This window comes from Salvia splendens, chromosome 7 (genome assembly GCF_004379255.2).
Source record: "Salvia splendens isolate huo1 chromosome 7, SspV2, whole genome shotgun sequence".
NCBI lineage: Eukaryota > Viridiplantae > Streptophyta > Magnoliopsida > Lamiales > Lamiaceae > Salvia > Salvia splendens.
Window position 1 is genome coordinate 28,845,706 of NC_056038.1, and position 70,685 is coordinate 28,916,390.

Genomic DNA, 70,685 nt, shown 5'->3' on the forward strand with positions numbered 1-70,685 from the left:
AGAGTTCTGCACGACTTTTAGAAATATAAATAAAAGTGAGTGGAAAAATATAGTGGATAGTGAGTCTCATTAATTTTTATATATACCATTTTCGTCTCACTCTAATGGACGTTTCACTCTAAACAACACATTTCTAAATATAAAAACATTACTTTCTCTATTTTTTGCTCTCTTTCTTTCGTATTTAATTCTTTCTACTTTACTCGTAAAACAACACTATATAAAATTTTGTGCTAAATAAAAATGCTCTACTTAAAGCGGACGGTGGGAGTATTGAAATAAGTTAGTATAGTGTGGATCTTAGTTATCATTTATAATCAAATTAGTAAGCTGTGGTTCTTAATTGCGGACGGATCGAAATAGAAAACTCCTAATCACAGACTGAGGAAGTACTCTATAATATTACTATCATATGCTTTTATACATCCTAATTATAGTGTTCCTTTTTTTCAATTGAGTTCTACTTCCGTATTGGATTTTTGCAATTGATTGCAACAAAATCAGATCCTGGCATTTGTTTAAACATATTTATTTCTATGTCGATGGCAATATCGATTTTAGTTCGCAAATTTATTTTCTTGCATCCATCCATTATAACGCACCCCTCCATCCATATGTGTAAGTTTTTCATATTTTTTGCAGCGTGTCTTAGATAAACATAGATACTATAGGCTCCTCTTTTTTTTTGTTTAATATAATTGATAATTAATTACTATGGATTATAGTACAAGTTAGCATCCATATATGTGATTGTCCCTTTGAACAATGAGACTCTTTTTAATTTTCACCACCACTTTCTCTTAAACCAATGGGTTATAGCTAGCGCAGTTGGCAGAGCATAACTGTAGTGACCTTGAGGTTACGAGTTCAAACTCCGTCACTCGTTGGAAGACTTTCACCCTTAATCTACAAACCCGGTCAAGCAAAATTAGTCGAATTCCGCCAAGGATAGGTTCGGTACACCTAAGAAAAAATAATATTGAATTCGAGTTTTCGGATGCAATATTATTTTCATTTATAATGACATTATAATTGAGAAAAGTGATATTGGAGATATGCATATGGATGCGGTGGTGAGTAGGTGGTGAGTAATTGTTGGGGCTGAGCAGTTTGACCCCTTATTCTGCGCCATGTTACGACTGAGATTCCTCCATTTCAAGAATGCCATAATTTTGGCTTTTCTACAACTTTGGTTTGCACTGCCTCATTGCGCAAGCTAACTCTTCATGCATTCATCACCTCCTCTACATATATGTCCAAATTATTTAAAGGACATTGATAGTACAACTACTATATTCAATTATGCTATGTGATACGATTATTATTATTATTATTATTATTATTATTATTATTATTATTATTATTATTATTATTATTATTATTATTTAGTTAGTTAGTTAATTATGGATTTGTATATCTTTTGTCTTGCTTATTAAGTTAGTATCCACTATTATAAATAGTGGACATTGCTATTCATATTATTCATTCAAGAAATAAAATACTCTTTTTACGCTATTTATCGTTTTTCTCTCGTGCACAAAGCACGAACCCTAGATTTCGACGCCGGATTGATCGACGGGCAAAGCTCCTGCGACGTTCGACGCGATTTCCTATAGTTAAGGAACTTTATCCTTAACAAGTGGTGCTTTCATTCTCAAACTCATGGCCGAAGTCAATTTTTGTTCATGGTGGGAGATATCGCAAGCATTTGAAGGCTTGCAATTGAATTCAACAGCAGCAACGTGGGAGAATATTCTCACTAGGCTCGCCCGGCTCGAAACCTAATTGGTTGAGCATAAGCGCAGGGTAGCAGCAACGCACTCTCCGCTCCCGCCCGAACCTGATCCACCCGACCAACCCCAGCTGTACACCGCCGCACAGCCACCTCACGCGCCCTACCAGCCACCGTTGCAGCCCGTATATCAACCCTCGCACCATCCGATCAGAGCGTTAAATCAACAACCATCATATCCATATCCAAAGGATGGGCGCCTCCACCCACAACACCATCCCTACCAAGCCCGTCAGCCCACTTCCTGGGACCCGCCATGGCTGCGCCAAGAAACTGCGTATCAGCAACCATCGTCCTACGAGCCAGATTTGTACTCGCCACCACCACCCTCTTGTTGGGACCCGCCAAGGTTGCGCACGCAGCAGGGATACTCACCATATGATCAGTCTTATCAACCGCCTCAGCAGCCACAACCACCCCCGCAACACTCACCGTCCTGCTGGTGTCCACCGACAGCCACGCCGCTGCCCACTGCTGCTGTCCCGATCTCAACCCCTGCCAATGGATTTGTTGAAATCCAACATTTACCGCGTCCACCGGAGCATGCCCAATTTCAAATTTTCGCTGAACCTATCTCCGATTCCAGTGACGTAGAGATGTTGATCATGGAAGAGGTTCGGACAGAAGAATTGCCTCCGATTGAGGTGATAGACGAGGAGGATGGCTCCATTGAGGATGGATTTGATTATTCCACCGAGAAGATTCTTGATTCTTCTGCTGGTTTTTGTGGAGTTGAAAAGGCTGAGAAGGAGACGAAACCCAGTCAGGATCACAAGCGAGAGGAGGAACAAGTTCAAGGGCAGTTTGAGTGCTCGATGCAACTGAATGTTTTTCCAATCAAGGTTCTTCAAGCTAAGGTTGATTTGGGTAATTCCATGAGGTACAACGCGTCAATGGAATTATTGAGTGATTCATCACATGTTAAGAATGTTGCAAATATGAATCATCGATTAACATCACTCGATGTCGATGCCCGTTTGATTCCTCCGCAAAATGACACTCTATGCTTGAGCATTCATGGACGCATTCACAAGATTTTAAAACTGAATTGTCATGTTCATAAGGGTCATCCCTTTGTGATTTTTGATGGAGATGATGCAGAGAGAAGCCCAACTATTCGGTTTATGTTTGACCCAGGAGGATTCCTCGACGCTCATCGTTGCTTCATGGTTCCCACCTTGAGGACAAGGTGGATTTCAACCGTGGGGGAGTTGATACGATGATTATTATTATTATTATTATTTAGTTAGTTAGTTAATTATGGATTTGCATATATTTTCCATATCTTTTGTCTTGCTCATTAAGTTAGTATCCACTATTATAAATAGTGGACATTGTTATTCATATTATTCATTCAAGAAATAAAATACTCTTTTTACGCTATTTATCGTTTTTCTCTCGTGCACAAAGCACGAACCCTAGATTTCGACGCCGGATTGATCGACGGGCAAAGCTCCCGCGACGTTCGGCGCGATTTCCTATCGTTAAGGAATTTCCTTAACACTATGCATATACTATATCTTAATTATCAATTCCGATTCTACTTTTGCCATTGCTGTCTTACTCTATTTTGGCTCTATTTTTTTCACCTTTTCTGGTTTTAGACAATCGACTTTTACTACATATACTAACACCTAACTGTACTAGCTATGTCACAACACATATATCACTCTCGCAATCAGCTATTCTAAGTATGTCATCAATGTCTCGATAAGCCTAAGTCTTTCACATCTTGTTTTTCAAATGTGATTTACTTATTACACATCAAATATTTGCCGCTTTATAGTATTGCATACAAACCAGTGCTCCAGTATGAACTGAACTATTATTATTATTATTATTATTATTATTATTATTATTATTATTATTATTATTATTATTATTATTATTATTATTGTTATTATTATTATTATTGTGATATTTTTTATTGGTCAATCAATATAGTATTTATTAATTGAATATGTTCTCTTGTCTAAAAGAAATAAATAGTGAAACTGATCCAGATCAGAATTAATGCAGGTCCAACTTTAATTAGACTAAGGATGCTTATAAAAGCTAAAGATTAAGCCATCTTGTATTTAGCCCAATTGTTGTAGCCCAATTGTGTGGATCAATACACATTATTTTACGAACAAATACAGTGTAATGACTAATGAGCAATACGACTTGGTACGCTATATGGAACTATATATAGACATCTGAAACTTATCATATCGAATGGATGTAAAATATTAAACTTTTATCAAATTCTAATGTTACGTGCTCCCTTAGTCCTCTAAAAATAAAAACTATTTCTTTATTGATTTGTAAGAAATTTTCTTTCTTTATAATAGAAATTAGACTCATTTTCCACTAACACACTTTTCTTTCTATATCTCTCACTTTATCAATTTTTCATTAAAATTTGTGTCATTTCTAAAGTTTCTATTTTTAGGGGATGGGAGAGAGTATTATTATTAAAATTTATACTATGAGGAGTACTACATTATTGATTAATAGCATAGTAATTAAATATTACTCCCTCCATCTCTCAAGAATATGCACTATTTCCTTTTTAGTCTGTCCCACAAGAATATGCACTTTCCAATTTTGAAATTTATTTTCTCTCTAATGAGGTGAGACACATTCCCCACTAAAAATACTTTAATTACTTTTTCTCTCTACATCTCTCTTACTTTACCAATTTTGTATTAAACCCGTGTTGAATCCAAAGTGCACTTTCTCTGGAGAATGAGGGAGTATGATTTTACAACAAATTAAGAATCTAACACTGACATAGCTTATAGGAATAACTTAATTAACACACTCGAATATCAACCAAAACGATGTCATGTTGTCGACACTAAAAATGGCGTCATATAGGACTAACAAATAGTACCAGTGGTTGAAATATAAACTACTAATTCAATCACAAAGGAAAAAATAAAGAGATTGCAGATTAAACAATGACATAACAAAATATTAAAAATAAATAATCAGCAATTGAATTAAATTTGCAAAATTTAAAAAAAAAATCCATTCGAAAAATAAAATCAATAAACAAAAACTTAATTAAAATAGCGAACTAGAAATAATTAACAACCAAAAATCGAAAAATAAATTAAAACAATAAATCACTAAAATATGAATAAAATTTCAAACTGAAAAATAAGCCATCAACTAAATGTCGGACAATAAACTTGATCAACAAGAATGAATTAAAATTGCAAATTTAAAACAATTTTATTACCAGAATATCGGGAAAATAGAACAAGGATAGTTTACAATTAACAAAGAAACGCTAGAGGAGGGCTTGAACTATTCCAGCTTCTGCTTGTTTACGAACTCAATAGTTGATTAGACGTAATATAAGCCTTTGTTCCGTATATTATTGTTTAATTAATTCTGTGGCTATAGGTAGGTGCTCCTTCCGTTTCTTCGTTAATAGAAGCATATCTTTTTTGCATGGAAATTAAAAATAGTGTGTTAAGTTGATAGAAAATAAAGTAAGAGAAATTAATAAAAAATAAAATAAAAGAAAAAATTATTTTTTATTAAAAATATAAATAACTTCATAATCTTGAAACTTTTTAAAATATAAAAAATACTCCCTTCGTCCTACTTTAGGAGTCCCATTTGAATTCGACACAGGTTTTAAGAAATATAATGGAAAGTTGGTGAAAAAAGATAGTGATAGTGAGTTCTACTTTTATATATTAATTTTATAATAAAATATGAGTGGAAAAAAGTTAGAGGAATGTGGGGCCTATTACCATTTATGAAATATTCCTATCGAGACTCCTAAAGTGAGATATCCAAACATGATAAATTGAGATTCTTAAAGTGGGACGGAGGAAATAATTATTCAATTAACATGGAATCGGATGTTTAAATAAATTTCCTCCAATTTGAAGAATATGTCCCATAATTCTAAGCGGCGAGGATGAAATACTCCCTCCATTCCAAATTACTTGAGTCGTATTTCATTTTGAATTGTCCAAAGTTATTTGAATCATTTCTCTTTTTGACTAAAAACAAAAATCCAATCACTCTTACTTTATCCATCCTTTTACTTTACCTTCTTTTCTCTCTCTGACTTTGTTCTTTCTTTTATTTTATTTAACTTACTAAGCACAACTTTCTTAAATTTTGTGCCGAAAAGAAACGTTTCAAGTAACGTGGGACAAAGGAAATATTATCTTTATTAGGTTCAATTTTCATTAGTGTGTGGATATAGACAAACATCCGATTGAAAAAGATTGGGCTGCAGTTGCACTTGCAGCCACGTGTAGATAGAGTAGAAACGTGCAGGAGATTTGAGTGTTGGGAGCAGATAAATATCCGCCGATGGATTGAAATGGCGAAATATATATGTGTACATAGTATAAATTAATAAGGGCATGCAAGCGTAGATATAGGAAGAAAAGACGATGTCGGGAGCACAAGGAGCACAGCCGCCGGAATCATTCACGGCGACGACGTACGAATCAGTGGAAGGTGGTCAGAACAAGACTCGGTGTGATCCGCGGTCAAAGGAGGACGCTGGTGGGATTCAAATCGACAAAATTCAGGATAAAGTGGAGGACGCCGCCGGTTTGGGCGGACCTGTGTTTGGAGGCAGCAAGGACGACGACGACAATAAGGATGATTTGGGCGTTACCGGCACCGCCTAGCTCTAGCCCAACTACGTAGTACTACTACTAGTATCTCGCCTCTATGTTTTGTTTTCTATGATCATAGCATAGTATAGTATAGTTTGGGATTAATGAGCTGCGCTACCTCTGTATGTAATCTTTATCTAGATTGCTCTTAATAATAATTTACCACGTACTACTATATATATAGATATGTGTATGCAACTGTGATACAGTCATACAGTGATCGAGTCCCTAAAACTAAAAACAATCACATCATATATCTCACTCGATGATTCCTCCTTTCAAAATTAGCTACTTCTACTCAATGTTTTTCTGGCGTACCTCCTCTGTCCCATTAAATGTATCACAGTGATTTGAGTCCCTAAAAACAATCACATCATATATCTCACTCGATGATTCCTCCTTTCAAAATTAGCTACTTCTACTCAATGTTTTTCTGGCGTACCTCCTCTGTCCCATTAAAAAACAAGCTTTTTTTCGTTTTAGGATGTCCATTGGCATGAGCAATGGGGCGCCTTAAGGTGCGCCATATGGCGTGCCACGTCAGCAGTTTTATCCTCCTACCTCCCCACCTACAGTGGGGCGCCCTAAGGCGTGCCCTATAGCGTGTCACGTCATCATTTTTTTAATATTTACAAAATTCATACGAATTAAAAAAAAAATAATACATTAAAATACGAATTTCATAAATTTTATTTTATTTAATAAAAATTAATACATTATAATGCGAATTAAAAAAAACTTAAACTCAGCGACGGCGGTTACGAGCCCACACTTCTTCAATCAGTTCACTCATGAGCTGCGCATGCTCCTGTTGGTTGCGCATTGAGGCCTGTCTAGATAGAACCTCTTCGAAGCTTAACGGTAACCCTCCATCGGGTGTGTCGGTCGATGTGCCGGAAGAGCTAGATGCACGGTCGTCTTTATTCCAGTCGGTGATGCTTCCGCCTTCACTCTCGACTATCATGTTGTGCATGATTATGCACGCATATATGATATCAGTGATGAATTCCTTGTACCAGAAACGAGCCGGCCCTTTCACAATTGCCCACCGTGATTGGAGCACCCCAAATGCCCGTTAGACATCCTTCCGCGCCGCCTCCTGCTTTTGCGCAAATAAAACCCTCTTCTTACCAATTGGGCAGCTGTCCGTCTTTAGGAAAACTGGCCACCGTGGGTAGATGCCATCGGCCAAGTAGTACCCCATATGGTATTGGCGTCTGTTGGCAGTGAACTCAATGGCCGGGCCGTTTCCGTTACATTGGTCGGTGAAGAGGGTGGACGAGTTGAGGACGTTGATGTCGTTGTTCGACCCGGCTACACCGAAGTAAGCATGCCAGATCCAGAGCCGTTGGTCAGCAACGGCTTCGAGGATCATCGTCGGGTGGCTGCCCTTGTATCCACTTGTGAATTGGCCTCTCCACGCCGTCGGACAATTCTTCCACTCCCAGTGCATACAGTCGATGCTCCCGAGCATCCCGGGAAACCCGTGCGCCCTCTCGTGCATCTGCATCAGACCCTGGCAATCAGTGGTTGTCGGCTTGCGCAAATATGTGTCGCCATAGGCCTCTACTATCCCCCGACAAAAGCTCTTCAGACACTCGCGGCCTGTAGTCTCCCCACAGTGGAGATACTCGTCAAAAAGGTCCGCCGTGGTGCCGTATGCCAACTGACGAATAGCAGTCGTGCACTTTTGCAATGGTGTAAGGCCGGGTTTCCCGATGCCGTCCTCCCGTAACGTGAAGTATTCATCACGTGAAGACAATGTACGAACAATGCTGAGAAAAAGGTACCTCGACATTCTAAACCGGCGGCGGAAAACAGTCGGGCCCCATCGCGGTTGATCGGCAAAATAGTCTTCAACCAGACGTCTGTGAGCTTCCTGGTGGTCGCGTCAGACATACGACCTATGTCGAATAGGCCAATGGACTTGCTCAGCCGCCGCTGCCGCCGCCGCGGCCGCCGCCTCCTTCTCGCGCTGCATTTGCGCATAGCATGCCGCCATGGCCTCTTCAACGGCTGCATATAATGCTTCGTCAAGCGAACCACCGGATTCAGACGAACTAGAACTATTGGTGTCGTCGCCGAGATTCATTTTGGTTGGATGTAGAGAGAGAATATGTAAAGAGATAGTCGATATGTTCGTATGCACAACTGAATGAGAAACGAGATTTAAATAGAAAATCAAAACCGCGTGCCATCGTCCGAGTCGATCGTCCGCGACCTCCACAATGGGGCGGACGATGGCGCGGACGATGACCATCGTCCGCGGCCATCGTCCGCGACAGCCGCAATGGGGCGGACGATGGCCATCGTCCGCGCTATCCTCCGCGACCGAAGTATAGGGCGCGACTATCGTCCGCGCCCTATGGCACGCACCCGCAATGGGTGCGGACGATGGATGGCGCGGACGATGCGCGCCATCGGGCGTGCCATCGTCCGCCCATTGCGAATGCTCTGAAAAAGAAATATTTCTTAAAATAATTTTAATATTATCTTTTGTTTTTCATCTCTTTTATTTTATTCTTTTTTTATTAATATATAAAATAATATTTCTGCTATGAGGTTACTTTGTCAATTTATTTATTCTCTTTTTATTAATATATAAAATAATATTTTATTCTTTTTTTATTAATATATAAAATAATATTTCTCCTATGAGCTTACTTTGTCAATTTATTATAAATTATATTCTATAATAGCAGAGTTATTTTTCTTTTTAGTAAAGTCATTTACTATTTCCTTTTTTTATTTTATTCTCTTTACTTCCTATTTTATTAATTTTTTATTTAATATATTATGTATATTTCTCTTAATTTCCATTGAAAAGAAATTTTTTTCATTACAATAGAATTTCTTAATTTTTGCGAGAAGAAATGTCTTCAAAGGATGAAATGTTATATAAAATTTTATGTCAAAAAATAAAGGGATAACTGCCTTAAATGTAACTAACTTTGCCCGAATCCCGGTTTTTCCCACGAGCTTTATAATTGGCGTATAAAGTCACGAACTTTGCATTTAGTCGCCGATTTCCCATGATTGTTTTTCCAGTGAAATGGTGAGCTGACGTGTCGTTTTTAAATGATGTGGCGTCTCGTGGCCGCTTACATGGACATCATGTAGTGACTGTGAAAAAATTAAAGAAATAAATTTAAAAAACAAAATTCAAAAAATAGAAAAACTTAAAAAAATTTAAAACACAAAATTCAAAAACTTTAAAAAAACTTAAAACACAAAATTAAAAAATAAAAAAACTTAAAATTTTAAAAAACTTAAAACACAAAATTAAAAATACTTAAAAAACTTAAAACAATTACTCCAAAAAACTTTTAAAAAAAACTTAAAAAAACTTAAAACTTAAAACACAAAATTAAAAACTTTAAAAAAACTTAAAACACAAAATTAAAAATTAAAAAACTTAAAATTTAAAAACTTAAAACACAAAATAAAAAATACTTAAAAAAACCTCTTCCAAGCCTCCGGCGAGGCCGCTGGCACCTCCGGAACCTCGGATTTACCCCCGTTGACTCCGATTTCGACCCTCCCATGGCCACATTCCTCAAACGATGCTGGAGTCCGGAGGTACGATCGGCTGTGTGCTGGAGGACGATGGTGGCGGCAGTGGTGGCGTTGTCGACGATAGAGCTGTTGACGATGAATTGAAAACACTGCGAGCTCTATCAGGGGGCCCACATTTCGCATAGAAATCAACCAGGCTCAACTTAACAACATCGTTATCTGCAAAACTCGACGCAATAAACTGCACGTGCAATTGCTCGCCGACTTTCTAAGCATTATAGCCAGCGCAAGCGTTAAACAAGGTGGCGTAGATGAAATCGTCGGGCTGGAGATTTCCTCTAGAGGCGGCGGCGGAATACAAGAAGAGAGTTTTTTGGGGGAGATTGGCGTGGTTGTGTGAGGTGAAAATGGAGGCCCAAGAAGCTAGGTCTCTGTGGGGCATTTCGTCGAATAGCTGGAGAGCATCTTTTAGAAAGCCACATTTTCCATACATGTAGAGTAGCGTATTAGAGAAAAGGGGGCCGTGGAGGTCGAAGCCGGATTTGATGACATGGGCGTGGAGTTTCTTGCCCTCTAGTGGGAGACGGAGCTTTATGCATTGCTTTATTTGATGCAAAATCTCAAAATGATGATTCATTCAAATGAGGAGCGTGGCTGGCGTTGTCGACGATGGAGTTGGTGGCGGTGCTGGGCGGCGGAGGAAGAGGGCTGGCGGAGGAAGGGAGGAAGAGGAGCTGGAGGCAGGGCAGCAGCTGCGTAAAACGACGTCATTTTAGGTGTTAGAAACGACTTCGTTTTACGATTTTCCGATGCCGGACACGTCAATATTCAGGCATGCCACATAGGATTTTGAGTTGTCGGAAAAGACAGGGTCTGGTTGGGTTGGGAAATACCAGACTAAATGCAAAGTTCGTGACTTTATACGCCAATTTTAAAGCTCGTGGGAAAAACCGAAATTCGGGCAAAGTTGGTGACTTTTAAGGCAGTTATCCCAAAAATAAATATTTCATTTCTAATAGGAGATAAGGAGAATAAAATAAAATAAATAACTTCATTTGGATTTGGAGACAATCTATAATGGTATTTCAAAAGCATAAACTTTTCTAACAAAATAGTTTTAGTATCTTGTTTATACTAAGGAAACATAAAGCGGACAGAAGAGAGAGATGTATTGTATTGCTAGAGGGGAGCAACTCCCAAAGAGATGCATTGTATGTGCAATACTGAACAACAATAAAACAACCTAATTATTGTAATTATATGTGTTGTATAAACTCTTAACCAAATGAATCTATGACTGATTAATACTCGCAGATAGTCAACTGGTAATTAAGGATTAAAAAATCCACTAGGAATGGATCAATACACTTTCTGTGTGAAGGTAAAAAGCATCTACATCATTAGCATTGTACTTACTGAGGAAAGATTAGGGGCCTTGGTGAATGGTGTGTAAATAAATAAATAAAAGCAAAAAATTGGCATGAGCATAGAGCAGTATATATAATTTCCATGATGAGGTCCAAAGATAAAATAGTGCATTTTGAGAAGAAACAAAACAATTCTACTTGGAAAATTTGGAGAAATCGTGTTCGAGACCGTGATATGGAAAGGGAAAGCGCAGATCGGCAAACTTGTTAATGTGATCCACGGTCTGCTGAGTTGTGAGAAGCTTATCCAGAAACGACCAGTCTCCGGTGAGCTTCTCATGTTGGATGAACGAAGGCCTTGCGCCCGGTGTTGGGCGGAGGAGGTTTAAGTCCATCAGTGGAAGCGACGACATGAATGAGGACGAAACGCCCGCTTGCTCGGGGCTCAGTAATTGCGGGAGATGCTGGTTGAATGCGGGCTCCAAGGTACAACCACCCACTGCATGATATTGGAAAGGTACCATCGGCTCGTCTTGCTCCGCCTCCGCCTGGAACCCTCGGCTCAGATTTTTCTTTTTGAAAACCCTACATATCACCCATCCGTCTTCCTGTGCAGTGACGGAACCAGAATTTTTAAAAGCAGGTATTGAAATTTATAATCATGATAGTATTAAAATTTTGATGAGACACTAGATGATAATGACAATGAACAATTAGTTAACAATATTTTATCTGCATCTTTAGATGTGATAAAATTTGAACATACTTGGATGTCATGGTGAGGAGCGTTGTCGTCGTCTAGGCGGTATTCATGCATGATCCAATCGGTCTTGTGGCCGTGGGGGGCTCGGCCCGTGTAGAAAACTAGGGTTTTCCTCATCCCGATCCTCCTTGAGTTGCTCATGTGGATTGCCTTGTCTCTCCCAGTCGCTTTCCAGAAACCAGCGGCCGTTGCCCGGTTCGTTCGGGTTCCCGTGGGGTACTTTTTGTCTTTGTGGCTGAAGAAGTACCATTCGTTTTGGGGACCCGACCCGATTCTACATTTCTCTGCATGTTACATTTATAATTTAGCTTTGTTCAGAATTAAAGAAAATGATAGTACTAATATTTCTTTGAATTTCTTCTCAAATAGAGCTGATTTCTTCGCAACATGCATCTCTATATATCTACACATTAATAAGGATATTAACAAATGGCTACTCAAAATTCTTCACGCAAAAATGTATGTACTCATGCATGCACGAATTACTACTATAGTTTGATCATATTTATCTAGTACACTTATAGTAATTATTAGTGTATTAATATATTATCTCAAATATTAACAAATTATATAATCTCCATTGCTCACATGAGTATTGTATTGTTCTTATAGTTTTTAAAACTCAGAAGTATAATGCATCACAGATTCACAAGTTATCATAGGATGCTTTTTTGAAAAATTTGCCAGTCAACATTTTCTCGATGAATTCAAAATCCTAATCACATTAATCTTTAGTAGTTCTAAAATATGATTAGTATCACGAACTCCATGGGGGAAATAAAATAATTGTGAGTTTATGGGATCCAGTGACATATTACATGACTTCCACTAATTTATTTTGCCATGAAAGTCATAAATGGATTTTTCTCCCACTTTATACTTTATAAATTATAGGAGTCAATATCAAGATCGTTTTATAATTAATTAATCTGGCAAACTAATTTGTCCACCTATCACTTAATTATTCTTCTTAATGTTCTTATTCTCCCAACGTGATTAATTAAATCAATAAACATTTGAAAGAAATCAATATTCAAGTTTTAGTACTCCATTTCACAGTAGCTTACATACAATATAAAACATTTTATCTGCACATACAGGGATCAAATCTACCAGAGAATGCATAGGAAATATTCAATGTTATACACTGCATAGCATTCATTAAATAATTTAACTTACAGATATAGAAAAGAATAAGGATTAAAGTAAATGAATAAAAGTAAAAGAAATGCTAACCTTTGAGGTCCCATGGCTCGAGTTTGTTGAGATCAACTTCTCTAATAACATCAAAGTCGATAGGTTCGTATGAAACCTTCTTCTTGAGGTAATAATACAGTAATTCCTCATCTGTTGGATGGAATCGGAATCCTGGTGGAACTGACAGCGCTCCATTTCCACCTCCCATCATATTCTGATATATTATCTGCATCAAATAAACATACCAAAATTAACTGACAGTGTAGAAAGTTATTATCTACTTCTTCATGTATGAACTCGAGGAAGAAGAAGATTCTCTCTGTTTTAAATTCAAGATCTACATCTCTTTTGCAACTTTTATGGAGTATCTGTTTGTGGCAGTGAAAAGTAGATCTCCTCACCTTTCAAAAACCAGATGAAAAAAGAGAGAAGAAGCCTAGTTTTATGATCATATATGTATGTATATGTGTTCACAAACCAGGAAAACCTATAAATTTAATTGCTTAAAAGATTCAAATATGAAAGTTATATGCAACTTCACAAAAGATATGGCCAAGAGAAATGAGTAAGGATATTAAACTAGCATATGCTTTTTCATGAGCAAACTGAGAGTTTACATCCCTCCCATCTCCCTGCAGTTATGCTAGGTAGGAGCATAATTTGGAGGAGGCTAGGGAAACAATAACATAAACACAAGATGAAATGAAAGCAGATAGTATGCACGCAATAACAAGAAGATAAAGATGAGGAGAAGAGGAAGCAGACCTTGTTAGGGTTGGAAAATTGTATTGAGTGTTTGCTAAGAAAAAAGAAGACAAATAGAAAGAGAGGAAGCAGGTGGAAAGTTTAGCACAATTTCTGCGGTTGAGAGCACACAAATCGAGTGTCGTTAAAAAGAGGGACTCAAATGTGAAGGCCAAGATAAGATTGAAAAAGAAAATGAATAATAAATATAGGAGAAATTGGAAGTTCTGCCTACCCTATATTTCCAGCACCTGGAATACTGGAATAGGATTGATCTTAATTAATCTAAATTTAGTACACATATATTTTTTTTTAAAAAGGTAATTAGTTAAACTGTGTAAATATTTTGTGGGATGAATAAACTATATGCGTGCATGCAAAGAGAAATTGTGAACGTGTGAAAAATGCAGAAATTAGTGAAATAAAAGAGTTAGGAAAATGTCGTTGAACAGGAAACCTTATCCCGCATTTAATTGATTAAAATCTGCGTTACTGTCAATTATTTATTTTTCTCAGTCAAAACTATCATCTTCCGTCATTTTTTATTTTATTATAGAAGTAATTGTTTTGTATGAATGCAATATATGTCACCTTATGTGTGGAACCATCCGAGTCAAATTAAGAATGAACGAAATTCCTCTATTTTCCATTAGCCTCCAAAATTTTATACATGCGCATGTACAATTTATTGCAACTATATATTTCTGAAAAAATGGGTATGTGTTTTGTTCCTTTTCGGTCAAGTGAATTGAAATTCTGTTTGGTGTTGTTTATGTATTAAAAAGTGGTACCACGACATATGTTAAAAGGGAAGAAAAGCCTTCACGTTAATCGCCGACTAAGTTCTTATGATATTTAATTTAATACTCCTTTCGTCCCACAATGATTGTCTCACTTTGACCGGGCACGGGTTTTAAGAAATGTAATGAAAAGTGAGTTGAAAAAGTTAGTGGAATGTGAGTCTTATTTTTATATATTAATTTTATAATAAAATGTGAGTAGGAATAAGTTAGTGGAATATGGGGTTGTCCGCTACCAAAAATGGTAAAAAGTGAAATTGGACAAATTTTGTAGGATGAACAGAAATAGAAAAATGAGACAATCTTTGTGGGATGGAGAGAGTAGTAATTAGGGAACCCACAGTGGGGCGGACGATAGGCCGCCCGATGCCTCGGGCGCGCCATCGTCCGCCCCTGTGGGTGCGCGGACGATGCGTCGTCCTCGCCCGACAGATAGTCCGCGGAGGAAGAGCAAACGATATGGATCGTCCGCGGAGGAAGTGCAAACGATATGGATCATCCGCCCACTGTGGGCGACACGGACAATGGCGCGGACGATGCAACTTGTTTTTTTTTAATTCGAAAAATTCATTTATATAAATACCCCCTACCCCACCTTCATTTGTAACATTTTCATTCGCATTTTCACTCTCAATTTACACTAGAAAATGGATTCCGGTGATTTTTTTTTAATTCTAACTCGTGTAACTTTTTTTAATCAATGTAGTATTTGCAGTTTTTTAGTTAATCGTTATGTTTTTTAATTAGTTTCCATTTATATATTTGAAAACATTTAAACTAATTAACAAAACAATAGTAAAACCTATAGGACGCCCCCCACTGCAGGTGAAAGGGTAGGAGGATAAAATGCTGACGTGGCGGTACATAGGGGGCTTTAGGATGCCCCATTGCTGATGCCCTTAATAGAATAACAAAATATCATCGAAACTTTAATATAACAAGTGATCAGAGAGTGTGATCATATCATTAATTAAAAATGATGTGGGTTGATACAACTAAACACTATAAAAAACTTATTTTTTAGAATATAAAATTTGAGATGCAATTAAAAGAGTTTGGATAGTTTTAAAAATAACCATAATTTAGGCTGTAAAAAAATATCCTTAAATTGAAGGAAAATTATCTTATCTTTTGCTTTTTTTGGAGTTGGGACACTAATAATATGACACTCTATGAAGTGTTAGTGGTATAATTAGACCCATAATTAGCGTTCTTAATAGCCTTAAACAGTGTCCCCAAAAACCAAGATTCTAAAGCGCAGTGAGAGACCTTGCTGTGTGCAGAGGATGATGGGAGAATAGCTAACTCCATTAGTATAATGACTTTCACGAAGTGTCCCAAGAACATAATTGTGAGAGCTAGCCCAAAACAGACAATATCTTATGTGAGTTTGGTGTGTCATACTGTCGTGTGCATTAAAAACCCTCTCAGCAGCGCTTCACTTACACTGCATGGATCCAACCTACTTTTCTTGTTTTATTTTTTATTTTTTGAATTCGTTCTTATTTATAGTTGAATTGATTTACGAATAAATAAAAAATAAAAAATAAAAACATTAAAATAACAGAAATTACATAATGAAATAAATGAAAGTTTATGTGCTTTTACGCACACAGAAATGCTTACACATACATATTTATGGCCGCAATATTTTCCGTATGGTAACATGCTATATATGACTTTGCATTTAAAATGAATTTGAAGTTTTGAACTACTATATATTATGAGTAGCGCTTGCTTGCATAGATATGTAGAATTAGAAAGAAAGATTATATACTAAGGAATTGGAGTGGGAATAATCCAAATGCAAGCAGGATCCAGTTAATGACAGCACGTGAGAGGAGCATGAAAATAGGAAAGCAAATTCCTCAAAATCCGTGGACATATATACATATACATATACATACCATATAAACAAGTTGCTATTATTTCTGGGCCAAATCAATTCCTACGTTTCCCCTCTTCTCCTTTTTCACATTTCACTTAAATTACGCCACCGTGACAGTACCTGGTCAAACACGGACACTAAATCACTAATTAATTCTCAATATCCAATTCAATTACTATTATCTTATACACTACCAACTCCCTAAATAACATATTTACATTCTTTCAACCACAATAATCCTATTTTCTTTCTAAACCAATTTAATGACACGCCTAATCCATTTATGCATGTATATTGAAATTTAAATGGATTTAGCAAACCAAGAAAATAAACAGTGGTAGTGGTACATGCTGATCGATGCCGTCGCCTTCACGAACACTTATATGATAATGAACAATGAATGTATTGCATGAGAATCAGTGCAGCGATTGTATTTTCGGGGGAGATCCCATAACTAAATTTCACGGGATGAGTGGAACTCCAGGTCATGAGAAACTTCTATTCTTCAACAAAACAATATTCAAATACCAAGGTACACATATAATACACATGCATGGATCATTTCCCCCTCCAGCTTTTAATGCTTTGCTAGCCTAGACAACCATATCTACTTCATTTTTTATGAGGGCATGAACATGCATGGAATATGGATACTCCTCAAATTTGCAGCCTGCTTTTTATCATCAAATACTTCACCAGCACTACTTCACACAGGCATAACTAGAATGCAAGCTACCTATATTGAAAGATAGAGGGGTCCGAATTGTTTACTTGGGACCTTCGATTGTTATTCCTGATTATACCCGGATCAAACTTGAATGGGCTTCGTTTTACGTTTTGGACAGACTGTACACTGAATCCTTATTCAGCAGCTCAAAACGCCAGTTGGGCCCGCTATCTGTTGTATCCAATGGGGATATATGTAAAACATTCTTATGGTGTTCGTAGAGTGTCCTTCTGTGGCCAATGCTTACGAAAGTGATCCCTGAAGCTTCAATTAGCTGATACAAATGTGCCTGCAAACCACAAGTTGCGTATATAAGATAATAGCTATAGACACGGCATATTTCCAGATCAATCCTAAATCTAAACTAACTAGAATAAAGAAAATCATGGAGTATCAAATTGTATTAAGATGGTTCCAGCTAATGAGCAGTAGTCCTGCGAACACAAAATAACTACCCTCTTCAAGACTCTAAACAATAGTATATGCATATACATGCGGCAATAAATGATTGTGCTCGGGATTTAATCAGCGTTGTATATTTTATAAGTATTGCATGCAGAGATGAGACTTCCCCTGCGACATATAGATCATTGATTACAGAAAGAGTTATCCGTGATCCTTACTATTTTATTGTGATGCATAGATTAATTACAATGGAATCATATGACATGGTTATTCTTCTGTTTCATAAGACATCAATCTAAAGGAATTAGTTCATATTATGTGATTGTTGAAGTTTAATGATTTAATGAATTTTATCTAATTTCAAATATATATTGTTCATCCATCTCATAAATTAGTAAAATTATTAATTTAATCATCGACTAAATATCGCTTTTAGTTAGTTGATAGATTTGAGCATCGCCATGATTATGAATTTAATGGAGAATATTCTATAGCAAAATTCGTAATGTTTGAAAGGAGTGCACCAAAATAACCATAGCCCTTGCAATACTTCAAATGGGTTTAGCATCATCAGAGGGAGTACATCTATCTGAAGGAAACCAAAGAAGGAAACTGTTATGTACCTCATTGGCTTCATCCAGAGCACTAGTTGATTCATCCAATAGAACCAAATTTGGCTTTGAAAGCAACAAGCGAGCATATGCCAGGCGTTGCTGTTCACCAATGGACAGAACACTAGACCACTCATATGTACTGTCCAGACTAAACCGGGATAATATATATCCAAGTCGAACATCTTCAAGAACTTGGATTAGATCATCAGTTGAAGGCATCTCTGCCCTTGCATCCATGTTTTGGGGGAGCTTCAGGAAAGGCGGCGAACCTGAAACAATCTATTAGCAATTTTGAATGAGAGCAAATGCAAACATGTGGTTGTAATACTATTCTGTCTTTAGCATCATCTCCTGATTCACGCAATCCTTCACTTGTAAATGATCGAAAGCTCACTCCATATATGCATACAATATTGGCCAATTTCTGCTTCTGTTCACAAACCACTTCAACCCCCAAGAGTTATTATAATTGGAGCACTTTGAACCCCCAAGAGATAGTCTCAAGTAACAAAAGTGAACCCTGTTTTTCATCAGAAGCAAACTTTCTGACAGCTTTTTTTACATAATGCTTGTGATACAAGAGAAATAATGTGTTCTTATACTATAAACTCATCATTCATATGAGTAAAGCCCCTTAATCTTGCACATTTATAATTTTATTGGAAAATGAACTTACACTCATCTAATTGGCCAACTAATTTAGCTGATTGTGAGAATTAATTTATTTCAGGCCAACCCTATCAGATTGTGGGATGTTCGGTTTAAGATCATTCAGGTTATGTTTTTTTGGGCTATAAATTGTCAGTCCTAGCCCTATCAAATTGTCTGGCTATTCGGGCCAACCCGTGGGGTTCTGTTGAAAGTGGGTGACTTTATCTTCCGAAATTGAAAGTGGGTGACTTTATCTTCCGAAATTGAAAGTGGGTAAAACAATTCTACCCCCTAAATGCATCGTGTACTTGTATCACTAATACTACAATGGTTAACTAGAACTGCAAACAAATTAGTTGTATTCATACACATATATGCATAACTTGTAAGGAAAATATAGGTGTTATCTTGGCATATTGATGAGAGACTTATTAAGAAGTTTACAAGATTTTGAAGTTTTTACCAAATGCAACAGGCAATTTTGTCTGTTAGAGTAAAAGAACTAATATGATTGGCCCGTTATTAGGTATAACTAACCCCATTTCATGGGCAGATCCATAATATAGGAAGTTCGAGATACCAAGGCCCCATGCCTACCTTGAAACAAGAAACTAGATATTAATAAGATAATTTTCTTATCATGCTTAGCCAACAAGCCCTTAATGTATTCACCTCAGACATTTCATACAAGCAATTATCATGGAGAGGTGTAAGACAAATTTCGTACCATTTGAACTAGCACTCTCTGCATTGGGAGTTGTGGCATCACTCCACGTAGGATAAAGCAGTTGTTGACGAAGTGTTCCCAGGACCATATATGGCTTCTGAGGAAGGAATAATACACCTCTTGCATTTCTCTTTCCAAGAATATCGCACTCAGTTATCATTTTATCCACTTTAGTTATTTCAGAAGAAGCCACTTCATTAGGAAGGCATGGTGAAGAATCCTTTGCATATCTATCGTAGAATTTTATTGTTCCTTTGCCAAAGCTCCACAGACCAGCAATAGCTCTTAGTAACGAAGTTTTACCACTTCCACTAGGACCTGTAATCTGTTAGTGCAGCTATGCATCAGCTATCAGACCATTGTGTAATTTCTCCACCTTAAAACTTTATCTAACAACAAGATAACAAAGTACTAACCAGAAGATGTTCCTTCTCAAAGATCTCCAGAGACAAGTCCCTAATAAGAGTAGCTTTGCTAGGAGCCATAAGAGTCAAATTCTCAAGAATTAATAACTCCTGGCCTCTTCCCGGGGGGATAGATCCATTAGACGCTCTAGAATCATTTATGTTGCAAAACTCACGAATAATTCCTTCACTAGGGTCAGTCTCACTTCTAGTCTCGCTCTTACTTAAAAGATCATCAAATTCACCTGGAATGTGAGTATATCAAGAGAATTTAGCATAAATTCACAGGCATAAATGCCAGCAGCAGTTGACAAGAACAGCACAAATAATGGTTTTCTAATATGCTGAAGAGATCATAATTAGCACAAACAAATTCTAAACTTGTATCTGTTTGATTGTTGGAGTTTAATTAATCATGATACTTATATGACGGTAGGTTATTTCAATAGAACTTGACATTGTAAGTGCTAAGAATTTATCCCGTTTCAAAATAATGGCATTATTGAATATATGGGAAAATGAATCAGTACCCAGTCGATCTATAACAGCAGAAAAGGCACTGATAGCCTGAAACTGGTAGATAATAAGAGAAACATCTCCAAGTATGTGATTGAAAGCAGACACAGACTGATTTATGACTCCAAATTCAATTTTTCCAGAAAAATACATAGGTGCGACAACTGCTGCTGGAAGGATCTGGATCAGGTACCGGTAACCACTAGTAAAGAAGTCCAGATTTCTTGATGATATCAATAATTGCTGTAAATTTAAAAAAGAGGAAAAGATCAAAAAACTAGAATGGTAATCAAGTATGACATGGATCAAAGATGGTAATGAAATGAAATCAACATTGTCATAATGATCAGCTTGACAGTGCATAAGCAATTCTGATGCATATTGCTCATTCTGGTGTACTTTCTGCTTTCTGCAGCAACAACCATTTGCTTCTTTTATACTCTCGGGTGAGCCAGACAAACATTAGCCACTTGAAACAGTAATTTGTCTTATCTTATCAAGTTAAATAAGAAACTCATTGAGTGAATTAGGAGGAGCTTTAGGAATTAAAATGTGCTTTTGAAAGATTTCTCATGCACTTGATAATGATATGTTAAACCTGTTGAATCCAGACTCCAGAGGTCAACGTGATCTAAGGTGCAATAGTATACCACTGCATTTTCATATCCAGTATTATCTGTTCACTTTGTTATCTATTGAAGACTATGCTAAGTCACTGGATTTTGATGGAGCAGTCTATGCCGAATCCTCAAGTACAAAATTAATACTACCACAAACAATGAATCCACATTCCAAAAAGTAAGAAGAAAGAAGATTTTACGCATGTAATAACCCAAAATGACACAGAAATTCAAAGCTTATGTTTAGAAGAATTAATAAAAAACTTTCCGTACACTTAGATTTTCAAATGCACTGCTAAACCGCTGCAGCAGTAGTTGGATCTCGTTTTCCTCACCACCATAAAAGGCAATGGATTCAGCATTTTCTCTAACCCGGACAAGTCCATATCGAAAATCTGCTTCTTTCTTTTCTTGCAGGAAGTTGAGAGTCACCAAGTCCTAAGAAAAGACCGTTCTTATTGTTATAAAGAAAATTTACATGAAAACTAATAGGGAATAGGAATTAGAAGGACGCAAGATCAACATATCAGTTCTAATAACTACTTGCAATAGCAGAAGAAAAATGAGAAAGTTACCCTCCCAAGGAAGATACTGATAGCTGTTCCACCGAGTGAGTATGCAAGGAGTACAACAAAAAGTGGTGGATAAATGCCATACAAAATATTACTGAAAGATATCAAGTCCACAGAAGCATTGAAGAGCGTCAAGGAAAATGCAAGAGCTGTCCCAGTGAAAGCACTTAAATCATCAACAATCCGCTGATCAGGATTATCAATTATTGACTGAGATTGTATTTTATAAAACGTCTGATTCTTCAGATAGCGATCCATATAAAAACTTGTCATCCAAGATCTCCATCTCAAAGAAAGAGTATCTTTTGCATAATCTCTCAAAACAAAAACCTGGAAAGGTAGCAATTCAATAAGGATGATAGAAACTAAACAGAATCCCCGAACTATAAACATTATACATAGAGAGAATGGAAACAGAACTGAAGAAGCACTCCTGAGTCCTGACTCAAAATTAAGACTCATTAGCGTTCATTATCTGTGAAGCAGCTAGAAGCAATCACTAGAGAAACACACTGCCTTGCTTGTAAATAAATGGTAAACTGTATGCGTTCAAATTCGAAGTACAAAAATGGCTCAACCATTCTACTTAATGTGGAGAAAATGCATATCATCATTTTAGCAGTTTAGGTTCACCCAGCTGTCACTCTATTGCCTCCCACACTACAATCATATAACCAAATTCAAACAAAAGAATATATGCATGGACAATTAACCTACATGCCTTGACAAGAAGTCAGATTATTACTCAATATGAAATACTCCTAGTATGTATGTTGACACTTCCAAACAAGCATGTTGAGTATGTTGCAATATGTTATGACAAGAACGAATTGTAGTATATACTAAAAAAGTGTAGAAAAAGATGCCAACAGAATCTGCCAATATAGATAAGACATAAGAATGATCAATACCTAAAAAAAGAGGAGCAGTGTGCTCACCGGAATTCCACCAGCAAATGCCGCCAGGTAGTACGCTAACTGCTTGGTGAACTGTTCTTGGTCCTTGTCTTCCATAAATCGGAAAGTGTCACTCTCATTACCAAATAGATTATTACATAAAATAAAACAAAAATAGCGGAAAAATCATACTGGCAAGCGCATTAAAGAAATCTCGACCAAGAAAATTGAAGCCGACGCTTATCCCGGTAGTTCCTAAAGTGAGAGCGAAAACAGTGGCAAGCCGCCACCTGGCCGTGGCTTTATCATCTGAGAACCAATACGGCGCAGCCACTTTCCAAAACCTCTTAGCTAAAGTCTGCACATCTGGAGCCTTCCTTTGTGGATCCTCCTTCCCCTTCTAAATAGGATAACAAAAATACGCATGATTCAGCCAAGCGTACGAAAAAAAAGACAAAGTATCTAACAGCAACCTCATTAGATTGGGGGTCGGGCGGTTGCTCCGGCGGAACGAAAGCCGAACTCGCGACGGAAACTGAAAATGACGTGCGATGGCGCTTTCTCCTTGTGGAAGCGACGAACATTGAAGTGTTAGGCAGTAATGCGAAGTGATACAGCTTCCTGCGCTTCAATTGGTAGGCATGGCCGCCGCTGCTGAGAAGGAAGCTGCTTTTTCGGTGGAAATTTTGAAGTGGAAGGTTGGTCGGGAAGTCAAGTGCGATCATTTTTCCCGATGTTGAGCTATTTCCGGCGCATCTCAGTTTTGTAATTGGTGGTTTATAAAATTCTGGTAGTATTAGTCAATCCCGTTGAGAAAATTGGCGGAACCAAAATTATCTCAATATTCGCAGCTCACGAAATGCCACGTCACCCAATACCAAGATCAGACACATTATTTGAGTGGGCAATTTTATTTTAAAACAAATAACAATGATGTATGCATTTCTGCAGCTTTTAATTGAAGAAGAGAATTTCCCCGATCTCATAGAATGAATCACCTTATTTGAAGAAAATGATAATTAATAAGTACTGTAGTGTAGGTTTTATCCTGTTGTATGTACCTTTAATGTGTTCAAACGAGGCTAATGGAAAATATCATAATCAATAAAAGAATTTAGGGGAACGAAAAAAACAAGGTTGTGTTGTGATCAATTAAATGTTTGAAGAACATACAGCAAGAATAACTGTTTAGGAAAAAAGGGGGCGGTTAAGCGAGCTAATTTACACATCTCCATTTTGTTTGACTTGAGCAACTGTAGAAGACGACGTTGCCATGGCGGCCATCACCTCTCCGGGAGGTGGGTGGTCAAACTTGCATGTTGCCCCATACTTGCATGTTCCAGTCTTCATGTAATATGGGCAATTGATAGCACCCTGCATACAGTTATATTATTAGCAACTAAAGCGTCATAATTAATTACTCATTCCAAAAAAAGAAGGTAAACTGACCAGTATTTCCATAATAATATGATGATCAAGTGGAATCAAGGTCTTTTAGTCAAAACGTACCTCTCTTCTTGGTAAGCCGGCAAGAGTTAGTTTCACATTTTGCTGTGGAGACTCGGTAGCTGATGCAGTGGGTGCTGACCGATCGATCGGATGGTGAAACTTGCAGTTATTCCCAAACTTGCATATGCCAGTTTTCATGTAATACTTGAAAAGAAAGAAAAATTAATTAAACGTTGCAAAAAAAAGCGTGCAATACATCTTCACAGGAACAATTTCCCGATGCCAAGTGAAAACTATAAGCTCAAATTTCAATCATGATAGATGTAAGTAACATAACAACAAAAATTAACAGTTTTTCCATCAAGAACTTCCTACAGATGGCCGCACAACTTGCAAGTGACTAATTTTAAAGTAGGTATTCCAAGTACAGAACCAGGGCATGGCCTCTTGAAGTCAAGTAGATAAGTAATGGAAATAACGGAAAACTTACATCGCATTCCAGCTGTCCAGGTAGTTGAGGGTAAATAGTTGCGGCCAAGCCAACCTGTTACCAGCAAAATTAAGGAATACTATTATAAGAGCATCATATATGAAATCAGTTTCACAATTAAAGTTAAAAGTAATTATAAACTCCTTGGCAGCAATGGACATCAGTAATATATCCTTCAATATACACTCCTATCATTTCCTTGACCAATACACTAAAAAATAATAGAGAGGAATCTATGACAACATTTAAGAGAAATAGCGACAATATTTATGAGATACAAAATTCTAATGCAAAGTTTATGAGTTCAGTCGAGCGCTCAAGATTGAACTGCTAGTAACCCAAGCTCAAGTTCATTAAGGAGGGCTCTAGCTCCTAAATGACCTAAATATACTTAATAATTATATAGTTATATAAAAAAGTAGTATCTATTAGTAATTACTCAATCTGCAATATTTAAGTAACATAAAGAATAGAGTCAACTTTTAATTTAATAAAGAAAATTGAACTTTTAAAGTAAATTTTTAACTAAAAAAGAACATGTAAATATCAAGTTTTCGACAAAATTGCGGAGCTCACAGTAGGCCCAGCTTCTTTACACCCCTAGGTGCACTACATAGCCTAAAAAATTCCAAATATGTTATGCTTCTAAAAGTCAGTATGATGCACGAAACTTCAACTTTACCGTTGTCTGAGCGAGCCTTGGATCAAAATTTGGCAACAGAGATACTGTCGGAGCAACAAGACCAAGATTGTAATGGGCTGACGGTGAGGTGAGAAGAGAAGAAGCAATAGCAGCTTGTGGATTGATCACTGTGTAACATCAAGCTGATAAGTAAAATGTAATTAAGCAGAAAAAGAAAAAATGTTACATCATATAGATATATCTTTTCTTTGTACCATATCTGTCTGGATGGTTGTAGCGGCATGTCACTCCATACTTACAGCTGATTGAATGGAAATGAAATGAAATATGTTAGTATGCATCCATTCTTGCTATGTACACTAAAGCTACATGACAACCCCATTAATGACGTATATTATTGATTAAGCATTTACCTGCCAGTTTTCAAATAAAATGGGCAATCTTCTTCACCCTGTCAAATGAAACATAAAAGGATGTAATAGAGGCTTAGAGAGTCACCAAGCAACAAAAAAGTTTATCAGCCTCAAGCTTTCAATTGTTAATAGTTCTGCAAATGGGATTGGAAATTCAAATTTCTAGATGACATTCTTCTTATCACAAAAAAGAATAGCAACATCTTGAGCCACACTCCTCAAATCACACTACCCACCCCCTAACTCAGCCTAAATTCAAAAGTTAAAAAGAAACACAACTAGTCGAGGACGTATCACAAAACAAAGAGAGAGTTGAGAATGTTTTCTACGGCATTAATAGAAGGATGCCTCTGTGTTCACTTTCTTCATTTCATTGTGTACCGGGAAACGGGAGGCTACTTGAGATATTAGATGATGAATGGGAAGTTTATGTCATGGATAAATAAGCAGGAGCAGATCAGAAACCATGACAACTTCATCTAGCATTTCATTTATTAAACTGAGCAACTTGAAAACAAAAGGAATTTTTTTCTGCATGTGATGAGCAAAATATTTTTTCCTAGGACAAATTAAATGAGAACTATAGAACATTTCAGCACAAGTCGATTGGCAATTATCAAATTAAAACATAATATGTTGAAATAACCATACCGGTCTGATGGGAAGGCCCTTAGAGTTGTGCAACAGAGCAGGGGCAAACGATGTTTGCACTGCCTTGTTGTCTCCAAGCATGCTATTCTGCAGCCCATTAATATTGTCTTCTCCAATCAATTGAATCTGGACTCCTTTGGGGTGGTGGAATTTGCAGGTTGAACCAAATTTACACTTTCCAGTCTTCACATAGAACTGCTTATATTACATAGAATTAGGTTGCTGAATTACAAATTCAAGAAAAAAAAATAATGACCTCATTGTATAATATCTTACAGCACATGGAGGCTCTGACGGTCTCTCAGGTAAGGCAGGGACATCACCATCCTCAGGAGCACCCTGAAATTAAATCAATGAGAAAACAGTTGGAAAATTCGACAGTATAAATATTCCCATCAAACAAAATAAGAGTATTCCAGGAGGACTTACTGCAGGTTGGATGCTATCTTTAGGGTGGTTGAATTTGCATCTAACACCAAACTTACATCTTTGAGTCTTCAAGAAGTACTGAAACAATTTTTAACAAAGAATTGTAAATATAAGTCAAGAAAATCATGGCTAAAAACAAACAAAATTATTTTATATCCATCTTACAGGACAATCTGGCTCGCCAGGTCTCTCGGGAAGGGCTTCACTAGGCACCAACGGGACCTGAATTGCAAATGAAAATCATGTGAAATATTTCATCATGACAAAAGCATGGGAAGAAACATTTCCAGTAAACCCACCATAGAAAAGTAGTGCAACAATTTAAATGGAGAAATTCTACACATAAAAGGTAATGGTAAGCATACAATTTGATCCAAACTCCTGCTAATTGCATACGGCATAAACAAATTTCTTTCACTTGCAATAATTGTGTAAATTCTGGAGCTTAGCTCATTAAAAATGAAACCAGAGTGATGGGGGTGTCATCTGAGAGTAAATCAAAACATTTCAGATAAGTACATGCATTGTCTTAAGAATTTAATATAGTGTGGCATGAAAAAGTACATGAGTACCAACATTGATATGCTTTCTCCAGAGAAAGTCTAATCTTTCAGTAACACCCTCACCTAGTTTACCAACGGGATGCAATCTCAGTACACATCAATGATAATGCATTAGCAACATGACTACATGAAGAATGCTTTCACCTCCCATCTTAGAAGCATTTGAGGAATGAAAGTTAGATTTACATTTCAGTAATCAGCCACACATATTACAGCCAGGTGAACTTAGAGAAAGACATAAGTATACAGTACACAGCAGCTAAAGTTCCATTTTTTCTGGGAAGCTATCACCTTAAAGAATATACTTGTTTTCCATCAACCATGTTCATGTAAGAATTACATGCAAACTTTCACCCCTGCAAGAACTAATGTAAAACATAGCATTACCAGGACCAGCCACAAAAGATGCTGCGACTTCAACGTCTCTAACCTCGAATTTTTTTTTAAAAAAAAGGGACAAGAACAGGATATGCACCACCTAATGTGGTAATGTTTTGCATCTTTCAAATGACCAAACTAAAAAGTAAATACTACTACTAAGTAGGCATAATAAAGCTCACACAAGGTATGAAGGATAAAAGATAGACAACATGACTGAAACCTTGTTGCCAAAGAGATTCCGAAGATTTTATTAGGAAGGGAGCAATATACATGGGTTCCATTGTTAATAAGCTAGACATTCTAATGAATAAATAACATAACCACTGATAACTACATCATCTAAGGTGTAGAATGGTGAAATATAACATTTCCCACCAAATCAGTACATTATATGTGACCACACAAAAATAATATAGATGCTCTGAGAGTCAGAGTATGAAAATTTATTAAACTATTTAAGAAATAGAACATAATATTAATTTCTTTTCATTCTGAAAGTACATAAGTAACTGGTAAGTGGTAACAACCATTTCAAATGAAAAAAGGTGATATCAGTACACTATCATGATGAAAATATGAGTCTTATCAGACAGCAATGTTTCTCAATATATAAAAGATAGTATTGCCATGGACACAGTGCTAGATCAAGTGAAGTGTTATATATATGCAGGATTAAAAAATAACTGATTACTTCTTATAATAAAATAATCTAATCTTATGACAACCACATAAACCAAACTAGAAATTAGTGGTATGATATAAGTAGAAAATAATTTAAGTAACTGAAGTAATGAAGTATTACTAAATAATAGAATAGCAAAAAAGGATCACCTCTTTCCAATCAGGGATTCCCCCTTCTGGGACCCAAACCGGATGATCAAACTTGCAGCTCTCTCCAAATTTACATGTTCTTGTTTGCATATAATAGGCACAGTCCTTCTCTCCGGGCCTCTGGGGGTATATGGGCAAATGGCTCGTACTGTCATATCTAGTTCGCTTGACTAAAGGGTTTGACGAATACCAAGCATCAGCTTGCCCAATCTTGTTATGGGCACCCAAAAGAGTCTGGTGATAGAGTGCTAGATGGATAGTAGACATGTATTATAAGAAAACCCGTACAAGGTATTACATAAATAGGATATTTTCTTATATATCTTGAAAGAAATAACAGAAAATTGTATTAACTGGTTAATTTTGATAATATCAGACCAGTAAAGACTGGAAATCAGATAAGTTTGGAATAGCAGTTAGCCAGTTACATATGTACACCCATGTGACTTCAGATTATACATAAATAAGTAGTACTCGTATAATTTATTCTGTATAAAATTACTAGCCAATAATGTCACCATATCGCTGATGATGGCACATATAATGAATAATGAAATAGATAAAGAGAATATAACTTTATGAAATACAGCAAATATATCGGAGAATGACATGGTTATAAGATATCCCGTCCATACTATGTTCTATGAGGAAGGATTAATGCTTCTTAAATTATTTCCTCACACAAACACCCATCGAGTATTCAAGTTATGGAAGGCTGGTCGCCTTTCTAAGGAAAGTTTTCCAAACGAAGTTCTGAATCACATCCTCCTCTCAACAATGGACCTACTTAGAGCGGTTAATGTAAGACAACATATTTCAAAGGGAGGGACAGGTGACTAATCACTTTAATAACGATTAGACAATACCAAAGCCAAACACTTTTTTAAAAAGTTCCATTTTAGTTCAAAAGGTTTCAATGTTTATTACAGTGTTACATCTAAAATCACTTGAGGAATGTAAAATTTTCGTTTTGACTTCACATAAGCATAAATGTTTTCAATGCATACTGAATAAGTATACTGATTAAAATAGAATAGCCAGCACTTAGAGAATTCTCCACAGTCTACAGCAGCAATTGCAGACACAATCCATAAGCCACCTCCAATGCAGAAGAAAATTTAGGTGATCGTAAAATACTCTAAAAATGGCAGTATATTTTCTCTTAGTTGTTTCAAAGAACCACTCAATCAGAAATCTAATCGACCGATACAAGTAACTCACATATAGCGCATGATATTGTCAAAATTTACCATAGCATAAATCAAGTTCAATCTCAAGCACGACAATTAGCGAAAACTATTCCATCACGACCAAAAAAAAAGGAAAGAATTAGGTCAGAAATAGCATAAGGAATGGTGAAGATTCCTTACATTCAGCTGAAGTACGCTTCAAACCAGCATAAAGCGGGTCGGTGAGGACACCTGTAGCCCCCAAATCGACACCAGGTGGGCCATACGAGTGCGAGGGCGTGGTGGAGGAGAGGCCGGGGATCCTAGAGTAGCTCTCCGGATTGTAGAGCAGTGAAGAAGAGAGGGTGGAAGAAGAGGAGAGTAGGTCAGCGCTCAGGTACCTAGAAGCAGTGCCGAGCAATGAGGTGTCGGATGGGACGTAGGCGTCGACAGCGGATCGAGAGTTGAAGATACTGCTGCCGGAGCTGGAGCCGGCACCGGCACCGGCGCCGTAAGTACTGGAAGTGTAGCCGTAGAGCTGGTTCGACATGAGATGGAAGTGTTATTGATTAGTGAAGCCCTAACTGCTAAGTAGGTCAGGGCTAGAGGAGAATGATGTAGTGCTAATAGAAGTGCCCTAGATAAGGTTTAGCCTTTTAGGGCATGCCCAGTCCAGCGGCTATTGAACCCAGAATCAAATTCACAGCTGCATTGTAGGGCGTGTGCCAACGATTGAGTCATTAGAATTGTGCTAACTCAACAACTTTAACTTCTATCCTATTAGATGGTGGAAAATTGTCAATCTAGTTACACTTCTTCCATTTTAAAACTCAGATCGATCGATTCGATTGGTTCGATACGGTTCATACTCTAAAACCATTTGAAAACTTGGACTATTTTGAATTGGGGTGAACCAGCCAGAAATCCGCAATCTGCTTACCCGGTGCTTGGTTCGATCCGATTTGTGATGTGTAATTTTCGAGTTCTAAAATCAAGTTCAAGATGTTAAATAGTAAAATAACTCTAATATTACAACGATACTGCAAGAATTTGAATACAGTACTTGAAGTGTTGATCTACATGGAAGGTAAAATTATTTAACAATAAAGCAAATACAACACATAATTAATTTTTAGAATCTATACATATATAAAAGTTGAGTTTTGGGGGCATTTTGGGAATTTAAAATTTTGGTTTGGGATTAAAACAATTTTAGTTCGTGAATAGGTCTATACTATAGTCCGTCTCTACGTTTTACAAAATTAATTATATACTAATAATTAATAATCAATTAAGAGAATGTAATTAATATAATTATACCATTAATTTCTCTAAACGTTATAAGTTTTGGATACTATTGCAATTACCTAGAATCTATAATTATATAATAAGTGTAATCGACCATCTAAATATTCTAAACGTTTTTCATAAAACAGTTGGCTAAGATATTGAGGTCATGTTAATTAATTAATACTAATTAATTATGAGAATGAATACTCCTGCACCATTGCTAATTAATTATGAATTAATTGTGAAAAATAAGAGTACTAATTATATACTAATAGTTGTGTATAACCGACCGTTTCATTGTTGAGGCCATGATATGTCAATAATTATATACTCCTACCTCCTACGTTTCATATTATTGTAAATGAATTCACGTGATTAATGATTTCTTAATGTGGTCAAATTAATTTCAAAATGATTAAATTAATATGCAATTGATTATCATAATTTTATCATAAATAGTGAACTTGAAAAGTTTTTACAGAGCCTTATGGTTATTTTTTTAGCCTATAAATATGACATTTGGAGGCCTACTATCCACACATACCTACTTATCTTATACAGTACTCCTAAAACTCAAGCTTGATATTTTTGTTCTTACTAGGAAGAAAGGTTGACACCATAGAACCATTCCATATCTTGCTGAATGGTCTGGAGTTTCCTCAGTTTATTCGGTTATCAAAAATAGTCGCATTCATATTTATAAGGCTAACACTCATGGAGCCAAAATCAATATCATCGTTTAGAGTGTGGTTTTCATGATCATGCGATATGTTGTTACGCGGTATTGTTTTGTGCATCGTTTAAAATTTGTATGCAAATTATATGTGTTTTGTTTTGTAAATATGCGTTTCTCGACAACAAACTGTGTCAGAGATGAGGGTAGATGGACTGGCCATGGATGAAGGCCAATGATGTGGTAGTATTTATGTGTAGCATCATCGCCAGCATACTCCAGTCCGGTTTGCAAGTTTGGATTTAGTCTTTTCATGTAATTATTATTAGTTTGATTAATTGTAAATTCATTCATATTTCTTTTCATAACTTAACCAATTGATGTTGTTTCAGATGATCCTCATTCATGTATTTGAATTAGAGTGTGATAAATTTTTATATTTTGTTATTAATTATTTTTGAGTTTAATATATTTTAGTCAATGATTCATGGTTAGTAAATACATTTTTTATTTACAATTTTATATAATTATATTATTTCCAATTACATTTAATTAATTTCTAATTTAAATTAATATTTTGAAATATCTTACATTATAGAAAGTTTACATATCCAGTAATTCGTAAGATGTTATAACCCTTAATCTTATATAATATTTTAAATTATTAAGATATCTTTATTTTAGCATTAAATAATGTTGTAGTTATTATAATTGGAATCTTATTTCACAGGTGATGTGAGTGGATTCATTTTCTATTTCTCAGAAATTAATCAAATCATGTTGTTTCATATGATTCTCACTCATATATTGTGAATCAGATAGCTCCAAATCTTTATAATTTGTTATTAATTATTTCGAGTTTAATAAGTATGTTTTAGTTGTATAATTCATAATTAACATTACATTTTTTTACAATTTTTATATAATGGTATTATTTCTGATTCCATTCAAGTTAATTTATAATTTAAAATTAATATTTTAAAATATCCTAATCTGTGCATTCATTTTTCAAAATTTGATAACATTTACGTAACGCTTAGTTTTTAATTTTTGGGAAATTAAAAGGTTTAAAATTTTTTAATAATAGGTGAAGAAAGTGAAAATTTTGAGGAGTTATCTTTTATTTTTGGACTATAAATATATGACATTAGGTAATTTATCCACTCACATATTTTTTTTCATCACGTTTTTCACTCCCTCCATATTTTCCAATACTCTTCATATTGTTTAACATGAAGTTATGATATTCTTTTTATTTTTTTCTATTATTAAAGTTTGTTTTAAAGTGATTAACAAAGTAAATTTGAACTGGGACGGTGGGAGGATTTTATTTATATTTGGCTCAATTATTGGTCATGATGATTATATTTTAACGTTAAGGGTTTATGATTTAGGTTTCAAGGTTTGGGTTTTTAGCGTATTAGGGTCACTATATTGCAATGTAATGAAGCTCGACTATGATAAAGTATAGTACTAATTTAAATGGATACAGAATACAAAAAAGATTACACACAATTTTGTGACAATATTATTCTGCGTCGGCGCTTTTATACTTCAAAATATAATTTTAAAACCGTTTTGAGGTTTGAAAAGCTATCGTCCAATTTTAAAACTTGCAATACTACCAATTTGTTTTCGGAATCAAAACTTAATCTTGTGTTAATCAATTAACAATTTAAAATCGTATGATAAAAAATATTTCGCCGTGCATCGCACGTGGGTTAAAACTAGTTTATATAATTTCTTAGTTTTCATTTTATTTCCTTTTGAATTTCTATAACAGAATAAAATAATAAATTAAAATGAATAATTACTATAATAATTCAAGTAGCACTAGTGTTCATTGATATAGTGACAACTGATTTCTACAAGCATTCTTATCTTGAAAACGTTTTAGACTTCTTTCATTAGAACAATAGCAAAGATGGACTCCAATTGCTGTAACTTGTGACTATTAAAAACGAGGGAATAAGAGGAAAGAGAATTACTTATTTCCCTCCTAAAACTCCGGCTCCTGAAATTAGTTCAATTTAGAAGTTAGAACTGTTCCTTTCTCTTCAATTTGATTTTTCCCTTTCTATTGCATGTGTTTGGTTGATTAACCTGTCTTCCGAGCTGTGGTGAAGTAAATCATATCCCACATCGGAGAATGGACAAGAGGTGCAAGCATATAAATGGACTACCCCAACTCCATTAGTATGAGGCCATTTGGGGAGTACCCCAAGAGCAAAACCGTGAGGGCTTTGCCCAAAGCGGACAATATCATACTAATGTGGAGTTCGGGTGTGCACCACCGAGAACCCAACAGTGGTATCAGAGCCCTGGTTCAGGGGTTGGGCCTGTGTGGCTCGGGGTTCGGTGGGTTGCGCTTGCAAGTTCTCCGATGTCTCTGCGTGAGCTCGACCAAGACCTGTGGTGACCTGGTGACCTGTAACATGGGGCACAGACATGTGGTCTTGGTCTGGTGGTCTTGGTTTGAGGGGAGGATTGTGGTGAAGTAAACCATATCCCACATCGGAGAATGGACAAGAGTTGCAAGCATATAAATGGGCTACCCCAACTCCATTAGTATGAGGCCTTTTGGGGAGTACCCCAAGAGCAAAACCGTGAGGGCTTTGCCCAAAGCGGACAATATCATACGAATGTGGAGTTCGGGTGTGCACCACCGGGAACCCAACACGAACCACTGGTACTCAGAAACAACCCTATTTCCCCTCCCCTAACTCTGAGCGTCACACATTGTCCCAGATTCTGGTGTCTGACAATGGGGAGCATATTTTAGAATTTTTGGTGATTTACTTTGTATTGAAGGAGGAACATGTGCATTGGCGGAACCAAATGGACACATCAAGGGGCTAAAGCCCCTAGTAAAGTTTTTTTTTCTTTCTATCTCAGTACATCCTCCTTCAGCGAGTTCAACTGCCGATAACCACCATGCGATCTGATTTTTTTGGTTGTCCTAAATGTTGTAGCTAAGTTGGAAATGACAACGAAATAAAAGGACATATGAGGAGTTCTAAATTAGGGATAATTTGTTTGAATATAGAGTTGAATAATTGAGTAGTGCTACAAGATTAATCTAAATGGTAATGTATTCAACCCATGTCCAAATCACGCATGGCAGGCCACGTGCTAAAAAAAGGACGACTAAGGATATCTTTAGTGCAATCGCAGCTACTCGCACTCGATCCTTGATCGGCACCTTCGCCACTTCAAAGAAGAACTCAGATCTCATCACCCAGCCTTCAAATCCTTCTCCATCGAATTTAGGGAACTCATACCGCGTTGATCTCCGTAGATCCTCCTTCGTTTCACCTGGATCCACGACTTCCTTCATCTTTCCGCTAGCTTCTCCTACTTCCGATTTCGGTACATTTTGTTGATTTTGTAGGTTGATCGCAGCAATAGCCTGCATAATTCCTTCCAATTTCCCTTCCAACTTTCCATCCTGCCTCCTCGCAAATTGCTCCATCATTTCATGCATCCGTTTCTCCATCGCCTCCATCATTGACTTCCTCTCCGACTCCGCACCTCGCATCGCCGAACTCATGTCCGGAGATCGAAAGCTCTGAATACCACTTCATGTGGTTTCAGCTCAATCTTAGCTGAATGACATAATCGCACCTGATCTACACCGATCTAACAACGCGCAACTGTCACGACCACCCTCACTAAGGATAGTAAAGACGGGGAAATCGTGACTAGGGAAGGGACGAAGGAGCAGGGAAGAAAAAGGGGGAGGCAATATGAAAAACCCAATTAACTTCAAAAAGAAATATTTTAGTTTATTGAAAAGTTAAGCAACGGATTTTAGCCTCAAAATACTTAATGTCATAAAGCAGTATTAAATAGTGCGGAAGACTTCTAGAAATTTATTTCAAACACGGCAGCGGAAAAACAAGTATTCAAGAGAGTCAAAGGGAGACGCCTATGTATGAAGACACGACGCATCCGAAATTTCTTAAGGCTTGACTCAACATCCGCCGCAACATCCCGCTCAACCTGCACATAAAGAAAACATATGCAGGGCTGAGTACTTGATATACTCAGTGGACACACGCCAAAACATTTAATAAAGGTTATGTCATCCATACCATAGTGAACTCGAGTTTTTACGTTTATTTAAGAAATATCACGAGTATCACAAAAACACTTTTCACAGACCGGTCGGTCAAAACAATCTCCCCACTTTCTCATCAATCAATCAATCACATCCTCTTACCATAGTACGACGAAAGTGTGGCCACACTATTCGCCCACGAGACCGGCCGACTAGCAAGGACGGCTCACGATCCCCTCTGTGTACACAGCCTGATAGGGTTTGCGGCCCTACTCAGACCCGAATTCGTTTATCATAGCCCTATAGCCTAATGGAGCGAACTCACAAACTAGGCATCAAGCACAATCTCAACATAGCCCTATCGCCTAACGGAGCAAGCTCAAACGAACTAGGCATCAGGCAAAAATCTCAACATCAAAACAATCACGGCATGACATAACACTTTAAACCACCTTATAACACCACATCATATTTTCGGAAAAATAAAGAGGTTTGAAAAGAAAGCCCACCTCGTTCGTTTAACAATTCACAATCCAACTTATGGCAACTCTCGTTCCTCGAGTTCACGAATACAATCACCCTTGTCAACGACAACACAAGTCAGCCTTCCACAGAATCATATTACCATGCATGTCCTATCGTTTCTCTCTCATCGTTTTTCTCAATTTACCCAACCCAATGTTCGTCACAAAGATGGAAAAACACACCATAATATATTTCAACGTATCTCACGTGATCACATCATTAAACACGTTCCTTGGACATACATGCATCATATAATACTTTTAAACTTGAAAATAAGTGTCATTTTATCAAGGCATAAAACTGGCAGAACTGCGCGACCGTGTTGTAAAAATCACTAAACATTCACCCTACCCCATATGAAGCTAAATTTTGGTCACAACACAGAATACACATTCAAGTTCATCCTGAAAAATTTTCACACTGAAATCACGTCGTTTAGTCAGTAAAATCAATAATTAAACTCTCTGGTCGGAACATAAAATTTCTAACAGCACTGCGCAGTTCATTTGAAAACTTTACCATAAATTCATCCAATGCCTAAAAAGGCTGAAAATTTTACAAGACTTAGAAGACACTTCAAATTTTCATATAGTTCAAGAATCACATCAATCGGAGGTCATTTGGTCAGTCAAAAAGAAAACGAAACATTCTTGGCGAGAACACAGGTTTCTGGCAGATTTGCGCAGTCAACTTCAAAAATTTATTACAAATTAATTTTTCGATAAAAAGGGCTTAAATTTACACACAACACAGAAAACACCTTGAAGTTTACTCAGTAAAAATTTCATATCAAAATTAGTTCGTTTGATGAGTCAATTACAGATCAGAAGCTACTGGTCGTGCACCACAGATTTCAGGTTCATAGTTTCGAAAATAGGGTTTTCATCTTCCATCAAACAAACCCCAACTTTTCATGCTGGAAAACACATAATCATGCTTAAAAGGTTCTCATAATCAAGTTTGCCCATAAACTCACATCATTCACCAAAGATTCAAATCAAACTTCACAAAATTGCATTCAAAACGCATACATAAATGCAAACACAAATTCCCCACCGATTAAATCCTTAGATTTGAAATCCCTACACTCACTAGATGCATGAGGGAGTCGAAAGAATATTTGGATGGAGAGGAATGAAGAATAGAGGTTTGATTGTACCTTTCTTGAACGAAACAATCGGTAGAAACGAATATAACTCTTGATTCTTCAACAAACTCTTGGCGAATCGAAAGGATCTTGAGTAGAGTAGAAAAACAAGTGTGGGAGAAGATGGAGCAAGGGGAGGGGCGTGTGATTTGAGAGGGAGGCGTGTGAGATGGGTTTAGGGTTAGGTTTTTGGTTTTATTTATAGAGTTAGGAAATAATATATCCCACAATTAATTGAAGATTTGGGAGAATAAATCAAATAAAGATTTGAGAGATTTGGGGGGGGGAGGCGTGAATTATGGGGAGAAATAAGGGGAGGATTTTTGAAAATCATAGCTATTTAATTAGCTTATGATTTAATTTGGTATTTCACGGAGTAGAATAAAATAATACGGAGTAGAGAAATTTGTAAAATCCTCCAAAAATAATGAGAAGTAGGCGTGCGGTTTAAGGTTCCTCCCACCAGAAAAATTTCCAAATCTTTAATAGAATAAAGTAAGGCAAGATTGGCTAGAATATTCCAATTCATTCATGGAAAGAAATAAGTAAGAAATCAATTATAGAATACTTAATTTCTCATCTCCCAAAAATAGGAGATTTTGAAAATCATGGAAAAATAAATAAGAATTTTTTGGTTTTGGATTTAATTTGGATAAATATCCCAAAATAATTAAATAAATCCAAGAAAGAAGATATTACTTCCAATAAATAGAAATGCCGAAAAGAATTTGAATAAGGTAACTGGCACAAATATGCATGATCCTATTTAATTAAATCCCGCCCATTGGAAAACATATCATATTATTCCACATAACTCTCAACCATTAATTTCACATCGTTAACACAACCTCATAGAAATCAATTTCTAAAAATGCATTTCCAAATCAACATCCACATTAATAAAACGAAAATAAGCCATCTAATAAAAAAAAGATCAAAACTTTTCCAGGGTGCTACATCCTTCCCCTCTTAACAGAAATTTCATCCCGAAATTTTAGTCGTCTTCCATAAACTATTCGGGGTACTTCTCTTTCATCCCACCAGTCCTTGTCGGTTTGCTGTTCCTGCCCTTCATTTCCTTTCAGCGCGTACGCTCTCGCTTGCTGTGGGGCCACCTGCCGAATGGGTTGTGGTTGTTGCTGTTGTTCCCCATGTCCTTGCCTATTCCACATTCCTCCTTTGTTGTTATTCGGGCACTCTCGAGACATATGTCCATTTCCACCACAAGTGAAGCATTGGATGCTTCCAGCTCTACACTCGCCAAAGTGGTATTTGGAGCACCGGTTGCAGTGGGGTGCCTTCTGTTGATTCCCTCTCGGTTGTGGCATGGCTTGCCGGTCATAGTCTTGCGTCTGGCGGAAAGTAGAACGGTGTCGCTTGTTGTCATAAGGAGCTCGGTTGTCTTCCCACTTCCTCTTGTCTCGATAGTTCGGTTGAGGTGTTGGTGGTGTAGGATTCGCCGTCGTCTCGTCCTTTGGTAGTGCTTCTTCCACATCTAAAGCGCAACTCAAAATTTCGGAGTACGAGATTCCTCTGCGGCCGGCCACGGCTACTCTTATCTCGTATCTAAGGCCAGAACGGAATTTTGCGGCCATCTTCTCATCGGTGTCCACTAACTCGGGCGCATATCGGGTCATTTCACAAAGAGCACGGTCGTACTCCGTCACCGTCATGTTTCCCTGTTTCAGGGTGTGGAACTCCACTATCTTCGCCCGTGTATAGCTCATGGGAATGTACTTGTCGTACACCTCTTCCTTGAATTCTTCCCATGTGAGCGCCTCGTGGCGGGCAGGGTTCATAGTTCGTCGTTTAGTTTCCCACAAAAAATCGGCAGGTCCAGTCAGTTGATACGTCACGCAAGCTAGACGTTCCCTATCGGTGCATCCCATGAAGTCAAATATACGCTCGAGGTCGCATATCCAAGTCTCTGCCTTCGGGGGCTCTCCCAGTCCGTCAAACTTTGGAGGGTTTTCCTTTCGGAAGGCCTTAATGTATTCTCTCTCTTGAGGTTGAGGTGGGGGTGGTGGTGGATGAGGGGGTTGATTCCCGACACTTCCCTCTGATTGTTCCTCCATGTCGTTCTCCACTTGTGGGCCACGTCTGCGTCTTGGTGGCATTCTGGTCCAAAAGAAAAGTTAGCATCGTTGTTAGTATTCGTTGTTATCAAAATCGTAACTTCCTTGCATTCGTCGCACTCTGACGTTATATTGGGCGGCCTTATATGCGGGTTGTTTTATCCGTGCCATTTACGCGAAGACGAAGGTTTTCCAACATATATTCTATCTCGTTATTTGTGATAAATCTAGGGTTCGTCGCGCATCACCAAATTTGAGGCCGCCCTAAGGCTTCCTATGTTCACATGCTTACGTCGTAGCACTTTCACACATAACACATACTTAAGTCATCATACCAATCTTGCTCATGTCTCACATAATCATACCATAACAATATTATATTTGCACACACAACACGTGCTTAGATCATCTTGCCAATCATGTTCATATTCCACATAATCACACTATCACAATATCATTTTCACACATATAACACGGGTTTAGATTATCATGCCAATCATGCTCATGTCTCCCATAATCATATCACTACATTATCATCTTCACACATAACGTTTATTCACATGCGTACACTTGCCAAAACATCCTCATCATAACATCATCAATTTCATACGTCAATCTCGCATTCTTTCAACAACTTAAACATACCTCACTTTTTTTGGTTGAGCGTGATGCTTCGGATGTTGAGCCTTCGTGACACTTCTAGTCTAGGGGTACTGATCTAGACTTAGACTGAAAGAAGACTCTCGGACCAGAGCGAAAGAACGAAGCTCTGATACCACTCTGTTACGACCGCCCTCACTAAGGATAGTAAAGACGGGGAAATCGTGACTAGGGAAGGGACGAAGGAGCAGGGAAGAAAAAGGGGGAGGCAAATATGAAAAACCCAATTAACTTCAAAAAGAAATATTTTAGTTTATTGAAAAGTTAAGCAACGGATTTTAGCCTCAAAATACTTAATGTCATAAAGCAGTATTAAATAGTGCGGAAGACTTCTAGAAATTTATTTCAAACACGGCAGCGGAAAAACAAGTATTCAAGAGAGTCAAAGGGAGACGCCTATGTATGAAGACACGACGCATCCGAAATTTCTTAAGGCTCGACTCAACATCCGCCGCAACATCCCGCTCAACCTGCACATAAAGAAAACATATGCAGGGCTGAGTACTTGATATACTCAGTGGACACACGCCAAAACATTTAATAAAGGTTATGTCATCCATACCATAGTGAACTCGAGTTTTTACGTTTATTTAAGAAATATCACGAGTATCACAAAAACACTTTTCAAAGACCGGCCGGTCAAAACAAAGTCCCCACTTTCTCAACGCTTCGAACGTTGCATACACCTTATTCCACCCCTTGACTCGCTTATTATGAACTTATGCACCCTACTCCACGTTGCATGCCGCACCGAACCCTCCACGGTCGTACATGCAACACCAACACTCCTACTTCATTCCTACTCCAACACTCACAACACAATAAAATAATATTATAAATATGTAAGTGATGGTGGGATTTTATAACATTATTTTATTATGTTGTGAGTGTTGGAGTAGGAATGGAGTATGAGTGTTGGAGTAGAGGATCCGCATTGGTATCTTACGGAGTAGTCATTGCCTTCTCCTAATAGGATCGGTTTTGAAACCACTGAAGTGCTTGTTGATGAGTCTCGTTCTCGTCCTTGGTTACTGGTCAGTATAAGGTGTTGTATTGGATAATATCTGCAAAATAGTTGTTAAAAGTGTGCAGGTTGAAGTACTAAATCAGGAGAAAAGGTTCAGAAGGAATTCGAGTGGAAAAACTGCGAAAAGTGTGCAAACTGGTTAGTATGAGCAGAAATTATGCAAACTGGTCAGGATGGATGCTACAGAACTGGACACGAGAAGGAAGGACTTGCTTGGAATAATCACCTATCTAAAGAAGGGCAAAAGTGTCATTCCACATGAAGAGAAAGCCGTAGAAATTAGGGCAAGCCACCCTATAAATAGGAGCTGAACATAAAGAAAAGAGGAATTTTTACACCACTTCACTTAGGACTTATCATCATTACTACATCACTTTTGAGGAGAATAGCTCCACTAGCTCTTAGTTCCATCTAAATCCAGCAGCCTGACTTGAAGAGTCCGGCCACCTGCCGGCGAGAAGCATCATGCCCGATTCATTCCAGCCGCCGTAGTTCCAGAAATTCCTCCAGTTTCAGTTTCCGATGAGCCAAACAATCTTTTACTTGCTTTGTTTTTAAGATTTCTTAGTTTAAGTACTTGTTTTTGCTTGCCTTTGACTTGGATTCCAGTAGCTACTTAGTTGGAACATCTTTTGGGTGATAATTTTGAATGCAATGAAGTTTATTGTGGTTTTATTTTGTGTTTCAGCTTGCTTATTATTTCTTTCTGCCTAGTAGCTAGATCTGGTAGTTTTACGTTGATTTATGTTGTTTAAGTGCTTGAATCTGCTTTGCTTAGTTAGATCTAGGTTTTCTTGGAGTGTTTACAAGTTTTAATCGGGTTAAGTTCCTCAAAAAATGCATGGGAATCGTTTCTGCTTGCTTCTGTCACCTAGTCCCGCTGACCAGTTGCGTAGATCTCAGTTTTCTTAGCTTTCGTTCTCGATTTCAAGTTAAATATTGCATTTACGAATTTTCAAGCTTGATCAGTCATCAATGGAGTTTGTTAGATCTTGTTTGTTTAGCTTGGTGAAGAAGATAATGTCACAATCAAAGAATGAGACCACTTGTGTTGCTTTTGTACTTGCACTTTTTCAGCTTTTCTACACACCCAGGAGACAGTCTGCCAGCATGTCCTTTGATTCTTCTCGTTACCTTTTGTCTAACCATTTTTAGTAAGTTTCGTCTAGTAGCTTCTCACAAGCACACTCGTACCCTAATTTACACACGCACTTTAATTTCTTTTAGCACGCAGCATTTAGAGCCCACCCTGACCTACTGGTCAGGAGGGGTATAGGTTCCATTTCATTTTCCGACTAGGTAAAACTCAACCCCAAAAAAGCGTGGTAGCTAACCAACCGCTCCCAGAATGTCATCGCAAGTGTATCTCGCCTACATCCATTTATGTGGGATTCGACCCTTACTCCACTATACTAGCCAGTAGAAGTGGGTTTAGGTATTTTTTTGTTGATAGGGAAGATAGACACAGACCCAACGACACAGCTAGGTCTAGGTACCCTCCTGGCCAGTTGACACACACACACAGAGTCATAGTCTCATCTTTTCCCTCTATCACTCGTCCTTCGAAATTAATGATAGCTAAACGCACATTGGTCTCCTCATGTGTCAGAGAAGATCGGAAACCCCACCTTCGATTGACGAGTCGCGAAGTAAGGAGCACGATTAGCCTGCCCCCCTACGGCTGCGATGGGATTCCCCTCACCAGTTGCATGCAGCTTAGAGCATCCACAGTGGTGCGGATGTCCCGACGGACATCCCGACGGACTTCCCAAAAACACCTTCTGCCACGTCATAAGGACCACCCACTACACTGTCACGTCATAAGGATATCCCATTGCACAATGACGGACATCCCGAAGGACATCTCGGCGGACCTCCACAAAAAAAATAAAAAATCGGGACATCCACCGGGACGTCCGTCGTGGCACCGCAATGGCGGACGTCATCACGGACGTCCCGGAAAGCCGCGGATGTGCGGTGTCCACAGCCGACGTCCGCCCCTCCCTCGCCTAATGGCGGACGTCCTGCCCGGATGTCCGGCACGCATGTCCGACGTCCGGAGGGACATCCTTTATTGTGAATGCTCTTAGACATAATTGCATTAGGCTGGACCTGAAACGCAACAAGTTCCTTCATATAGCTGTTACAAATTGATACGATTGTTAGCTCGATCAACTTAGCTAACAACCTTCAACTAGCTAATTTTGATCCCGTAGCAGCGCATGTTATTTCATCCTCCGTTTCGTGTCTTCTTGTCTTATTCCAGCTCAATCTTCTCGTACTACCATTTTCCAATGCTTTGGATTGTCAAGATAATATTAGATTTTTTGCTAGAAAGAAAAAATAATCGAGTAATAGTTTTTGCCCCAAAAAAATCATAAAAATGAAGTCGTATTAGATATAGGCGTAATACTGCTGGAAACAAGAGTACTGGAGTATAATGTAATCTAAGTTCCAGTTGTTAAAACCACTGAGAAGCCTGAAGTAGAATCGTTCAACAGTGATACAGAAGAATTAATATCGTCGTAATCGATTCGATAGGATTGAAAGTTTGAAACCTCTATTTATTGTATAAATAGCAAATTAGAAGTAGAGCAATCCCGAGGAATCGGCATAGAAGAATTGCGTGTATCTCCGACCGATCCGAGGGGAAGCCCAGCTACAGAGCAGCAAGCCGTCGACGTCGGAATTCTTCTTCAGATAATGATGCTCATGTTATCGTTTGTTCTCGGCCACGTTCTCCGCCGCCATCGCTTTTATTACCTCTCTGAAGCTATTGCTTCCCTTTTAATCAGTAATTTTGTTTCTTCTGTGGTTTTTAATTCGAGCTTTACATGCCCTATCTTTTTTTATGGCCGATGATCACCTTGAATTTGTTGCGTTTGAACTGTATCTGCAATTTATTGGAACTTGAATGTGTGATGCAGGTTTGATCGTGGGTATACCGGCCAATGTTTCCAACACAGAGAATAGCATTAGGTCTCATGCCGATAATTATTCATCATTTGCTATTTTCTTGCTTGAACGCTTCTTTAGTTCATAATGGTTGTGGTGTATACGGGAAAATTCTATTTTTGGTAATGCATGTTAATAGAATTCTATTTTAATGAAGGGCTTTAGATGTATTCCGACTCAGGGAGTGACGCATAACTCTTATGCGTCTTTGTGTAATGACGCACAAACATTTGGCATTTTCTAATGACGCACAACTCTTATGCGTCTTCACGTAATGACGCATAAGAGTTATGCGTCGTTGTAGAATGACGCATAAGGGTTATGCGTCTTCCAGTCGGGTTTTAAGGGGGCAAAACGCTCACATTGACAGAAGCAGCGGAGAGTGTAGCAGCGGCGATTTTCAACAATTTCCGACCGGTTTCCGACGGATTTCAACCGTTTCCAAATATATTTCGGTAATTGTCCTTCAATTTGGCTACATTCATCCTTTATTGCTTAATTTGTGCAGGTTTTTCCTAATTTAGTAAAGTTAGGGTTTATGATGAAATTGATGAATTTACGGTCGTTTTTTGTTGTTTTGTTGCCTATTTGTGTGTTTCACATGTATATAATTCAATCTTGGTTATTTTTTACAATTGAAGTTGCAATTTAAGTTGGATTGTTGAGTTTACAATTGAAGTTGCAATCTTGGTAATGCTGAAATATAGCTTGCTGTTTTTCAATTGAAGTTGTAATTTAAGTTGGATTGTTGAGTTTTTATGATAAAAATTGAATCTTAGTTATGTTTTACAATATATTTCAAAAAAAATTTGGGTGAATGTTTTGAAGCAGATGGCATCTTCAAGTTCCGAAGAACAATTATGTTATGGACCTGAGGATCCATCATTACTCTTTCATCAAAACGAACACATTTCAGCCTCATTGTTGGCAAATGACACATCAAATGTTTTGAGAGTTCGTCGGGCGGAAAGTAAGGTTTGGGCAGTGCAAATACAAGAAAATGTGAAGTATTGGCTTGATGTATGGGGTTTCAAAGGCGTGTTGGAATGTGAAAGGCCGATGAGGATGGACAACGAGCTTATCACTGCCTTGATCGAGCGCTGGAGGCCTGAGACACACTGTTTCCACCTACCAGTTGGAGAAGTTACCGTAACCTTACAGGATGTGCAAAGCTTGTGGGGTTTGAGAGCAGACGGTCGTGTTTTCACTGGCCGTGACTACCCTATCGAATATGAAGATTGGCCTAGCAAGTGTCGAGATGTGTTGAGATGGATACCTGACGCAGAAACGGAAACGAAGCAGGGATGTTTGTTAATGACATCTCTTATCCACCAAGCGATGATACCTTTGGGTGATGGGCTGCATGATTATGCATACATCCAAAGGGCACGTATACATGACTAAATGATTCCTCCCATCCACCATATACAAACTCTATAGCCTTTCTCTTTGCATACCATGCCTTCTTATAACTGATTGACACACCAAATCTGTCTTGAACAACAACTATTATTGAGAAGACCTTGAAATCGACACATTGTCGCACATGATGTCGAATCAACAGAGCAATCATTGCCGATGAAAAGTTAGCATGATCTCTGTTAGCACGATGGCCTACACAAGTATGTCGTTCCTGCTGGAAATTTGCATACGGCATGCCACCTTCTTAATTTGCTCTCGACGACCTTAAACTGTTTTTCCTGCCACAAACTCCACATAGTTATAGCAGTCTTCACATGTAGCTTGGAATCAAATTTTGTTCCCAACACAATCCGATGCGGCTCTTTCTCATCCCAATACAAAAGGTTGTGTTCATTATCAACAACATCATCAGATACTCCAGACGGACGACTTGGTAATTCGAGAAAGAATCTAAACCCCCTAGGATTATATTCTGGAAGTGGTTGTTCACCTTGCATAACAGGTTTACATGCTACTATCTCATCATCAGAACTACCATCAACATCATCAGCACCATCACCATCACTGAGATCGGGGTCTGGCTCTGTCTCAGATAGTGGCGTTGGCTCATCAAGAACATCGGCAACATCTACCTCATCATTCAATCCAACACCAATATCAGCAACATCTACAACATCTCTCTGCTCATTCATACTACGATCAAAGCTCATATGCTCCACCTCGCAGATGATCCAATACCACAGTCAAAGCTCATTTGTTCAACCCTCGCAGATGATTCAATACCATAATCAACAACTGGTGGGATTTCTGAACTCCTCACAGGTGAATACTCAACAAATAATTCAATACACCCACTTGAATTTTGAGCATTGTTGAACATAAACATCACACTTTCATCATTGCAAATCACAGAACATGTATAACTCATACCGGAAGCAAAGACTATACATTGTCTCCATAATAATTCAATTGTGTGTTGGTTCATATCTATTCTCATCGCATCACATATCATTGCTACCAATTCAGAATAGGAAACATATGAATTTAATATGATGGAGCTCCTCGCACGATGTGGTTCATAACCAATACCCATATGTGGTAGTTGAACTACTCTACCACCCCAATACAAACTCACAAATACTTGCATGATTTTTGCATAAAAAACATTTAAAAAAACAACAATTATGGACATTTTTCCTACAAGCCTTAATTTAATAAATTGGGTAAAACTAACAAATGAAAGCAAAATAAACATGAATAATTATGAATGTAGCTAAATTGAAGAACAATTACCGGAACTTATGGAGAAAACGTTGGAAATCGATCGAAATCGCCTACACCCGAGATAGGAATTGAAAGTGTATTCTGTGCGCTGCTTCTGCCTTCTGCGTTCTGTTAAAACCCGACTGAAAGACGCATAAGGGTTATGCGTTATTACACTAAGACGCATAAGGGTTATGCGTCTTTAAAGACGCATAATGGTTGTGCGTCAGTACGTAATGACGCATGATAGTTATGCGTTTTATTAATAAAGACGCATGATGGTTATGCGTCACTCCCTAAGTCGGAATAAAACTAAACTCCTTCATTAAAATGGAATTCTTTTAGTGGCCTAGAACAAAAATAGAAAGAGCTCTGGTGTATCCTGATTCTGTTTTAACATTTTGAAATCTTGGTTTGGCAGGTCATGGTTCAACTTCCACGAGGAGTTCTTTTTCTTGTTCTTGTTGCCCCCAATTATATTATATCCTTTTGATGAGGACTATTTTCTGGACCTAATATATTCTGAATATCTTAGTTTATGTTTTACAGCTCCTTTGTAGGTTTTAAGCGAAGTGTGTTTGTTTCCTTGACTTGGTTTCGTGTTTACTCTATCAGGATTCAGTCTTCAGCCTGTAAGTTTCTCTATCTTTAATTTTGCTTATAAAGTATGAAATGAGTCAAAGAAAGAGTTGGATTAGGGAAGAAGATGCAGAGGCCTGAAGTGTTATCCACCTGTCATTCCACCTAGATAGGTTATAGTAGAAATCAGTGAAAGAAACTTTGTTAACACATTTATGTGCCTTGCTTGTTTCTATTGGGCTGTGGACAATACAGTCTCTTGCTGCATTCTATAGTAAGATTAGATCTTGGCTATACCTCATGGCTTCTATGAGCATGGTAGCTGGTGGAGAAAAGGCCAAACTGAACTTGCTCGGTTCTTGTGATCTAGGGTCCAGGGGTGGAATAGCAACTTCTCTTGGCAAATACGTCAAAATATGAACCTTTTGTGTCTTTCCTAAATCTTAACCTTAGAAACTATTGAATAACTATGATTTTGTTTTCTTTATTACTATCATTCTGTATAGAATGACCTCTGTTACAAACTTGATTTTGCAGAAACCATTTTTTTCTAACTTTGGCGCCATAGTCACCTTTGCAATTTTTGGAACTTTTGTTGCTTCCATGGTCACTGGCATTTTAGTGTGAGTCTCATTCTATAAATTGTTCAAGGTTTTGTGTAAATGCTAGCACTTATTATTTACAGTAGTATTATTTTTCCCATCATTTATGTGCTTGGTTTGATCCCTTGTTTTTCTCTTTCAGATACCTCGCTGGAGTATCATTTCTCATCTACATGCTTCCTTTTGTTGAATGTCTGATGTTTGGTGCGCTTATCTCAGCCACAGATCCTGTCACTGTTCTGTCTAAATTTCAGGTGATGTGATATTCTAATTTCTTCCATTTTGGCATTCCGGGATAGCTGAAAAATTATGTGCGACAGAAACGCCTAGGTCTGCAAAATGCGTAGGTGATATCTAGTTCCCATTGTCTATACAAGATTATTCTCTGATCTATATTGTGGCACAAAAATGCTCTATATATATAGGAGTATATAATAATTGTAGTAAAGTGACTTTTTAAACTGTTTCCTCCGAAGCTGGATTTTAGGTCTTTTACTTACCAAAGACCAATGATCATTTTATGACTAGTTAAGTGCCATACTGTAGTCTACTTTAAATGGAATATAATCACTTCTGGTTCTTTGGCGAGTCATCTCATGCTCACAAGAGCAGAGATCTTTCATAAGCTTTTTCACTATCAAATGGCATTGTTCTGCAACATAATAAAGTAAATCTTAAATTGCATTCTCTTGATATGAAATTTGTAGGAGCTTGGTACAGATGTGAATCTGTATGCTTTGGTCTTTGGAGAATCTGTGCTAAATGATGCAGTAAGTTCTGCTTTTTGTTTTGTGTTCTTCCACTAGCTTGATATAATTTTTTGGAAAAAGCTGGACAGCCTTTATTTAGTCAGTTGCTAATTTGCTGTTTGTTTATTCGCTTGTCTGCCGCTCTTTGAAGATGGCAATTTCTCTGTATAGGTAAGTGGAATTTTAGCTCTCCATCATCTGCATATTGCATAATGACAAGTTGACAACCCCTTTTTGCAGTAGTCTTCACAACCTGAATACCTGATTAATACTTTTGTAGAACAATGTCATTGGTGAGGAGTCACATGTCATCAGATAAGAACCTTTTCATGGTGGTGGTCAGATTTCTTGAGACTTTTGTTGGCTCAATGTCAGCAGGTTTGTCTTTAGCACTCTGTAGGAATTTCATCAGTCTGTTTTATAATCCTAGTTAAAGTTTGAAGTATGCTTAACTTGTTGTATGTGTCAATGATGACCATTGTGCTAAATTGCATAATAGTACTACTTGACTTACCAGAACTGAGACAGATGAAGGTCATTACATGCCCCTAGAAACTTAAGTAAATTAATTTTCCTTTCACACACGTCAATTTAGCTTTAGTTTGCTAACTTCCCAAAAAATGAAACTTTGCATTTATATCCAATCACATATTATACAATTATTTGAGCTAATGAATATAATTTCTTTCTGAATCTGCAGGGGTTGGAGTTGGATTTACTTCTGCTTTGATATCCTTTCTTTAAGTTCTTTATTATCATTCTTGCCAAAGTATTATTTCAGTGGTTTTGTAGCCTATAACACTCCCCGTGGAGCCTTAACATCCAGCACCTTTTCAAGTATGCTGGTCTGGATATCGATAAGTAAGCATTTGAATATAGTACTGAAACCCACCATTGAGATCTAATATGTTATAATTGCGTATCACTTTTGTCTTATTACTTGTACAGTCTTCAGAACTTAGAGTGCTGCTTATTTGTTCTTTTTCCATATTTTTCATAAGAACTTTGAGATATTTTCTTTAGTTTATATGACAGCGTTATTTTATTTTATCTGCGAGTCTTTGATTCAGCTTGTGTTTGTCATCTTCAATCTGATATAGATACATGCTAGCCGAAGGACTAGGCCTTTCAGGCATCGTGTCAATATTATTCACTGGAATTGTAAGTGAAGCTATGGGAATTTTTACATTTAATTTAGTTTTCACTTTTCATTTGATGTCGGAATGCAGCAAAACATTTAGGTCTTATTTTTTGTATTAGGTTATGAAGCACTACACTTTCTCAAATTTGTCAGACAAATCTCAGAAATTTGTAGCTGCATTTTTCCATTTAATATCATCGTTGGCCGAGACTTTCATGTGAGAATTCATTCATTAATTTATTTTAAATGTTGTCTCTGACTCTTTGTTGCATCTTCCGTTGAAGTTCCTAAATGTTGTCTGTCTTGCAGATTTATATATATGGGATTTGACATTGCCATGGAACAGCACAGCTGGTCTCATGTTGGATTCATCTTTTTTCAATTGTATCCTTGAAATTGTGAACTTTTCTTGGGTTCTTGTCTAACTCCTTGAAACCTATATTTTCCTTAACTTGCTTTAAATCAAACCAGTTATTCATTGGCATTGAAAGGTATGTCCAGTCTGTGTTTTTCTTTATGCAGCATTTGTCTGTTTGTTGAACATCTTATAATCAACACCGCAATTCCTACCATATGATGTAAAGTATTTTGTTTATGTAGTATCTTGCAGTGTGCCATGTGGAATATATGGAAAAGATATAATGGAACTGTTTAAATAATCTGTAAACCTTGTTTAACTTGTTCTGTGTAGGGCTGCAGATGTATTCTCATGTGCTTATTTGGTCAATATGGGTAGACCTTCGCATAGAAAAATATCAATGAAGCATCAGAAAGCACTTTGGTATAGTGGTAAGGGAAGAAGAATTGTTTTACTTGTCTGGTCCTTACGCACTTATGGTTCACCATTCATCTGCAAAACAGATGTAGAGCCTTTGACAGCCCTAACTTACATGAAATATCAATCACAGGGCTCCGAGGGGCAATGGCATTTGCGCTTGCCCTGCAATCGGTTCATGATCTTCCAGAGGGTCACGGTCAGACTATATTCACTGCGACAACTGCAATTGTTGTTTTAACGGTGAGAAACCTTGAAGATCAAGTAGAACTCATAGTGGACCTATGATTGAATGTCGAACTATAAGTGTGTTCTTTTAGTATGTCATAGTAAGATTGAATGTCAGCAGTGTCAGAAACATTCTCAGTTGCAAAATAATGTGAATATATACTTAATAGTTCTCTAATTTATCAATCAACTAGCAACATGCTACATTTGATGTAAATTTATTCTTTTATTATCTTCTGTGGTCAAGTTTTTATAATTTGTTTCTATAATATTGTCCTCCTAGTTTTTAGTCTATAATGCCTCTAGGATGAGGATTTAATTTGATTCTGATGACACGGTTCTGAATTTTTGTGGTTGTTGGCATCTTGTAGGTTTTGCTGATAGGAGGTTCAACAGGAACCATGCTGGAAGCCTTGGAAGTTGTTGGTGATGGTCATGAGATCCCATTGGGTGAAGTAAGTCATTAATTGTTCACCACTTGCATCAGCTTGCCTTTGGTGAAGAATAATAGCCTATTTTTTCAGTTCCTTGCAGCTGTACAATTTGGCGTGAGGTAATCAAATTTGAAATTCGAATTCAAGCATAAATTCTAGGATTCGTTTTTAGCAGTGTGTTGGTGTAGTTATCTATGAATATGATGAAAGCATTAGTCAGCCCTGTGGATCAAAATGTTTTTGCATTCAATATTTACTTTTGGAAAGTCACTTACATATCCTTCTCCCATTGCTCTGTATGATCACCGGCTCCTCTAACAGAGCCAATAAATTTGTTGTCCCACTCATTGTCTCCCTGTCATAAGGTCATAATCAGGTTAAACAGAGCCATTAAATTTGTTGCTTGCTTGATAATATTACACCAATTTCTGCAACAGCGGTCACAAGTTCTGGGATTTTAACGTCTTTGTTTCAATTTCAGAGTTTTGATGCAAACCAATGGCTACATAGCTCCTACTTATGAGGGGGAATCATCTTCTGGGAACCGGTTTAAGATGACACTTAGTGAGTTCCGTAAAAGGTAAACAAGATAGATAGTATTTCAAACTTCTGCATTTTTCACTTTCCAGATGTTCTTCATGTGAGTTTCTTGCTTGCTTCTTGCAGCACTGCATCTTTCACTGAAAATAAATCGTAGGTGTAAAATTGTAGTAGTAGTAGTATATAGTTCGGCAGAGGTTGATGAATTTGACGACTCTAATCACATGCAAGCTCATTAGCTGTAACCAGTGGCAGACGCAAGATTTCAGCTCTGGGGGGTTCAATTTACTATAAACAGTTGTAGAATATTTTTCGATATTCACCTCATCGCAAGTAGTTATATGGCTTGATTGGTAGAAAGTTGCGAGATATATAGATGAATAATGGGTAACGAATGATAAAATGATGGTGACAATAACTTTCTTTGTCCACTGAATGTAAAGTATGTGTTTTTCGACACGAGAATTTATTTAGTGTTATTTTATAAGTTAAGTAAAGAAATAATAAAGTAATAGAGAGGAAAAAAAATATGGAGATGATGTTATTTCTTTAATGGGGAGAAATAAAGGAGATTTTTTTTATTGCAAAGTGTGTGCGAAGCAAAAAAAATGAAGTGTGTCTATCATGTTATTTTATAATAAGTTAAATAAAGAAATAATAAAGTAAGAGAAAAAAATATATAAAGATAATACTTTTAACATTTTATTGAGAGTAACAAATAAGGATAATATTTTATTACCAGCTTTTGTATTCGAAAAAATGGGAAGCATACAAAATAATTGGTACCGTGTCAGTGTGAATGAAAGCATTAAGAGCATCCGCAGCGGTGGCGGTTGGCGCCACCGCCGTCCGTGCCAGCGGCAAGGCGAAGGACCGCCACCGCTGCAACCGCGCCGCTGGCACGGCGCTGCTCGATGTATCGAGCACGTCCGTGCCAGCGGACGCACACGTGGCGGTCTCCCATTCGCCAACGGCATAGCCGTTGGTTTCAAACATTTTTTTATTTTTTTTTTAAAAATCGGATTTTTATTAAAAAAAATCGATAAAAAAAAAAAAAAAAATTCACTTCCCCAAAAAATTATATCCGTTTATAACCGTTTTTCCCCACTTTTTAATTTTTTTTTATTTTTTTTACCCCAAAAATACACACTTTCATCTATAAATACCCCCAATTTCACTCCAAAAAATTCACACTTTCACTACACAATTCTCATCATCAATCTCTCATATCCATTTTCATCTTCCTCTCACACCCTACAACACCACTATGTCCGGTAACGACGACAACCCAAGCGGCTCTCACGGTTGGAACCCCGAATGGTTCGGTTCGCAACCGTTTCATAGTCCGGAAACGGAATATTCGGCCCCTCCTCTCACCCAAGATTCGGGCGTTCCGAGTGGCTACCGGCCATACCCAATCGACGATCAAGGTGCCTCCGATGGGCGCTACGGGTGGACACCGGAGCCTAGGCCTCGCGCCCCTTCCCAAATGCCGAATCCTCCATCTCGCGCCGGTGTCCGCACACCGTACTCACCGGCGGAGATGGAAAGATTGTTCAAGGCGTACTTGGAAATCTCCGAAGATGCGGTGGTTGGAACGAACCAATCCGGCGATCACTTTTGGTGGCGCGTCTCTAGCCGGTACAATGCACACCGGCCGCCGGGAACGATCGAGCGCAACGAGAGTATGGTGCGCAACTGCATCGGCCGAGCCAACGAAGAAATTGGCAAGTTCAACGGCTATTTCATCCAGGAGTCCCGGAATGCCGGGAGCGGCCGAAGCGAGGTCGACATCATCACCGCCTCGCTGAGCACCTACCAATCCATGAACGGTAAGTCGTTCAAATATCTTAACGTTTGGCAGGAGACGCGGACGCACCCGAAGTATAAGGGAGGCATAACATCCTCCTCTAGCGGCTCCTCCAAACGCTCACGGTCGGCATCCCTATCCGACGCCGGCGAAGAAGTGGCTAGCCAACTCGCCGAAGCTAACTTGGGTAGCCCCGATGCCCAACCAAGCGGTTCCCGACGCCGACCGCAAGGTAGGAAGAAGGCGGCGGCCGAACGACGTCGCGCCGCGACTCCATCTGCCCCTGCTCCCGAACCCGCACCCTATGTTCCACCTCCACCCCCGAACAACTCGTTGTGGGCCCTTTTGGCCCAACTCAATTTGGCCGATAGGTCAACTATGACCCCCACGCAACTTCAAACGCACGAGTCCATGATATTGGGTCTCCAAAAACAATTGGGGTTGGTGCCGCCGGATGCGTAGTCTTCCTCGGGTTATATTAGCCAATAATTATGTAATTTTTAATTTTTAGGAGTTTAATTATGTAATTTTTAATTTTTAGTATTTTAATTATGTAATTTTTAATTTTTAGGATTTTAATTATGTCTTTTTATTTTATTTGTAATTTGTTATTTTTATTGTGGTTTTTTTAATGAATTTTAGTATTATGAAAATGTTTTTGTGTAATTGAATTTTATATTAATTGTGCTCGTCCTTGCGGAAGAGCACAGTTGTGGGTGTTGTGCTCTTGCCAGAGAACAGGCATGAATAGTACCGCCCGGGCCCACAACCGTGCCGCTGGCAAGAGCACGGTTGTGGATGCTCTAAGATTGTCCACGATGGTGGCCCTTGAAGGCCACCAAAGTTGGCCCGGCCACCAAATGTGGCTCTCCACAATGGTAAAACCCAAAAATAATAAGGGCCACGAAATGTGTCCCTCTCCAAAATTAAAATTAATTTTGTTTGCTTTTTTTAATGATATTTTTTAATTTAAGTACAATAAATTTTATTAGACTATAATTTATGATATTTATAATTTTAATTAAAATAAAATAATTTGGATTGTAAATAAAAAAAAATTCACAACCTAACCAAAATAAAGTGTAACAAGAACTTCGTTGTATTATATTAATAAAATAGGAAAATTATACAACGAAAGTTTTATACTTTAAAAACAACAACCCAAAAACTCATAAGCCGCTGCGGCGCTCCTTCTACGGTTTCAGACCTCTTCAACCATATCAGTCTGCAGTGATATATGCGATATTTGGCTCCGCATATCGGTGTACCGCTGGATCAAGTATTCATTAGTACGTGGTACACCAATCTGCAGGGGCTCCATGGCAATACCCGAGCTCGAACTAGCACCATCTTCCGGTGTCCATCGCTCTGCAGCAAATCCTTCGTCAGTTATTATCAAATTGTGCAATATGATACATGCAGTCATGATGTCTGAGACATCATTTTCGTGCCATTGTCGAACCGGGCACCGTATAATGGCCCATCGCGCTTGGAGGACACCAAAAGCTCGCTCTACATCCTTCCTAGCACCCTCTTGTTTTTTCGCGAAGTAGGTTTGCTTCTGCCCAACGGGTTGTCGGATCGACTTCACAAACACGGGCCAGCGAGGGTATATCCCATCGGCCAAATAGTATCCCATGTTGTACTGCGTGCCGTTGGCCATGAATCTAACTTGCGGACCCTCACCCCGGCTCTCGTCATTGAACAGGTGGGACGATCGTAGAACGTTGATGTCGTTGTTCGACCTAGCGACCCCAACATACGCATGCCAGATTCGCAAGCGGTAGTCAGCAATGGCTTCTAGGATCATCGTGGGATGTCGGACTTTGAAACCAAAAGTGAACTGCCCCTTCCAAGCCACCGGGCAGTTCCTCCACTCCTAGTGCATGCAATCGATGCTTCCCAACATCCCTGGAAAATGATGTACAGTCCCGTGCATATCAATCAGACTCTGGCAATCATCGGCCGTTGGCTTCCGTAGATACTCCCCTTTGAAGATATCCTTAATGCCCCTACAAAACTGCCTCAACGTCTGTAGGGCAGTCGTTTCGCCCATCTGCAGGTATTCGTCAAACATGTCAGCGGGCCCGGCATAGGCAAGCTGCCTAATTGCCACCGTACACTTCTGATATGTCGACAAGCCGGGTCGGCCGGTGGCATCATAACGCAAGTTGAAGCACTTGAACTGCTGCGCCAAACACGTCGCTATATGGACGGAGAGTTGTTGCGACATTCTGAAACGCCGACGGAAAATCTCTGGCGGATAACGGGCGTTCTCGCTGAAGTAGTCTTCCATCAACCGGCGGTCAGCCCCGGCATGGTCACGGTCGATATACCGCCGATGATAGAACGGCCGAGGGACTGCTACCGCCGCCGCCTCCGCCTCGTCAGCTTCTTGTTGCACCACTGCAACCAGGTTTTGGAACTCCAGATCTACCGCTTCTTGGTACCGTTCATCGTCGGAATCAATATTTCAGAAGTTGAATTAAAATAGATTGGAAAGATTGGAGAGAGTGGTGTTTGAATTAGGGTTAGAAAAATGGAGGAAAAATGAGGTGTATTTAATAAAAAAAGAAGAAAAAAAAATTAAAATTCGGTGGCTGAGCCACGAAACGCGGCCCGCTGCAGTGGTGGGCCGTGCACCCAAGGCTCAGCCGCGTGAAGGCCGCGACCGCGGCTCCCTCTCGGCTCTCTGCAGTGGGGGCCGCGCACCCGAGCCACGGGCCGCGGCTCTCCCACTTGGAGACTCTAAAAAAGCAAGAAACTGTCACTAAGCGGAGTCGAACCCGAATTTCGTGTGTAGGAAACCGTTGCCTCAGCCACTTGCGTTGATTGTTGTGTTTATTTATCTTCTGATAACTAAGTTATATATAATAATACCTACAAATGTTGGGGGTTCCATGGGACCCCAGGCCCCATTGTAGGTCCGCCACTGGGTGTAACAAGTTAAAACCTCCAGGGTATATAGAGACAACATAATTTAGTAGATTATCCTCCATTAAATGGTATATCTTCCTGGAATTAGTGAATATAGTAAATCATAAATGTAAATAATAAGTAGTCCAGAAAAGAATCTAAAACACTCATTTTCTGCGACTTAATACGCAGATTAAATGGTATCTTCGTGGAATTAGTGATTATAGTAAATTATAAATGTCCATAATACCATACCAATATGTCATTAAGAATAGTCCAGAAAATAATCTAAAACACTCAGGTTCTGCGACTTGGTATGCTTACGAGTTAGGATTGATAATCTAAATTGTGAACTTTCCGAAACATGTTGTGCAAAATTTATTAGTAGTTTAAAAAATACTACACTGCACCACTTCCGTTTCATAATTTGCCATCAATTTAAAAAATGAATATAAATCACAAAAAATTGAATTTGGGAGCAAATAGTGAGGAGAAGATGAGAAAACATGATTTCATTCCAAGATTTAAAAAAGGTGAAAAAAGCATTTTTTGTTAGGAGCCAGAAATAAATATTTTCATGGGCTCTCAAGCCCATTTTCGAAAAAGAGGATCATATATTACTGGCAAATATAAGAAATAGGACCGTTACCCCGTGATTATAATTTTATACTCCCAATGTTTAAGAAGGATTGTCTCATTTCCTTTTTCATGCTCATTTTGTAAAAATAATAATAAATAGTTAAAGCGTAAAAGAGAGAATAATATAAAGAATAGTCTTACCTATATTATTATTTCTCTTATTTTACTTTCTTTCAACTTTACCTATTTATTATTATTTTTATAAAACGAGTGCAAAAAATGAATGGGGATAATTTTTTTTGTTACGGTGGGAGTAGTAGTAATTTGCAACGGCTACTTTTTCAATCATATCTTTTCTCCATCATTGTTGTCTCTATTTCTCGCCTGCAACATTCTTACACTGGAGGATTTCCGTTTCCTCCTCCTCCTCTTGCAGGTTTTGAGTGGGTAAAAATAGAGAGAGAGAAAGAAAGATGGGCGACCAAGCCGCACCAGCTCCGCTGCCGCCACACCGCCGCCCAAAAGTGAGGGAAGTGAGTTCCCGTTTCATGTCCCCTTTAGTCCAATCCAATTCAACCCCAGCCCCAACTCCCCACCCTTCCGATTTCCCGCGCCCCAAAACCCTTCACCGCCGCCATCCCTCCAAAACCGACGAGAATTTCAACCCGGAGCCCAACCGCATCATCGCCTTAGACAAACCTTCACCGGCTATCTCAACCATTCACAGAAAACAGCACCACCAGCGAATCAATTCAAAGGATCACCACCACTCGGTTTCCTCCAGACCGGACACGCCTATCGCCACCGCCACTGATAGAATTGTTCCGTCCAGATTCAGGCAAAGCGCCACCCGTTCAAACTCGCTCAGCGGTAGCAGCGACGGATGCTCCGCCGTTACCGCCGCGGCGAGGCTTCTGCAGGAAGCCACATCCGATGTAGAGAAGAAGCTTTCCAGGATTTCGACAACATCCAGCGTCGACGATTCCGATTCCTGCAGCACCGCCACTTCGAATCAGGGGAGTTCCTCGTGCCCTACCTCGCCGCTCTTCGTCGCGCCGGTCACCAAGCTCCGGAGCGCAACAGACGTGCGATCCTCCATGCCAGACGTGGATAAATGGCTATCCGATAGGAATTTCGAAAATTCCGGCAAGGATTGTGCTCGATCGCTCAATTTTTCGTCATTCTCGAGGATCGTCGGCGGTGGAGGCGTTTCACGGCCTCCGCATCCTTCGCCGTGTGTGAGGTCTGGGATGGATTCGAGGAAAGGGAGTAAGGCGTCCAATCATCAAGCTGAAGTGCATTCTCTCAAAATGATGACTAACCACTATCTTCAGTGGCGATTTGCCAATGCAAAGGCAGAGGCTTCCGTTCAAACTCAGAAGCATGAAACTGAGGTTTGTTGATTGCCTTTTGAAACATTGATATGCTGAAATACTTGAATGTTGCTTCAGTAAATCCTCTTTTCTTTCTAATTCAGAGGAAATTCTTTGCACTTGGAGGCAAGATATCTGACTTAAGAGATAATGTGAAGAAGAAACGCATTGAACTTGCAGTGCTGCGAGGATTGAACACTTTGAATACAGTAGTTGAAGCTCAAGTAAGCCTTCTTTCTTGATTATGCTTACATTTTCCATAATTTCTTCTTCTTTTGTGTTAGATTAGTGAGTCTGTTCTCTGTCATATTATACTCCAACCTCAAATTAGGCCTAATATGTTGGATTCCATACTTTGATTTGCATACGTAAACATTGTGCTTCAAATTAATGAAATGTTTGTATTTTTGTTTAGATGCCATACCTGGAGGAGTGGTCTAGTCTGGAAGAGGATTACTCGAATTCTCTGTTGGGCGCAGCAAATGCGTTGCTGAGTTCCTCAGTTAGACTTCCAGTCAGTGGTGATGTGCGGGTGAGATCTCGTCGACCAACTATAACTATAATTCTCAACCAATAATAGACTATTTTGTGCCTTGATGTGATAAACTCACTTCACTCTTGCAAATAATCTTATCCAGGCCGATGTCGGGGAGCTAGAGGAAGCTCTAACCTCAGCTTCGAAGGTAGTTGAGTCCATTGGTTCTCATATTCAGAGATTTACCCACAAGGTGAGATATTTGACACATGTAAATGGTCACATCTGCTTCCTATTGCATTTACAAGAGGAACTTAAAAATTGATACATGTTTGGTTTGATGCAGGCTGAAGGAATGGATATTTTGGTATCTGATGTAGCTAGGATGGTAGGGGGAGAGAGAGCTCTAACAGAGGAGTGTGGATTTCTGCTCTCCAAGATTTACTCATCACAGGTAGATAGACTCTCCACTGCATCTTCATTTCTTCGAGTTTTTCCATATCCAAAGGCTCTTGATCATTACTTTTTACACAGCTGAATGAGTGCAGCCTGAGGGGAGCTCTAATGCAATTGAATTACTGCAACAATCGTCAACCCTTTAAGTGTCAAGAATTAGTTTCTTCATAATTTGTTTTCTTCTTCCAATAATAACTCAATAATGTCCTGTATCTTTTTCAAAAAAATGTACTACTTGTATTATTTTTTTGTATTCTTATCCTCCTCCTGGATCTGTGTAAATGAACTCAAATCTTCATAAGATATACTCCCTCCGTCTGCCATTAGGAGTCCCGGTCACTTTTGCACACTCGTTTTATAAAAAGGATAATAAATAGTTAAAGTGGAGAAATGGTAAAGTAAGAGAGGGAATAATGTTGAGAAGAGTCTCCTTAACATTATTCTCTCTCTTACTTTACCATTTCTCGACTTTAACTATTTATTACCCCTTTGTCCCAAGGTACATGTCACACTTTCCTTTTTAGTTTGTCCCACAAAAGATGTCACATTTCTTCTTTTGGAAAAAGTTCTCTCTCACATCAATTATAAAATTATATTTTCTCTCACCACTTAACACACAAAATAACATCTCCTAAAATCCCGTGTCATCTCCTAAGTGTGATATCTACCTTGGGACGAGGGAGTATAATTTTTATAAAACAAGTGCGCAAAAGTTACCGGGACTCCTAATGGCGGACAGAGGGAGTATAGAAGAATGAAATTTTGCACCCTTGCAAAATCAAAATTATCAAGCGATATTGACACTTAATATCATGGAACTTTAAAAAAGTTGGATTTTTCCCACAAACTTTGAAATTGGCAAATAATATCACGAACTTTACCCCGAGTTTGTTATTTCCCACCAGTGAAAAAATTCTAATTATATTAATTGATTGAAGAAGAAATTTGGAGGGTGTGCTTCAAGAAAAACTATACTCAAATATTAAAAATCTTGAAACTCTCGACGTTGTTGTCGAGAAATTAAAGAAAAAAATCCATATCATAATATTATTTACCGGTATTTTTTCATTGGTGGGAAATAACAAACTCGGGGTAAAGTTCATGATATTATTTGTCAATTTCAAAGTTCATGAGAAAAACCTAACTTTTTGAAAGTTCCATTATATTATGTGCCAATATCTCAATTATCAAAGTTAGCTCAAAAAATCGACAAAGAAGGTGGAACAATTAATTTCATACACATATATAAGGATAACCCTATTTGTATATTATTGGGCAAATTGCCCTAAAAGTGATAAACTTATTCTATTGTTCGGTTTTTTTCATGAACTAAAATTTTTGGCATATAATGTCATGAACTTTACCGGGTTGTTGGAATTTCCCATTTGACCAGACCCTGGAGTTTTCCGGTCGAAATATTGCACACGTGGCAAGCCTGAATCTGACGTGGAAAACGCCGGAAATTTATTAACCCTAAAAGTCATAAACTTTTCCCATTTTCCGGTTTTTTTCACAAACTTTTTCCAATCTCTCGCCGCGATTTCTTCTCCCTCCTGTCGCGATTTCTGCCATAATCCAATTACGATTTTTCCCGTTTCAAACAATCGAGTTTTGGTCAATTTCGATTGAATGTGCAATTTTTCAATGTGTGGTTAATTTTCTGGTTTGAATGTGTGGTTTCAATGTGCTATTTTCTGCCATAATCACTTTAGCTATTGCAGCCTTGTGGAAAATTGAAGGAATCATTTCTCGGCACTTCTCTTTGTGGGAAGCCTCTTGACATCATGTGCCATGAAACTCTGGCTATTGCCGATGGTGGAAGAATATAAAATATCGAAATGCAAAAGCAAAATTTACTGATTCTTGTTATTGGATATTTTTATGCAAATATTTAACAATTTCCCGCCCTTATCAGTCCCTTCGTTCTCTGTCAATTTATTCATAAAACTCTTAAAAATCACAAAAATTGTTACTTCTTAATCATTATTGACGTAACATTGAACATACGATACTGCTTATGCTCTACTTTGATTTATCAAAAGGTGTGGGTTTTTCGTAATCCAAGAATCCTGATGTCTTGGGTATTGGTGATCAATGTCTTGCGCTACTAATATTATTGTTGCAATGAATTGTGTGATGGTGGAATCCAGTTTGATAGTATTCTTAAGAGGTATTCGAAACCTGTCCGTTTGAAATTTATTCCACGAATAATAAATGAAGTTTTTGAACTAGACCATTCTTTATAAGAGATATTAATTAATTGAAGTCAAATGACAAACCTATATTAATTAATTGATATTTATATCTCAAACATAGTAAATAATAAATTAAAGAGAAAGCTCGGATAACTCGTAATTTGGGATTGGACGGATAGTCAATATTATTTTACTATAGTGGCTGATAATAATATTTTGTTTAGACTTGAATTAAATTTAAGCTTAGTTTAATTAGTAAAAGTCAAACAAACTTGGGCCAAGTCCAACCTTGATAGATACCTAATCCGACCCAAAATAACTCTATAAAACGAGACTAGATATGAGACATGAGACATAGGACTTAAGCCTCACAAATTTTTGTGCCCCCGAGTGGATGATATTTCAATTCCTCCTAGAACTGAAGTTCAATCTTCTTTATAGTCTAAGTCTTTTCAGTTTTGAGAAACTTTGCACTCCCAATGGTCATAACCTGAGTTCGGAAGACAAATTAGAAGATTTGTGGTTGAGTGCAAAGAACTTTACGTACAGACGAAGCAAGCAATCATTAATTCTTTAGAGAATCCATTAGGCAATTCTAAACCGTAGAAATTCATGATTTATGATTTAAATTTTCGTGAGCATGAATTGTTTGCATTTTTATATGAAAATATGATGCACCTGAGAAATATTCAGCAACTTTAACCGGTAGGCCACATTGCCAACCTTTGCGAATACCTCGAATGGGCTGTAAAATCAAAAACCCGCTATTGAATGGGCCTCTGCATCAATTACAACTCATGTCACTGAAGAAACTCGGTACATCAATTACAACCCATGTCACTGAAGAAACTCGTTATATGTCTGAAGGGAGTTGTGTGAGTAGTCTTATGAGTTATCCGCTTGCAAAATTCGATCTAAGCAATTGCTAGGTCGAGACACCACGCTTCTCTGAATTAACTGAATCACAGGGTCCAGTAACTCGAGGGATCGAATGGCGCTCCGGTCGTTGGGCACTCACGACGCTCCTTCAACAATTAAATTACCTCAACCCGAATACTATGGATTAGTATAGGGAAGTGGAGTCGATCCCACAGAGATGGATTCGTAGGCTAGTATTGAGAGAATTTGGACAAAATGGCTGCTGCCACGCAAAAGGGGTTGAGATTTTAACTACCACTAGACCTAGGCACAAAACGTACATACTAGACCGAAGAACAAAGGACTCTTAAACCAAGTAATAGGCAGAAAAGTTTAAACAATTCCTAGACCGAGTACATAACTACCGATAACCACTAGACAAAGGAAATAAAAAGGGGGGACCATGAAATCCAAGCCTGACAACGTACGGTAAAGCTGCAGCTAACAATCTTCATGCACTTTTCTAACTAATTCAGATTCGCAAATGGAGAAAACATAGGAAATGCCCAGATTCAAACATAATAAACAGATTTGGTCGACGGAAACTTACAATAACTCGAAGATACGACAGATCTACGTAAACTAGGCGAAATGAAATGTAAATACGTAAACTAGGCATGGAAATCAAGTACTCCTTCTCAGATTACGTCGGACGCTTAATCCACTCCGGATCCAAGCCATCCGAACCCAACAAACAGCAAAACCAACGCCATAACTCCGATTTTCACAGATCTACTCCAATCTCAATCAATCATGAACAATCTGCAAACAAATCACAAACTCCAGCAAAACCCAACCTCCGATTCATCCAAAAAGCAGAACCATTCTCCAGATCCAAACAACAAGTATCGGCAATAAATCAGAACCAACTGCAAAAGTAACTAACTCCGACAATCCAAACTCGAAATCAATCGAACTCAACCAGCAAACCAGAAATGAACACAATAGACATAAGCGAAAGTAAAATCTGGAATAAAACCGGAAATATTGGTTGTCAAAAGAAAACCGAGCTTCGAACAGCGAAGCTCGGCGGAATCAGTGTAAATATCAACGGAAATGTAAATTGTTTCTTCGCCCTTGAACTAGGACGGTGTTACAACCCTCGAACCATTGTCGGAAAGCTAAACGTGAACCACCAGTCAAGCGCTAACTGGAATCTCTCGCGAATTCAGAGTCAAGTGCGTGGAAAGGTGAATCGAGCAAGGAGCTGTTAGTGAGGCCTCCAGCCGAGAAGGTCCCTCCAGCCTGCATGCTTCTCCCTTTTATAGATGCGGACATAGCCTTCTAGAGTTTTCGTAGAAATCCCTATTCTACCCTTCAACTCCGAGGCTTCCTCCGTCTAGCAATTTTCTTCCAATTGTTCACCCTTTCGCCAGTTTCCTAGGACCATGCAAGCGTCCTCTTCTTTTCCTAGATCTGGCGAAAAACTTCACATACCTGACTTAATTCAATGCGTTAGACCCAGCAATTTCATGAAATGAACCCCTAGACCGATGCATGAAATTAGCCTTATCAAACTGCTCACACTTAAGTCATGCTTGTCCTCAAGTATGAAAGACAAGAAAATAGGAATAAGGCGAATTTCAATGCATGGTTACCAAGTAAAACCCTAAAAATGAAAACAAAACAAACTCCTAGACCTAAGCAACTACGGACTAAGAAAAGAAAAAGAACACAAAGAACAGAAACACAACAAAACAAACAAGCATGAACTAGTTTCGAATTTTTAAGCTACTATCCCCACAAGCTCAAGTTCAATCTGATCGATTACAGTCTTCAAATCTTCCCCCTTCCTTCGTCTGCCTAAACGGTCTGTCAGTTAGTCAAGATAGCCTATTGATTTCCCATCTGTTAGGTTCGCTTGATCACTCATTCCTCACCAGGGATGTTAGGATCAAAACGCTCCAAAGTTAGAGTTATACCACTGATGCGTCGGGTTATGAGAGTTTTCTCCCTATTCTTCCTCCTTTCCTATGAATTTCCCTGGGCAAGGCTACGATTTTTTTCTGCCCTTGAGGATTATATATTTTTTTCTTTTTTTTTTCTCTTCCTCATTTTCCTGTATTATAACCCCTTTCCCCTGGACTTCGTCCAGCTTATACCTCCGAATTTTTAGTTTATTTCTCCCCTGGACTTCGTCCAGCTTATACCTCCTTTTCCTGGACTTCGTCCAGCTTATACCTCCAGAAACCCTTTTTTTTTCTCCGTCAGACTCTACTCCCTAAGCATCAAGTGATAGCCCATTTTTTCATGTTAGCTCTAAAAGTGTTTAGGCTTATAACTCACTTTATAGTAGGGTTGTACAGCTAGGTTATCTAAGGCATTTTCCATCGTCCTAACTTCATTCAGATCGCATTCGGCTTATTAAGGAAGAAAGTGTCAAAGTTGATCTGCTTTCTCTCTTCAATCACTCTTACTAAGGGGATCTCGCCTTATTATCTAGCTAGCTCATGCGAAGCACACATCCTAGGACACAAAAACGATACTTACTCCCCCCCCCTCCCGCTTACTCAAGCTTGTCCCCAAGCCATCGTAGTGAAGGGGGGAAAAGGGAAGTACTAACAGCAGACTGATAAAGCAAACAACAACAAACACAAATACAGAGCAAAACTTCTCACACTTAGACCGAGCATCGGGCTAAGTGGGAGAAGGCGCAACAAACAAACCAAGGCATGCAAAAAAAAAAAAAACACCCCCTTCTCACACTTAGACCAAAAGTTGGGCTAAGTGTAAGAAAGGCAACACATATGTACAATTACAGAGCATGCTGGCATATAAGAACACAAACAAAACGAAAAATAAAATAAAAAAAATAAGGGTTACTTGGCTCCGTGGGGGGTTCAATTCGGGGTCTGGCCCCCGCGAGGGCCAGACTTTGGTGGCGCTGTCTGGTGGGTCACCTTAGCTTTCTTTCTGGCTGGCAACTCCGGCTTCTCATGTCGTTCTTCTGTCGGGCGGGGTACGGTTGTCTTCAATATCACGGGCCGAGAGGGAGATGGAGTAGTCTGGGGCCTTGGGGCATGCGGTGGCTTCTGCGCAGTCAGACTTCCTTGACCTGGCGTTGTAGAATCGCCGCTAGGCTTCGGAAGTTCCTTCGGTGTCTCTGGGAACCTTGCTCTAAGCCACTTTGTCATCGCCATCATCAACTCAACTCCTTCCGTCATCTTCCCAGTACATCTGGTCGATGTCGCCACAAGATCAGATATGCGCCCCTTGAGGGCCACCATTTCCTTCCTAACCTTCCGAACTTCCGTCCTTATTTCTTCCAGTTCCGTTCGTACTCCAGCGACATCTTTCCTGACACTCTCAGTACTATTCTTACTTTTTCCCCGCAGGGACACAATCTCCTCCCGAACCATCTTCATTTATGACCTCATCCAACCAACCTCCTTTCGCACTTCCTCTACCTCTATCCTGGCTCCTGCTTCTATGTCAGCAGTATCCTTCACTTCCACCACATCGGGGTCCTGTTTCACCTGAGCCTCTGACTGCCCAACCTCGTAAAAGCATACTTCCTTTCCGCGTGCGATCAGCAACCCTTTATTGAAAAAATAATCCATGTTAAAAACCTCAGGGGGCGAACATGTCTTTACCTCTCGGCATGCCTTATGGATCTTCATGATTACATTCCTCTGCAAATAGGCTCCGAGCAGGTGGCACGTGTATAGGTGCCGGGAAGGATTTGCAGTCACTTGATGGCAGGCTTGGGCTATCCAATAGCCCAAGTGAACTCTTACCCCCGTAGCCATGCACCATGTGAAGTATAGATCGGCGGTAGTCAGGGCGTTGTTGGCTGTTCCCATTAAATTGTAACTAATAAAAGTCTGGGCAAATCGCAGGATCCTATTTTCGATGTGGTGTGCCTTCAAAAAGCTCGTTTTAAACTGACCCACCCTCGGGTGAGTCAAGAACTCCCAGGCGCTTTGCGCTTTGAATCCCGGCGTCATTTTCGGTGGACCAATCATCCTCTCGTTCCACAGGCCCTCATCGTCCTCCGTTCGCGTCTGCAAACCCATCCGCAAGGTCCATTCCCGGATGCTCATCGTATGTTCCTCACTGAAAAGTCTGAAATTAATGGATTCGGCATCCAAATCGGTAGTGGACTTAAATCGGAAGGTGGAAAAGAATTCTCGGGCCAGGTCAATCGGGACCTCGGTAGTACTGTGCTTGAGCAACCAATCGAAGCCTATTGCGTCGATATAAGTCCGGAATTCGTCGTTGCAAGCAATCGTTTTGAGCTCCGATGAGCTATACACCTTTCCTGACTTAGCGACCTTCCCCTCAGTACTCTTCTCCTTATAAATGGCCGTGCGCTTTGGGTCGTCAAACGTCCTCATTTTATCTAGCAAGCTATTTGTTATCCACACTTCGGTTGGCTCAAAGTTGAATTCCTCCTCCTGTTCTTCTTCCGAGTCGCTGGACTCAGAAGGGCTCTCGGTTTCTGCGGCATATGGTACCTTAGCTGCCGGCGGAAGTGTGGATTTAGTAGAGTTCCCTCTCGCCTTCTTGGTCGAGGAAGGAGCAATTTGTTTCCCCTTCCTTTTCTTCTCAGCCGCTTGGCGACGCTTCTCCTCATCACTCTCCCCTCTGCCAGGTCTGGGAGAGTTCACCTGTTCAGATGCTGCGGTCTCTGGACCCAGCGATTCTTCCTCCGTCGGCTCCACTGTTTCATCAATCTCATCAATGAGGCTCCGGCGAGCCCGCCTCCTAGCATCTCTGGGGTTGACCGGCGAGTCGGTATCCTTTGGGATCTCGGTCAGATCCACAATCAACTTCACCCCGGCGTCAGCGGGTTCCTGGCTAATTTCAGAATCGAGGGCTTCTCCCTCCTTGGACAACAATGGGGTTGCCCCCGAGATGTAAACAGGGGTCTCTACCCCCTCAAATCTTTCCCCGACGTGGGCCTCAGTACCCACCGGTTTCTCAGGGGTATCCCCCTCCATATTTTGTTCAGAAATTAGGGCCTCGTCGTCCCCATCTTCACCAACTATAGGGGCCTCCCCCCCACAGATTTTTCCAAAACAGGGGTTTCCCCCTCCACAGATTTTTCCAAAACAGGGGTTTCCCCCTCAGAAATACTAACATCAGCAACAAAATCTTTGACTTCCCCAGATGGTTCCAGAACATCTCTCTCAACATATTCCTCACTAGCAAGTACGGGCTTCACCCCCTCAGAAACACTAATCGAAACAGGGGTTTCCCCCTCAGTTGCAGAGTCTACCCTTGGTTCGCACATAGCCAACAATTCCAACCCTGTGACCAAATCTGAGTCGTCTTCACGATTCCCTGCGGTGGTTGGTTCCGGGCTAGTGGTCGTGGGTTCTGAGACGGCCTCCGGTTGTGGTACACTAGGAAACGGAGCAGCCTGTACGGATTTACCCATTGCGGTTGCAAACATGGCGAATGCCTCCATCGCCTTCTCCGCACCCCCAAATTTCTGGAATAGCTCGGCCATAAACGCCGCCGCCCCAGAGTCGGCGGACCCTGAGGTGCTTCCGGTTCCTTGTTTGTTTTCCATGGATGTTCTGTGGAATTTTTGTAAAGAATTTGGGGCGGAATTTGCAGATTAGGGTTAGAGAGAGAGAAAAAGGGAAGAGGAAATTGGGGATTTTTTTGTGTTTGTGAATATTGGAGAGAGAATAGGTAATGAAAATAAGAAGGCAAAACCGATTATAGTGTAGGCATGAGAGAGGACGTTTTTGGCAGGCGGTTGCAGGTGATGACGCTTGCGACCGTACGCCTCCCCATAAAGTTCCTTTTGAAATCCGAACCGGTGCCAACTCCCTCCAAAATTTTTACTCCACAACTCCTTGCCCTTGTGAATTCCTTCTGCAAAATCACACTTAAAGAAAAACATTAAACTAAAAATTGAAACGCCAGACTCCCCGGGTCTAGGGTATGACAGTATCAAAAAAAATTCCTTAAGGAGTCTGGTATTTCGAAAATATTTTTGGAAGATTATTTTTTTCTGATTTGTTTGGGTTTTCTTGATTTAAAGAAAGCGATTGAATATTTACAATTTATGTTCAAGTGTTCTCAAGATTCCCTACGTCAGGTCATGCTAAAACTTCTTGGATGCTGGACCTAGAAAATCTCTAAGAACACTCACTTCCCAGATCTATTAGACGATATCGTGGAGTGCGCGTAGTGGCATTTCGTCCACTACACACATCTCCGAGCTATCCCTAAATACCTTTACCCTATGACCGTTAACAAGAAAAGGAGTAGAGTTTGAAGAACTTCCCTGGATTTCTACAGCTCCATTTGCACGCAAACTCACAACAGTGTATGGCCCAATCCATTTGGACTTTAACTTACCAGGCATTAGCTTGAGCCGGGATTGGAATAGGAGAACCTTCTGCCCGACTTGCAATTCCTTGACCCGGAGGTTCTTGTCATGCCAGAGTCTTGTTTTCTCTTTGTACCACATCGCCGATTCATATGACTCCAGCCTTAGCTCCTCCAACTCCTGCAGCTGCAATTTCCTCTCTTCCTCGCAGGATTCGGGTCTCATGTTTATTTCCTTGACCGCCCAATATGCTCGGTGTTCTACTCCCACGGGCAAGTGACACATTTTGCCGAACACAAGCCTATATGGTGACATCCCAATAGGCGTCTTGTATGCCGTCCGGTAAGCCCATAGTGCGTCTCCAAGCCTCTTACTCCAGTCTTTCCTGGACGGATTAACCGTCTTTTCCAGTATCGCATTTATTTCTCTGTTGGATATTTCCGCCTGGCCGTTGGATTGAGGATGATAAGGTGTAGACAGTCTGTGACGGACGCCATATTTTCTCATCAGAGCTTCAATAGTCCGGTTGCGGAAGTGTGTCCCATTGTCAGATATTATAGCTCTGGGCACTCCGTACCTGTTGAAAATGTTAGCTCTAAGAAACTTTGCTACCTCCTTAGCTTCACACGAGGTGGTTGCTTTTGCCTCTATCCATTTTGACACATAATCCACTGCCACAAGTATGTAGGTGTTCCCGTATGAAGATGGAAATGGCCCCATGAAGTCCATCCCCCAAACATCGAAGATCTCACACACAATCACTGGGACTTGCGGCATCTCATCCCTCTTGGATATTCCCCCGGTCTGCTGACACCTCTCACAATTCTGACAAAACTCGAATGCATCCTTATGCAACGTAGGCCAGTAAAAACCACTATCTAACACCTTCCTTGCTGTCTTCCTAGGTCCAAAGTGACCTCCACAAGCTAGGGCATGACAATGATTCAGCACATCCCTCTGTTCCCACTCCGGGATACACCTCCGGATTACTTGGTCGGCTCCCATTCGCCACAAATACGGGTCATCCCAGAAATAGTACTTGGCCTCGCTCTTCAATTTCATCTTCTGGGCCCGGGAGATTACTTGCGAACTGGGCACTTCTCCAGTGACTAAGTAATTTGCCAGATCTGCGAACCATGGCTCAGCGTTTTGATGGCTTTTCCCTTTTTCGTCATCCCCTGGACCTGTTAACTCCATAACCTCCTCCCAGCTGGTAGGTCGAGGAAATTTTTTCACGTAGTACAAATGTTCCTCAGGGAATGCGTCCGGTATTGCTTCCTCGGTCTCCCCTTGAAATATCGTGCTCAAATGATCGGCTACTTTATTTTCAGTTCCCTTTTTATCTCTAACTTCCCAATCGAATTCTTGCAAAAGCAACACCCAACGGATTAATCTCGGCTTGGATTCTTTCTTCGCCAGCAAGTACTTTATCGCAGCGTGATCAGTGAAGACTATCACCCTCGACCCAAGCAAATATGGTCGGAATTTTTCAAAAGAGTACACGACTGCCAACATTTCCTTCTCCGTGGTGTCATAGTTTTTCTGGGCCTGGTTGAGCGTTTTTGACGCATAGAAAATTACGTAACTTTTTCCGTCAACTCTTTGACCTAGCACCGCCCCTACTGCATAGTCACTCGCGTCGCACATTATTTCAAATGGCAAACTCCAATC

The 70,685-nt window shown here is 39.0% G+C and overlaps 6 protein-coding genes across 14 annotated transcripts; 3 read left to right on the forward strand and 3 right to left on the reverse strand.

Moving 5' to 3' along the window:
- Positions 1–11,423: 11,423 nt before the first annotated feature.
- On the reverse strand, positions 11,424–13,547 carry LOC121741017 (protein SOMBRERO-like). The gene is made up of 3 exons (XM_042133700.1): positions 13,315–13,547; positions 12,082–12,362; positions 11,424–11,923 (listed from the first exon to the last, which is right to left on the reverse strand). The coding sequence occupies exons 1-3, from the start codon at positions 13,505–13,507 to the stop codon at positions 11,510–11,512; spliced, it is 888 nt and encodes a 295-aa protein (XP_041989634.1). The 5' UTR covers positions 13,508–13,547; the 3' UTR covers positions 11,424–11,509.
- A 3,028-nt stretch (positions 13,548–16,575) lies between these two features.
- Positions 16,576–23,714, reverse strand: LOC121741260 (ABC transporter D family member 2, chloroplastic-like). 4 transcript variants are annotated; one of them, XR_006037814.1, is made up of 11 exons: positions 23,313–23,700; positions 23,032–23,239; positions 22,882–22,949; positions 21,947–22,273; positions 21,645–21,809; positions 20,766–20,994; positions 20,248–20,480; positions 19,832–20,156; positions 18,463–18,722; positions 17,486–17,723; positions 16,576–16,827 (listed from the first exon to the last, which is right to left on the reverse strand). XR_006037814.1 is itself a non-coding variant. In XM_042133970.1 (10 exons), exons 1-10 carry the CDS (start codon positions 23,562–23,564, stop codon positions 17,538–17,540), a joined length of 2,253 nt encoding a protein of 750 aa, XP_041989904.1. In that variant the 5' UTR covers positions 23,565–23,700; the 3' UTR covers positions 17,196–17,537. The 4 variants fall into 4 exon arrangements, 2 of the variants coding, with proteins under 2 accessions (XP_041989904.1, XP_041989906.1); XR_006037813.1 differs by having other exon boundaries at positions 17,479–17,723; XM_042133970.1 differs by lacking the exon at positions 16,576–16,827 and having other exon boundaries at positions 17,196–17,723.
- Positions 23,715–23,922: 208 nt separating this feature from the next.
- LOC121741261 (zinc finger CCCH domain-containing protein 37-like) lies at positions 23,923–30,600 on the reverse strand. Its single transcript, XM_042133973.1, has 12 exons — positions 30,060–30,600; positions 28,690–28,937; positions 27,080–27,136; positions 26,915–26,992; positions 26,762–26,824; positions 26,486–26,680; positions 25,835–25,872; positions 25,676–25,722; positions 25,461–25,588; positions 24,779–24,832; positions 24,349–24,492; positions 23,923–24,213 (listed from the first exon to the last, which is right to left on the reverse strand). The coding sequence occupies exons 1-12, from the start codon at positions 30,406–30,408 to the stop codon at positions 24,061–24,063; spliced, it is 1,554 nt and encodes a 517-aa protein (XP_041989907.1). The 5' UTR covers positions 30,409–30,600; the 3' UTR covers positions 23,923–24,060.
- Positions 30,601–45,101: 14,501 nt separating this feature from the next.
- Positions 45,102–45,674, forward strand: LOC121810684 (protein MAIN-LIKE 1-like). Its single transcript, XM_042211433.1, has one exon. It carries the CDS (start codon positions 45,102–45,104, stop codon positions 45,672–45,674), a length of 573 nt encoding a protein of 190 aa, XP_042067367.1.
- Positions 45,675–47,328: 1,654 nt separating this feature from the next.
- Positions 47,329–52,462, forward strand: LOC121740989 (sodium/hydrogen exchanger 6-like). Of its 6 annotated transcripts, none has more exons than XM_042133662.1 (19): positions 47,329–47,376; positions 47,505–47,587; positions 48,072–48,157; positions 48,279–48,390; positions 48,844–48,906; positions 49,037–49,056; positions 49,166–49,263; positions 49,586–49,614; positions 49,715–49,746; positions 49,986–50,046; positions 50,146–50,243; positions 50,336–50,410; positions 50,498–50,517; positions 50,726–50,815; positions 50,935–51,044; positions 51,401–51,484; positions 51,554–51,582; positions 51,945–52,043; positions 52,130–52,462. In XM_042133662.1, the coding sequence occupies exons 3-19, from the start codon at positions 48,138–48,140 to the stop codon at positions 52,158–52,160; spliced, it is 1,071 nt and encodes a 356-aa protein (XP_041989596.1). In that variant the 5' UTR covers positions 47,329–47,376; positions 47,505–47,587; positions 48,072–48,137; the 3' UTR covers positions 52,161–52,462. The 6 variants fall into 6 exon arrangements, 4 of the variants coding, with proteins under 4 accessions (XP_041989596.1, XP_041989598.1, XP_041989600.1 ...); XM_042133664.1 differs by having other exon boundaries at positions 47,331–47,436; positions 47,563–47,587; XR_006037728.1 differs by lacking the exons at positions 47,329–47,376; positions 51,554–51,582 and having other exon boundaries at positions 47,448–47,587.
- Positions 52,463–57,701: 5,239 nt separating this feature from the next.
- Positions 57,702–59,935, forward strand: LOC121811326 (protein ENDOSPERM DEFECTIVE 1-like). Its single transcript, XM_042212162.1, has 6 exons — positions 57,702–58,702; positions 58,786–58,905; positions 59,097–59,213; positions 59,320–59,409; positions 59,503–59,610; positions 59,691–59,935. The coding sequence occupies exons 1-6, from the start codon at positions 57,782–57,784 to the stop codon at positions 59,781–59,783; spliced, it is 1,449 nt and encodes a 482-aa protein (XP_042068096.1). The 5' UTR covers positions 57,702–57,781; the 3' UTR covers positions 59,784–59,935.
- Positions 59,936–70,685: the final 10,750 nt, after the last annotated feature.

Excerpts from the sequence above, each read along its gene's own strand:
- LOC121741017 (XM_042133700.1), bottom strand. The coding sequence starts at position 13,507 with ATGCAGATAATATATCAGAATATGATGGGAGGTGGAAATGGAGCGCTG. Across the intron at positions 12,363-13,314 it reads CGAGCCATGGGACCTCAAAG|AGAAATGTAGAATCGGGTCG; the intron begins GTTAGCATTTCT and ends TGTAACATGCAG. Across the intron at positions 11,924-12,081 it reads CTCCTCACCATGACATCCAA|GAAGACGGATGGGTGATATG; the intron begins GTATGTTCAAAT and ends GTCACTGCACAG.
- LOC121810684 (XM_042211433.1), top strand. The coding sequence starts at position 45,102 with ATGGCATCTTCAAGTTCCGAAGAACAATTATGTTATGGACCTGAGGAT.
- LOC121741261 (XM_042133973.1), bottom strand. The coding sequence starts at position 30,408 with ATGTCGAACCAGCTCTACGGCTACACTTCCAGTACTTACGGCGCCGGT. Across the intron at positions 27,137-28,689 it reads GAATCCCTGATTGGAAAGAG|GTCCCGTTGGTGCCTAGTGA; the intron begins GTGATCCTTTTT and ends TTTGCAATTCAG. Across the intron at positions 24,833-25,460 it reads CAAGGCTCGCTCAGACAACG|GTTGGCTTGGCCGCAACTAT; the intron begins GTAAAGTTGAAG and ends TGCTGGTAACAG.
- LOC121740989 (XM_042133662.1), top strand. The coding sequence starts at position 48,138 with ATGGTCACTGGCATTTTAGT. Across the intron at positions 49,615-49,714 it reads TTGGATTTACTTCTGCTTTG|CTTTTCAAGTATGCTGGTCT; the intron begins ATATCCTTTCTT and ends AACATCCAGCAC. Across the intron at positions 50,518-50,725 it reads TTATTCATTGGCATTGAAAG|ATGTATTCTCATGTGCTTAT; the intron begins GTATGTCCAGTC and ends GTAGGGCTGCAG.
- LOC121811326 (XM_042212162.1), top strand. The coding sequence starts at position 57,782 with ATGGGCGACCAAGCCGCACCAGCTCCGCTGCCGCCACACCGCCGCCCA. Across the intron at positions 59,214-59,319 it reads CAGTCAGTGGTGATGTGCGG|GCCGATGTCGGGGAGCTAGA; the intron begins GTGAGATCTCGT and ends AATCTTATCCAG. Across the intron at positions 59,611-59,690 it reads CCAAGATTTACTCATCACAG|CTGAATGAGTGCAGCCTGAG; the intron begins GTAGATAGACTC and ends CTTTTTACACAG.
- LOC121741260 (XM_042133970.1), bottom strand. The coding sequence starts at position 23,564 with ATGATCGCACTTGACTTCCCGACCAACCTTCCACTTCAAAATTTCCAC. Across the intron at positions 20,995-21,644 it reads GTGCATTTGAAAATCTAAGT|CAATTATTGATATCATCAAG; the intron begins GTACGGAAAGTT and ends TTAAATTTACAG. Across the intron at positions 20,481-20,765 it reads TGCTGTTATAGATCGACTGG|GTGAATTTGATGATCTTTTA; the intron begins GTACTGATTCAT and ends CTCACATTCCAG.